The 69,196-nt window shown below is 43.7% G+C and overlaps 1 protein-coding gene and 1 non-coding gene across 2 annotated transcripts; both read right to left on the bottom strand.

The window, feature by feature from the left end:
• Window positions 1–21,191: 21,191 nt before the first annotated feature.
• On the bottom strand, window positions 21,192–59,940 carry Tmigd1 (transmembrane and immunoglobulin domain containing 1). The gene is made up of 8 exons (XM_059270672.1): window positions 59,787–59,940; window positions 57,634–57,776; window positions 33,076–33,245; window positions 31,700–31,803; window positions 28,966–29,244; window positions 26,620–26,898; window positions 22,535–22,638; window positions 21,192–21,236 (listed from the first exon to the last, which is right to left on the bottom strand). Exons 1-8 carry the CDS (start codon window positions 59,938–59,940, stop codon window positions 21,192–21,194), a joined length of 1,278 nt encoding a protein of 425 aa, XP_059126655.1.
• Window positions 56,041–56,144, bottom strand: LOC131918097 (U6 spliceosomal RNA). The gene has a single exon (XR_009380846.1). It is a non-coding gene; the product is annotated as a U6 spliceosomal RNA (small nuclear RNA).
• Window positions 59,941–69,196: the final 9,256 nt, after the last annotated feature.

The raw sequence follows: 69,196 nt of genomic DNA, 5'->3' as shown, positions 1-69,196 counted from the left end.
GCTCACTGTAACCTTACTGTTCGGTTTTCCGTGGAGCCTAGAATCTAAGTCTTAAATTGATAATCATCCATGGTTCAGAGGAATTCTGATGTTTGGTAAAAGCCACACGCAGACACTTATCTGTCGTTTGAAAATTCAGACTCTGTGTCCCTGAGAGACTTCGCTAAAGGCTGGCAACGGACATAGCAACCATCTTCAAGGGAGCCAGCCTATCAACAACCCTGTTCTGAGATTTTTCCATTTTCTGAAAAAGAGAAACAGCTAAAACTCGTGCTGAAAGAAATCATCGATCGTTTTGCAAAATCATGTCCAAAGTTCCTGCCCAATTCAAATCATAAACTTTTACTCAACATCTACAGTATAACAGGTCCTCGTCAATCTTCTGATGATATGAAGACTAAAAAGCTTAATCTTGCCTTCAAGAAACTCATGATGTGGGCCTGAGAGACTGGCTAGCAGATAAGAGTACTTGCACAGCCAGGCGGTGGTGGCGCACGCCTTTAATCCCAGCACTCGGGACTGTGGCCAGCCTGGTCTACAGAGAACGAGATCCAGGACAGGCACCAAAACTACTCAGAGAAACCTCCGTCTCGAAAAACCAGAAAAAAAAAAAAAAAAAAAAGAGTACTTGCTGCTTTTCCAGGGGACCCAAGTCAGAAAACTGTAAGTCCAGCTCTGGAGGATCCAACATTCCCTTCTGGCTACTGTGGGCACTCATCACATGTGCACATACACACACACACACACACACACACACACACACACTAAAAAATAAAATCTTTTTTTTAATGTGGTGGGAAAGACATTGAACATAATCTATAATAACCACACAGTAATGCCATGTAAGTAGCAGCTAGTAATTAGAGCCAGATGCTTGGGGCAGGGGGAGGGGGGGTGATAAGGCCAAGCTGAATAGTAGAAAAAAGAAAAAATAAAAAAAGAAAAAAACAAAAAACACTACTGCCCTTAGCAGACGTGGGGACCCTGAATTTAGTCTTCAGCACCATAGAAAGAAAAAAAGGGTCAAGTGATCATAATTTTGAAGAGTGGATGGAATTTTACAAGACAAAGAATAAGAGACAGGGCATTCAAGGTAACAGCAAAGACACAGGGCATGAGAGCACACGACAGCATCACACTCAGGCCTCTGTGCATCACTACCTGGTGGGGTTAAATGTGTTGAGATCAGAGGCAAGGTGCATGACTGGGAAAGTAGGTTTGGGCTGGGATGTGAAGGGTTTTATATGCCACACCTGAGTATCTGGACTTTATTCTATGCTTAATTAGGAGTCAAAAGTTTTAAACAAAGGAGCAATAGTCTCAGATCCGTGTAAAGAAAAATCTGGTGACTATGGGGAAGGGAGAGATTCTGGAGACAGGGAAATTAGTCAGAATGCTGTTACAGTAGAACACTAGGGAGACAACAACAGCTTTAGATTGTGGAAATGGAAGAAGCATAGATAGCCTCTAAGCTTGCAGTTGAATTAGAGGATAGAAGATGATGTCATTAACCAAGGCCTGGCTTTTAAAACTATGGGTTTTAACCCCATATGGGATCATGTAACTGGAGGTAGGATGGAGATCATGAAAAAATATTCAGCAGGGGCTAAAGTGATGGCTCAGTGGTTAAGAGTACTGACTGCTCTCCCAGAGAGCAGAACCCAGAACCCACACTGTGGCTCACAACCATCTATAACTCCAGTTCCAGGGGATCTGATGCCTTCTGGCCTTTGTGGACTCTCTGATGTGTGGTACAAAGACATACATACAAGTAAAGCACCCGTACACATAATACTTTTTAGAACTAAATCTTTCCTTTAACTGGCAATTGTAAAGGGTTTCTGAACATGTAATGACTAAAATTCATTCAAAATCCAGCATTCAATGTATTTGAGATGTATCTGGCCACACTAACCTGTGCTGCCTCATAGGACATCACTGCAGCCTGGTATTTGAATACAGGATAGGGACATTGACCTGTATGTGCTGTCACACCAGATAACATAAATGAACATTGCCTGAGACACCTCAGTGATAATTATACACTGCTGTATACTATGAATTGCAGTGTTTTGCTGTACATGCAAGATGTTCTGCTCTTATTGAAACACAATGGTTTAATTACAAAAAAAACATTTAAAATATTTCCTATCATTTTCTTCATGTAAGTGTCAAATTAGCATATCATTAGAATGTTTGGTTTTAAAGATTGCTGTTTGAGTGGCTGACTTGTTTCATATAAAAAAAATTCCCACCATTTTCTAACTGTTTTTTCTTTGTTTGTTTGTTTATTTGACACAGGGTCTCACTACATAGCCCTGGCTCCCTGGAACTCACAGAGATCTTCCTGCCTCTGCCTGGGAATAGAGGCATATGCTATCATTCTTGGCTCTTCCAGCAATTTCTAAAAAGGCCCTAACTGTACTTCTCCCATTGAAAGTTGTTTTTACATGTATTTGTTATATGGTTGTGTGTGTGCGTGCACATGTACACATCCTTCCAAGTGCCCTGATCTGCTAAGCCACCTCATTAGCCCACTTCTGCCATTTTTCACTCCCTATTTATGCAAAGCATCATTCTCAGCATTGAAGATGACAAAACCAAACTATTGATCAACTCTAAGAAATGCTGAGGATGGTTCATGCCCTGCAATATCGAGTATTCAGTCAATATTTAATTCTTTGTAAAAAATAAACAAGCACCTCCATCTTCTCAGTATGAAAATTCACCTTGGTCTTATACGCATATCAAAGAATTGTATTAAAATAAGTATGATTTATTAGTAATACATTTTTGGTACATATACACATACCCCTAGGGTCACATAAAAAGTACTTAAGTAACAAGTAGTTGTGAGTGGAAAAAGTTTAAGAAACCCTGAACCAAGAAGGAATACAGAAAAACCAGTGTATTTGGGGGTATGAAGGTATGAGAGTATAGAAGTATGGGGGTATGGGTGTCTGAATTCTATTTGAACCATGACAACTTTGAGGTTCCTACAGGAAAGCAAACACGAGAACTGCAGGAGACATGAAAGTCTAGAAATTAGGTAAGACACACTGACTAGAGCTGTGACCACGGAAGTTTGCAGAAGAGTCCAGAACCAGAAAGATGAAGACCAAGGCTAGCACCCTAGACCTCAGCATATTACTGCACAAGGTGTTCAGGTCCTAAGGGCAACAGGCTAAGTGTGCTCAGAGGGTTGTAATCCATTCTAGGCGCTGTGTGCTGCACACCTACCCTGGCCCAGGGCTGTGCTAATCAGGTTATGGTAAGTCTTACAAGCATGCTGCGGGCAAGGGGAGCATCGGTGAAAACCGAGGAGCTGGGAGGAAAGGAGCCGCCAAGGAAGTTAGAGATGGCCTGGGGAGCTCTGTGTTCAAAGTTCAAATTGGCCAGATGGGATGGCCACTCTTGGTTGTCAACTTGACTAATATACCAAGCCCACGAGACTGCTGGTGCTGAGAACTCCAGTCTTGAGAGGGCAGCGGCAGCGGCAGTAGAGGGTGGGTGAAAGCCTCACTATAGTAAGTTGAGATGGAATTATGTCCACTGGGGTTATGGGGAAGACGCCGTACAGATGAGAGATGGGACTGTGTTTCAGAAAAACGTGCATTTGCTAACGTAAGCACTCAGGTCAAGAGAAGATGGAATCACCCAGGAAGTGGAAGGGACTCGTTTTACAGCTACTGCCACCCCTTTCAGGCCAGTAGTTATATTTCCCCACCCTATGCCTGCAGATTCCTATCACCATCTCCTCCCAGACCTCCTGCTCTGCCCTGTTGTCAGGGTGACACCCTTTGTACCAGCTTTCCATCCAGCAGCTCACACCCATACACTCAACCCTCGTGTGGGCAAGGAGGGGAGGTATATAGTAAACTGGTTTCCATTGGGTCCTCCCCCAAGGGACCCGCCCAGGAAGACAATTCCCCTCAAATAAAATTTGTATATTTTTTTTTCCTCCTTTAACTCCAGCCAGAAGAAATGCGATGGGACCCAGTGACATCTCACGGTGGGACAAAGCTGCACCCTAGGGAACAGCACAATGTGCCAGTGCGGTTAGACTTTCTGCCGAGTGCTCCTATGGCAGAGCAGACAGGGCCAGTCTCCGGCAAATTTTCCATCCGGGCCCCTCCTTTGCTGTCCACTAGTCTTTGACAGGTGCTGGTCAGCTGCTTGTATTTTGATGGCACAAGTCAGACTTCTATGGTGGCTAGAGGCCTGGGCCAGAATCTAACACCAACACTTTGCAAGCTCGTGAAAATCATTTACAATTAAGTATTTCCCAAACAACTCTGATATTTGCTCTTGTCAAAAATCTCCTGACTTAATAAGCTTCAGGGTTTACACAGCTGAGGCCTACTGGAATAATTCCAGCTTCTATATGCTCTGTTTCCCCCTCCTGGTGACTTAATATTTATTTATTTTTAAGACGGGGCCTGGTTATACAATCCAAATTGGCCTCCATCTTCAGATTTCCTCCATCTGCCTCTTACATGGTAGACTGCAGGCTTGTGCCACCACACCTAGTATGATTTTAATGTTTTGAATCAATATTTAAAATTGAAAAGTTCTCTATAAAACTCTGGGTAGCTGACTTGTCTTAAAAAGACTGGCCGGGCGGTCATGGCGCACGCCTTTAATCCCAGCACTCGGGAGGCAGAGGCAGGCGGATCTCTGTGAGTTCGAGGCCAGCCTGGGCTACCAAGCGAGTTCCAGGAAAGGCGCAAAGCTTCACAGAGAAACCCTGTCTTGAAAAACCAAAAAAAAAAATAAAAAAGACTGTCATTTCAAGGCTGGGGAAAGGCCCAGTTGTTAAAGTGCTCGCTGCATAAGAGGAGGGACTTGAATTTAGTGTCCTAACACCTATATAAAAAGCCAGGCATGCCAGGCAGTGGTTGTGAATGCCTTTAATCCCAGCACTTGGGAGGCAGAGCCAGGTGGATCTCTGTGAGTTTGAGGCCAGCCTGGTCTACAGAGCGAGATCCAGGACAGGCACCAAAACTGCATAGAGAAACCCTATCTCGAAAAACCAAAACACAAAACAAAACAAAACAAAAAATAATAATAAAAAGATGGAGATAGAGGAAGGCATGCAACATTGACCTCTGACCTCTGGGTGCATGTGCCCAGCATGTACATGTGTAAAAATACAAAGGCATCTCTTCCATACAAAATTGTCATTTTTCTCAAGGGGGTCCACATGTGTGTGTGTATAACTTGTTTCACATTTATCTTGATGGCCTATGGATGTAGGAGTTTTCTAATGTCTGGTGTAGAGTTACCTAAGTGGAGTTTGAAGACATTACTTCTCTTTCCATTCTTTCCCTTACCTTCATCCTTGGAATGAGGAAAGCCACCAGGAACTGATCTGCCAAGGCTTGGAGATGCCAGACCTAGAACTTTCTGAGACAAAGGAACATATATCCCTTTTCTACACTTTCTATTTTTGTTTTTGTATTTTGAGACTGGGTATCATTAGGTATCCCCTGCTGGCCTGGCACTCTCTATGTAGACCAGACTGTCCTCAAACTCACAGAGACCTGCCTGTGCCACTCTGCCTGGCCCTTCACTACATTTTCAACATATGAACACAGGCAGACTGCTTTCTCAGAAGTTCTATGTTCCCGGCTGCTCCTAAATCCCTTGCAAGTTTAACCCAACACTTGACCTTTCTCTCTTGGCCCAAATACTTGGCCTTTTGGCCTACTCAACATTAGTTGTAAATTGTGTCTAGGTGTTTGCTTTGCTTTGTTTCGTGAAATATCACCCAAGGATCTTGAATGAGGCTGTCTCTGCAAATTTTTTCCTGCCTCTGGATAAGACACTCCTTCCAATCGCCATTGTCCCAGGTGCTTGCAATCCACTGAATAGACAGAGAAAGGGGCCCGGATGGATTCGGGTGTGATTCAGGAACAATGAGAGAGTCTGGTCAAATTAGAGTGCACTCCTCAGGCTCCACAGGGATACATTAATACACGGGGAGCTCTCAAGCTCTCAGGACACCCACTTCCTTTGTATAAAATCACATAGTATTTACCTAACACCTATGCAACCTCCCAGGTAGTTTAAATTATCTTTAGATTGCTGATAATCCCTCACATAAATACTATGTAAAAGGTTGTTACATCATATTGCTTAGGGAATAGTAAGAAAAGTTGGCACATGTTCAGCAGAGATGCACTTTTAAAGATTGTGTGTGTGCACTGGTACATGTGCTTCAGTGCAGTGTCTAAGGGTGCCAGAGGCGTCAGCTCCCCTGGAGCTGGAGTTACAGGCAGTTATGAGCTGCCTGACATGGGTACTGAGAACCGAACGCAAGTCCTCTGCAAGAGTAACACACACTTTTAACTGCTGAGCAACCTCTCCAGCTTCCAGGGGCATTCTTTTCTGAATATGTTCAATCAGCAATCAGTTAAATTGTATACAGATACAGAATCTGTAAATATGGGGCCCATGGATATGGAGGACCAGCTACATTTGATTAAGTACATTTGAAATAGTTCATTATAACCACTAATACTACTTCGTGACATGCACAAAATCCCAAGCAAGATGAAGTCTTCACAATATCTAACATTTGTCAATAAATGCATACTTTGGAGACTGGAGAGATGCTTTAGTTATGAATGCTTGTTGCTCTTCCAGAGGAACCAAGATCAGTTCCCAGCACCCACATCAATGGCTTATCTTCTATAACTCCAGCTTCAGGGGAGATGATGCTTTATCTGGCCTCCATCAGCACGCATACACACACACACACACACACACACACACACACACACACACACACACACAAAATAAAAGTAAATCTTAAAAGAAATGCATACTTTTGAAATTGGTGGTAGTGAAGTGAACTAGAAACTATTTGTGCTATTGCCACATGGAGGAGCATTTTAGCTGGGAAAATAGTATCTGCTCTTCAATGAACTTATACTTATTGCCAAGAGGAAATAGTCTTGAATTGAGACAATTTTGTGTAACTGCTGTGTGTGTGTGTGTGTGTGTGTGTGTGTGTGTGTGTGTGTCTGCCAAGTGACCACACATGGAGACCAGGTAGCAAATTTCAAGTCTGCAGGAGCAGGATAGGAGTTGGGGGTACTGACAGGCTGAGGATGGAGAAGGTGACTGGGGTTAGAAGTCACCAATGCTCTGCACACACAGACTGCCTCAGCTTACCATCAAGGCTCACAGAGGAGTGTTATCTATACCTCTTAGGTGAGTGGGTGGTTTTTTGTTTGTTTGTTTGTTTGGATTGTTTTTTGGGAGTTTTGTTTTTGTTTGTTTGTTTTTCAAGACAAGGTTTCTCTGTGTAGCCCTGGCTGTCCCAGATCTCCATCTGTAGACCAGGCTGGCCTCAAACACAGATTTGCCTGCCTCTGCCTCCCAAGTGCTGGGATCAAAGGCATGTGCCATCACCACCTGGCAGATGGGTGGTTTTCAAAGGTCAACTAAAAGCAGATGAAAAGGGTTGAATCGACTCTCTCTAGTTCTCCTCTGACTTCCACAAGCATATGTGTGCACATATGTACCCATATAATAAAATACAAAATAATTAAATGTAATTTTTAAAAAATTAAAAATAAGCACAAAGAAAAAAGGCACAAAAGACCTAAATAGGCAACACACAAGGAAACAGATGCCAAGAATGATAGCACTACAAATTAAAACTGAAATAAGATACCATTGTATACCTCTATAATAAAACAATTCAAAGAAAAATGCTAAAAAAAAAAAAAACAAATAAAAAAACCACCATTGACAATTCTTATATGCTGCTCATGGGAGCATAACTTAACATTGCCAGCTTAAAAACATTTGTCAATGCAGTCCCTGCTGCTGACTGACAGAAACACATCCTGAGAACTGTGTTGTTGACTTCATTGTTGTGCAAACACACAGTGAGCTTACACAAGCCTGGATGGCCTAAGTCAATCTTTTGATATGACCTCTTGATACGATCAAGATGAGGTAAACAGTAAACAGAGGATGTATGAGGTTAAAGCTAGTATAGTATGGCATGCTGTTCGGCAGTAAAACAGTTTACGTAAGTGGAAGGGTCATCCTCTAAATGAACAATGAGAATATCATATCATGGACACATAAACAGCCATTTATCATCAAACATCATGTACTGTCTGTGCTCTGCTATCACATGGCTGGCCATCCAGCAGGTCTGCTTACAGCAGCACCTCATAAACTTGTAATCTATTGTGCTGTGCACTGGGACACAAGATCATTGGCCATAGGAACTTTTCAGCTCCACTATAATCTTGTAGAGACACCTTCTTGTACACTATCTGTTATTGACAGAAACATCCTTATGTAGTACATGGCTATATTTTGTAATATCCAAGATGCACATACTCTCTAACTCAGCAAGTCCATTCTAGAGCCACTGTGGCTACCAGGAGCTTGTTGGCTTTTAAAAGTAAAATTTCAAATGTAGATTAGGAATGTATCTCGGTGGTAATCGTGAGTGCCTCGTAAGTGTGGGGCTCTGGGTTCAGCCCCTAGCACAAGAACTAAAACAAAAATTCAGTTTTTCAGCCAGCGGTGGCGGTGGTGGCGCACGCCTTTAATCCCAGCACTCGGGAGGCAGAGGCAGGTGAATCTCTTTGAGTTCGAGGCCAGCCTGGGCTACAGAGCGAGATCCAGGAAAGGTGCAAAGCTACACAGAGAAACCCTGTCTCAAAAAAAAAAAATTAAGTTTTTCAATGGAGGAGTCACATTCTGTGTGTTCAATATCCATATCTGCTTGGAGGCAAGGCCACAGTGTCAAGTTGCTGTAGAGTAGAAGGCGTTCATCATCACAGGAAGTTCTGCTGGACAGCACTTCCCAGGAGAAATTGCTCATTAGGTGTCATGGTCAAGACTGTGTATTTTAGCATTGCTAGTAATTGCACAGAATCCTCCCTGCAAAACCCACTAGCTCATTCATAGACACTTGCATAAAATACTACACAGAAATAAAAATCTACATGGATGAGTTTCCAAAACAATATTACTGCATATAACAAATCATGATGTGAACACCATGCTGCCCTTTTTAAGAGTTCAAAAAAAAAAGGCAAACTAAAGAATGTATTGGTTAGAAAGACATACAAAATGACAAAATAATGAGGGTATATGTAGTTTAGTGGTAGAGTACTTGCCTTTGGTTTGATCCCTATCAGCAGAGAGACAGACAGACAGACAGACAGACAGAGACAGAGAGATCCCCAGCATATCAAACAAGCCAAACAAATAGATAAAAAGATAAATAAATAGACAAAGCAATGTTAATATCAAGTCCAGTATAGTTAACAGAAAGGAGACAATCTGAACTTCAAAGATATTTGTAATTCTTCATTTCTTTCTTTTTTAAATGTTTATTATTTATTTACTTATTTATCATTTGTTTGTTTTTCAAGACAGGGTTTCTCTGTATAGTCATGACTATCATGAAACTCACTCTGTAGACCAGGCTGGCCTTGAACTCAGAGATCTATCTTTCTCTGTCTCCTGAGTGTTGAGATTAAAGGTGTGCACCAATACCACCACCCAGCTTAATTCTTTCTTTCTTTCCTTCTTTCTTTTTTCTTTTGTGTTTTTCGAGACAGGATTTCTCTGTGTAGTTTTGGTGCCTGTCCTGGATCTCACTCTGTAGACCAGGCTGGCCTTAAGAGATCTGCCTGGCTCTGCCTCCTGAGTGCTGGGATTAAATGTATGCACCACTGCCACCCAGCAATTCTCTATTTCTTAAGTTGACTCACAGGTACTCACTTTATTCATTATAACTAATTCTGTATATTATCTGAATTTTGTATAAATGGAGTCTCTCTACTTAAAAAGGTCACTATGACTGCAGTATAAATAATAAGACTAAAGAGAGGAAGGAATATAAGCTGCGTGTGTGGTGTGCATGTGTTGAACTCACCACTTAAGTGGTGGGAACAAGAATATTCTGAGTCAAAGCCAGCCTGGGAAACACAGAGAGACCTGGAGAGGAGGAGATGGAAGGAGAAGAGGAAGGGAAGGATAGAAGAGGAGTGGAGAGAAGGGGAAGAGGGAATGGGAGGAGAAAGTGGAGGGAGACATCTTAGGAGACAATAATTTTACCCAGACAAGATCAAGAAGGCAGTAATATCTGGGCATGGTGGTGTAGGCATTTACTTCCAGCACTCAGGAGGCAGAAGCTGGAGGATCTCTGAGTTCGAGGGAAGCCTAGTTTACATAGTGTGTCCCAGGCCAGCCAGAGCTACATAGCGAGACCCTGCACACACTATGTGGATGGATATGGGATACGCACTGGCTGTGAGCGGTGCAGTGGAAGACGTTTGCCTGATGTGATGTGGAGCGTGAAGGAGGAACTTTGAAGTCAGACTGGGAAACTTGGGGAGAGCTTTTCTGGAGAGATGCAGGACTACCAGGCCTTGTCCAATTAGGAATTTGTCAAGTGACAATGCCTGAGGGAAAGGAATTCTAGTTGAAGTATTCTAGTTTGCTTTCTACTGTTGTGATAAAACACCCACCAAAAGCAACTCGGAAGGAAAGGGTTTATGCTGACCTGTCGCAGTCACAGCCCATCATGGATAGAAGTCAGTGAAGGAGCCGGGCGGTGGTGGCGCACGCCTTTAATCCCAGCACTCGGGAGGCAGAGCCAGGCGGATCTCTGTGAGTTCAAGGCCAGCCTGGGCTACCAAGTGAGTCCCAGGAAAGGCGCAAAGCTACACAGAGAAACCCTGTCTCGGAAAAAAAAAAAAAAGAAGTCAGTGAAGGAACGGGAACAGGAGCAGAGGCAGGAACCATGGAGGAAGCTGTGCATTCATTTGGTCTCCACGGCTTACTCAGCTTTCTTTCTTGATTTCTTTATGAGTAGGTGTGTTTCACCTGTTTAGATGTACATGCAGTACCTGTGGAGGCCAGAAGGAAGCATCAGGTCTCCTGGAACTGGAGTTACAGGCTATCGTGAGCGGCTGGGAATTGAACCCTAGTCCTCTGAAGGAGCGGCCAGCAGCCTGAACAGCTGAGCCATCTCTCCAGCCTCTCAGCTTACTTTCTTACACAACCCAGGACCACCTGCCCAACTCTATCGTGAGCTGGGCCCTCCAACATCAATCCTCAATCAAGAAAATACCCCACAGGCATGCCAATGGGCCAATCTATTGGAAGTGATTGCTCAGCTGAGGTTCCCTGTTCTCAGATATCTCTAGTTGGTGTCACGTTGACAAGACTTAGCCAGCAACGACTTAAGCAGATTATCTTAAGGCAGCAGGTCTCAGTTTAAACAGAAACTGGAGGCTGAGCATTGCTGGAAGTAGAGAGGGGCCAACTGTGCCCACTGAGGAACTGAAACACAAAACTGAAAGATTCACGGGAACTGCCTTCATTTTTCTTATCTTCCTCCAGGAAGAAAGGAAGTTCCTTGTGAGAAACAGGATAAGGGACTGAGGACATAGCCCATCAGTGATGCACTTGCCAACATGAGGACCTGAGTTTAACCTCAGTGCCCAAATAAAAAGCTACTAGGTGTGGCGGCCCACACTTGTAATCCCAGCGCTGAGGAGGTGGAGACAGGCGGGTCCCTGGGGCTTGCTGGCCAACCAGGATATCCTACTCTGCCTGTCCTAGTCCCAGTGAGAGGTCCTGTCTCCAAAAAAAAAAAAAAAAAAAAAAAAAAAACCAAGGTAGATGGTTCCTGAGGGACGCCATGTAGGAGAGGAGTCTCCTGCTTCCACACACATGAACACAGGTGCCCACACCCACATCCGAAAAAGAAAAACAAACAAACAAAAAAAAACCAACAAAAAGCAGGATATAGAATGTCCTCAGTATTGTGGAAATCAGGTAGAAGAGGGCCCTGATTGAGCTCTGAAAATTCTTCATGTGTGAGCCCCTGAGGTAGGGTGAGGTTAGGGGTGGAGTTGGGGTCGGGGAGCACCTAATTTCTCTAATTAAATAAGTTACTCCCTACTCTTACAAAATGCTCTACAAAACGTTCACCTACAGTCACCGAGACAGAAATATTACTGAAGTACAGAAAAGTTGGACAGAAGATAAAAACAAGAGAAGAGCGAATAACAGGAGATCCGAAGCCGGAGAGATTTGACCTGAGGGAGAACCATAATTAGGTTTCCCCTGGAGACCACAGGTCTTTGTTCCCTTTAGGAATGCTGTTGGACTGGCTTTGCTCGGCCGGCCGCGTACACCAAGGTTTTCACTTTTCCCTTGTGTGTGAAGTGGATTCTAGCTAAAGTGAAGGCATGGTGCAGAGCAATAGTCGTGAGGTTCCTGTCTTCTTCCTTTTCTTGGGACAAAAAGTGAAAATGTTACTAAACAAAGCACGCAGGAGGGGGTGACTCGGGCCCACCCTTTCCAGCGCAAGCCCACGTGCTGTTTGCCCGTGCAATTTCTAGTCTTCGTTCTCGCTTTGTTTTTCTTGCCCTTAATTTTCTTTATTCTTTGTCCCAGGAAAGAAGGATTCATCGGACAGAAGTGAAACTGAGTGTGTTCATAGCCCAGATGAAAACCAAAAAAGATTTGGCAGCATCTCACCGCGAAAGAGAAGGAAAAAAGAAGTTTCTCTTTTTAGGACTAAAAAAAAAAAAAAATGTATTTCCTAAAACCCCTTAACTAAAAAAACCTGGAGATGTAGCTCAGTGGTGAGTGATTACCCAGCAAGCCCAAGTCCCTGAGTTGGAGGCCGCCTGGTGAGGGGCCAGGTTTCTTCAGGAGAGCAGCACCTGGAGGTACATGTGGTCCATGTCTGTAATCCCATCATCACTCAGGAACTGAAGCAGGAGGATTACAAAGTTTGAGGTCTGGACTACAGAGAAAAGGTCTGTCTCACAAAACAGTATCAGAAGAAAAGAAACAGAGATAAAAAAGAGGCCAATATTTGAAATCCACTCCATTTGGCTCTATCGTTTAGAGGTGTGAGGTTACTTAATTGCTGAGTCCATTTCCTCTTCTAAAAAGGGATGTTCCTATTTAACACAAGACATGAGCAAAATGATTCCGGCACCACTTATGTCACAGACTTTGCTCAGTAGTCTTTGGTCATGTATTCCCCATTAACAACCCTATGCCTGAAGTGGGTTCTGTCACTATTCCCTCGTCTTAGGGTTTCTATTGGCGCAAAGAGACACCATGACCATGGCAACTCTGATAAAGGAAAACATTTAACCGAGGTGAAGGCTTACAGTTTCAGAAGTTTGGTCCATTGTCATCGTGGCAGAGAGCATGGTGGCGAGCAGGCAGACATGGAGGAGCTGAAATTCCTGCATCTTGACTCAGATATGAGTCAGACCACTTCCTGTTGCCTGCAAGTCAAGATGTAGGGCACTCTGAATAGCTGAGATGTACTGATGCTTCTACCCCAAACTTTGACAGGCAGATGGAACATCATTATCATGAAGCTTCGGCATGCATTTGTAGCTGTTAAGTTTTCCCATTCTGTCTGATGTGGATGGAAAACAAGGATGGCCAGTCAATGTTCAAACAAGGAACACACAGCAGAAGCATCAGTAAAAAGACTGGTGACTGTGAAATCAAAAAGCATCATCCCCACCTTTAGAGTGATCAAAAGAAACTATAAATTTAGCAGAAGGACAAAGTTGGCAGTCAATCCATAGATATTTCCTTAAAAACAAACGCAACTCACATCTCCAACTGGAACAAAGTCCATCAGCCTGGTGATTTCCATGTGAGCCAAGTTTTGTTATCAAGCTGTTTTATGAAGTCTCATAACTATAAAATCATTTCTGGAATCCAAGGTTATGGTGCCTCAGCAGCAACAAAGTTTATTTTCTCTTTGATGAAATTGTTTAATGATGCCCTCGAGCGGCCCATCAGATCCACAAGCAACAGCTGGACAGAAAATGCCCTGTTTGGGACTGAGAATTTGCTTTGGAAGGAACATGCAGTTTGCAAAAATGGCATTAAAGGTGGCAACACCTGAGAGTCGTTATTGTTAAATATATACTTTTTAAATCGTGTATTATGGGAGCTCATGGGGCTGTACAGAGAATGCTCCTGAATGGTCCTTCCGTTTTGAATCGATAAGAGATGAATGATTCCGTGTGGTGGAGCCAGGATGAGCGTCCAGTTTTCAAAGCAACTGCTCATATACTGTACATCGTGGATGTCTGTCTGGCAGCTACAGCATTCCCATGAGTGATGTTGGCTGTGCATAACAGCGTAGCATGAAACCGCAGGAACCTGGCTACTTGCTTCAGTACCCAGCCTGACCAAAGCTCTGAGAGGACCTGCACCCGCCCCAAGGACAAGATTCCAAAGCCAAGGCGTGTAAATCAGCTTTCCATCGCTGTGACAGAATAGGTGAGACCTCAACTTAATAAAAGCTTCATTTCGGCTCACAGTTCGGAGGTTTCCGTCTACGGCTATGGCATCCTGTTGCTTTAGGCTGGTGGCTGATAGGAACTTGCAGTGGAGCCCTTGTTCCCTTCCACACTTGCTAAAAAGCAGGAGTCCCACAATCCCCTTTGAGGACACACCCCTACTGACCTAAGACCGCCCACTAGATGCCACATCTTAAAGGTCCCACCACCTCCCAGGAGCCCCAAAGGCTGGATCAAACCCAGGCACTAGGCAAACACTCCAATGACTGCCTGCATTCCCTATACAGCAAATCCTGAACACAACATTCTTCCTCAGTTCATGATCTACTCACTTTAAGAACCATGAAGGAACCCAGGACCTGCCAGGGGGCGTATTCCCCTTCTTGCTCACATCAGGGCTCCTGTTCTTGAGTGAATAAGCAGAGTCTGGTCACTGGCCCTTTAAATTATTCCATCTCCTGCTCCCCGTTTTTTTCTCATTCTGCTCTCCCTGTCTGTCCACATCTGTTTTCTATTTGATGTTAATGTGTCAATCCTGGGTATTTCCTCTCTATATGTATGTTCTGTGATATAGGAAGTACTTTATAGATGTTTATTCTTGGTGTAGGAGGCAGACATGAACTGAGGTTTCTGTTGTCTATATGAAATAAGTCTCTAGACTGCCCTTGGCTGGCTTGTGGACAAAGGGAACGTTGTAGGTTGAGATCTAAAATTCTTTTAATCTTACCATGGACCCTTTAACAACCTAAGGGCGCCAAATAGAAACAGCTGGTGCTTATGTATCATAGTCAAAATTTCCACCTCCCGTCTCTGTTCTTCCTGTCAACTTGCCAAAGAGCTGAGTGTCCTGTAAAACCAAGAATCATTGTGGTACTTACAGCCAAAGGCTTAATAGAAAGGAGTGGCTCGCCTTCCTAGCTGTGTTGCTTTGGACAGATCACTTAACCTTTCTGAACTTTAGTATCTCCAATCATAAATAATGCCAGCATTACCTACCAGAGTGGCTATGTGAGTCAAAAACAGAACCAAAGCCCGAAAAACCAGGTGTAAAATGCTTTATAAATTACAAGGTAACAAGAAAATATAAGAGAATGCCCTTCCTAATTTATTTAGACAGGGGCTAACATTTGCTGAGAGCATCGGAAGAAATAAAGGGCAGTAGTATAGTAAGCCATGAGTTTCCACAGCAACACTTTAGGAATCTGTTGGTACTGGCTCAGATCTCCACACCGCCCGCCCCCTGCCCCTGACTCCACCCCCACCCCGAGCTGTATACATACATGTAGAAAATGCTCTGAGAACTACATGCTTTACAGCACTATGGAAGTACAACAACCCATGATACAAGTCCTTTGCTATGTGCCCACATGTACATGCTTGATGTTGCCAAGATAAATTCTCCCCAAAAGATTCCCTAAGTGCTGAGACATCTGTGGTTAATGGGGAGTGTGTGTTCTCTGCAGTCCCTGGCATGAAGTTAAGTAGAATTTGGATTTTTGATTTTCATAAAATGAGACAAGTGGCTTGATTCTATTTTGGCTCACATCATTGCTCCCCTGTCTCCTCAAAGATGTGTTCCCAACAGATATAAACCTATTCAAAGAGATAAGCATGGTTTTCTGGCAGGTCAGTCAACATTTGCTATGACTCAGAGTCCATAGGGGGTAGGAGGGGTAGAATTATTAAGGAAACTGTCCTTGGGTCGGCAAGACGGCCCAGAGGTTAAGGACGCTTGCCACCAAGCCTAATGACCTGAGTTTGATCCCTGGGACCTGCATGGTAAAAAAGAAGAGTTGATTCATGCAAAATGTCCTCTGAAGCAAGCAAGCTACCTCCCAACACAATAAATAAGTAACTATAATTTTAAAAATTAAAAAGAAACTTGCCTTGACATTAAACATTATTTTATTAAACTTTTTTTTTCATTTTATAAACTGTTTTGATTTGCTTCATTGCTGGAGATTGAACCCAGGTCCTCACACATACTAGGAAGTGCTCTGCCATGGAGCTACACTAACTCTCTTGAGTTCTTATTATGATGAAAATATCTGTATTAGTCAGAAGTAACAACAAACACCTTTCCAATCTGGGGGCTTAACACAGAGGTCTAACTCTCATTTACACGTGAACAGGAAGCTCTGGTCCACAGGGTTATTAAGAACCTGACATCTGTCCACAGCTGCCACATCTGGGAATGGAAAAACCTAAAAAGCCCGTTCTGCTTTTCTTTGCCCAGAAGTGACACTATTCATTGACTAGAAGTCATATAGATGTACTGACGTCAAACAGACAGGAAACATGATGAGTACAGAGACACTCAGAAAGTATGTCTTGGCCACAATCCTCAGCCCCGCAAAGAGGCAAGAGGCTCTGGATGACTCGCATGCCTTTATCCTCATCCTTGCACCGTGGAGCAAGCCGCCCTGGTTTAGACTCCCAGCTCAGCCCCATGCTACTTGTGTGACTGAGCAAGTCATTCTATCCTCCATTTCTACACCTGTCAAGTGGAGATTCCAACGTCCACCTCTGCACAGGTTCAAGAGACACTTTATAATTGTCACCGGGAGGGCACAAAATAGCTAACACAGCAATTCTCCCCCAACAGTTCTGCTATGGCAGACTGTCTCAAAGACTATGGTGACATTTTCCAAAGGCATCATGACCAAGATTATCGTAAATTACCTTTGCTTATAAATTCTCTGCAAGTCATTCAAAATAGGATGAATACCGACACCATTCTTGGTATAATGGGAGGTGTGGTTTCCTTCTATTGTGTAACTTTCTTTTCCTTCTGTGATACCGTCCCCGACTCCAGCGCCCGAGCGTTAGATCAGCCTGGGTGTGAATCCCAGTTTAGTCACCCTCTTTAGTTAGCAAGTGTTCTGGGCCCAAGTGTCCTCATCTTTTTTTGTGCTGAGATTGATTCAAGGCTTCTTAACATTGGGACAGTCATGACTGTTTCACAGGGTTTGCTACAAGATTAAAAAACAATTGAAAAAAAAAAAAACAAAAAAACAAAAAAACAATTGGGATCAAGTCCCCAGCACAGTATAGTGTAACTATCTATCCTTGGATACATTCTAATGAGCATTCCTGAGTTTGGTGTGAGAGCTTTGCCACAGAAACCCCACTGAGTTGGTGAAAGTTCAAGTGAACACCAAGTTAGGACCTATGTGTCCGGAAATGGCTTTCGTTAGCACGAGAGGACTCATCTACTCCTAGACATCAAAGAGCAAAGCAAACAAACAACAAAAATATTCAATTAGGAGACTTAGGCATATGAGTACACATGTCTGACTTCTTCTAAAGACTCAATTCTGTTGCCAGTGGTCAAAATGAGTTTCTAGCTCATACAGATGAGCTCTCTGAGGATGCCAAGAATCCTTATCACTCCATAACGGGAGTGAGTGAAGGCTTAAAGCTGGCAAGGAGGGGAAGCCATCTTAAATATTCAGCCAAACACTAATGATTATATTGGGTGTTTTTGCTGCTCCTTTTATTTTTAATTTTTTTTATTCTTTGAGAATTTCATACAGTACATTTTTGTATATTGTTTCCCACCCCCACCCCCCAACACTATTCTTTTTGGGTTTTGGTAGTTGTTATTTGACATGGGATCTCATCTAGCCCAGGCTACCCTCAAACTTACTATGTAGCTGAAGTTGACCTTGAACTCCTAATAGTCCTGCCTTCACCTCTCAAGGGCTGGAATACAGGCATTTGCTACCCTGGCTTATATTGTTAACCCCTAAAAGACTGCAGAGTTTAAATAAAGTACCATTTTCTTTGCTTTTCAGTGGAATGATATTGACTGGGTAATTGGATTATCCTAATGCAAATTCAGCCTAACAAGTAAATATTATTGATAAGTGTTTCTAAAATTAGGAGGACAGATTACTACAACAAGTAGACTCTGCTTGATAGATTAATTCTGTTTATTTATTTATTTATTTATTTTTTTGGTTTTTCGAGACAGGGTTTCTCTGTGTAGCTTTGCGCCTTTCCTGGAACTCACTTGGTAGTCCTTAATTCTGGCAAAAACATGATGAAGTAAAGGATAAAGGTTAGTGGTAGAGCACTTGTCCTGGGTTTGATCCTTAGCACTAGGAAGGAAGAAAAGGAGAAAAAAAAAGAGGGGCTAGAGAGATGGCTGGTCAGTTAAGGGCACAAACTGTTCTTGCAGAGGACCTAAGTTCAGTTCTCAAGACCCATGGTCCGGTGGCTCACAACCAGCTTCAGGGGAATCTGATGCCCTCTTCTGGCCTCCATGGGCATTACACTCACATGGACACACACACACACACACATACACACCATTAAAATAAAAATAAAATCCTTAAAAAAAAGAATGAAGTTCAAAAAGAAGAAAAATAACAATAAAAGGAGTCCTCATTAATGGAAAGACTGAGAAAGGACCAACTGTCTCTGTCCTTTCTGCTGGAACTTGATCTCAAGTCAAAACTAGAAGTCTAAGTGTCAAGATTTCAGTTATCTCAGAGTAGGTAGAGAAAACCCTGGGGAAGAGGCAACAAATGGGATCTGTTTCTGAGGCCTGTAATTTCATATCCTTAGCAGGCTCACTTTGATTTTAATTGGAGACCTAGTATTAAAAGCAAAATGAAATGCAATGTCCATTTATGATATTGCTGTGTGTGTGTAGTTCACGGTCTGTGCCAATGTACAAGGCCACTGTATTGTATATGGGTGAAGAAACTCTCTCCTGATGACCTGCAATTCTCAAGGATTGTTATATGTACTAGAACATATTGTGATTCATAATTTTGCTAGGTGGGGCAAAGGTATTACCTTTTCAGTCCTTGTCAGCGCTTTACCTAAAGTATGTGGGCATCAGAATTGCCAAGCTAATGTAAATGCATTAAAGCTCTCCTAATCCAGCCCCCTCATTTTCCAAACGCCCAGGGAAGGGAAAAGGACTGCCCAAGACAGCACAGCCAAGACCAGAGCCAGGATTCCCACTTCTACCTCCGTTTCTATATGTACATTTTTACTTCCTTTGCCTTTCAAAACAAACTGCCAAAGCTGTCATTGCCTGGGATCTGTTTTGTCTTTATACGTTCTAGGCTTCCACCTAATCATCCAAGCATTCCGACTTATCCACAGTCCTCCTACTTTACCCTTGTAGCATCTTACCAGGGCTTCCGGATTCTACTTAGAGAAATCCTGCATGAAGCCAGGTCATCTTTCCACCCACCTATCTCCTCTCTCCCCGTCCCCTTTCTAGCATATTTATTATACTAAACACATTCTGAAGAGGGGAGAGAGGCTGAGTCTCCTGTCTAGGATGTAAAGAGAACTAGATTTAACTCCAAGTACTTAAAAACACAAAGAAAAAAAACAGAAAAGAAATTTCGTTCAAGTTAGAAGGGGATTGCTGTGAACATACTGAAGATGGTCCTGGCTAGTGCTGTCTCTTGCCCAGCTCACTCCAGTTGTATGGGAGAGGAGCATTAATTCTTATGAGGAAAAAAAAAATCAGGAAAGCAAAGAGTGGATGCAAAGGGAGTCAATGATGAATGATAAGTGAGCTGCAATTTAAAGTTGATCTATAGGGCTTGAGTACAGGCTGAGTCATAATGCATACAGAAAGGTCTATGCAAATGATGATGGGAAAAGAGGTGAAGGATACTTGCAAGAGGCACCATCCAGCCACCCTGCCCTTTGTACATTCCATGCCACCCATCAGTTTTACGACAGTGTCAGCTGTGTTGAGATAAGGAAAACAAGGACATATGCTAAAAATTCCATGATACTAAATTTATTCCATTTGAAAGAATGTCTTACAGTCTGAGATTAGATCCTTCCTTCTTTAGTCCTAAGACATTAACGAGACTGCAAGCAGGAGATAATTTACATCTTTATGTGCTCCCTGGCAACTTAGGAACATCATCATTTGATGATGTTTTCTACTTTGATTTTTTTTTTTTTTTGGTACTGCATTGATTTGGAAAACCCCAATGTCAGTTAGTCTCCTATCTAGAAAAATATGTCAGATAGTGAGTAGTTACTAATCTATCAGGAATAAATCACAATTAATTAACATGTACTTCAAGGAACTTAACAGAATCTTTTCATTACAAAACCTTGTGCATAAAATAGTTCCATAAGTAGATGGAATTAGTCATAACAACTACTGTTTAGTAATTAACAATTAAATACTTCTTCATAATCTCTGACAATTTGTTCGGAGTGAATTGAAAAGTAGCAATAAATACAGATGACATTACACAAATTGAGGTGGTCCTGATGCAAAAGCTCTTCATGTGTTAGGTGGCGGCTCAGCTTTCTCATCTGAAATGAATCAAGCAATTCATTTGAACCATGATTGTAGTAATAAGGAAAAAAAATTCAAAACAAAGTCCGTCCTCTCAGGCAGAATGCTTTTGTTTCTTCCCCACTGCCCACTTGCCATGTGTGAACAAAAGGAGCAGTCCCCAGAGGTCACAGCATGGCGGATGAGGCCAAGTGCCCTGGCCTTGCTGTGAGGATAGGGCAGCTGTGGCTCCTTCCGGGACAAGCTCCCTTGGTTGCTTGTGTGGCAAGGCAGTTGTGCAAGCCTTGGCCAAACCTGCTTAGAGAGTAGGCAGAAAGCCCCAAGGTGTTCCTGCTTCAGGCAACCTTCCCAATGCTTCCTCTAAAGTGGAGGCAGGTGTCGTGTCCCCCCCCCCCCCCCCCCCCCCCCCCCCCCCCCCCCCGTCTAGTCTCCTCTGGACCCCCTTCACCTTCCAGCACCTGCAGTCTCTGGAGAAGGATGCCTGGGATGGGCTGATGATGTAAGCCCCTGCTGCCCCTACCATCCCCCACTCCCACCCCCTACCCCTGCCGGAGTACTTACAGAGCTGTGTCTGTATTCCGGTCTTTCTTCTTCATGCAGAGCTAAAAGGCAAGCACAAGCTCAGGGGTTTGCCTCCTTTTTGAAGGTCAGGAGTGAACATTTTGAATGCATCAGCATGGCAACGGGTGCTGCGGAACTACAAGGCAGCCATCCCTGTGTGGGCACAGGTCTCTTTGACCACATGGATAGATTTTATTGAGCATTGAGAAGCTATAGATCTTAATCAGAACATTTCTAAGGTTCACAGTTAGGTCTTCATTTTATATATATATATTAAAAAAACTGTGTGTGTGTGTGTGTGTGTGTGTGTGTGTGTGTGTGTGTGTGTGTACACATACATGGTGGGGGAGTATCATGCCATAGTGCATATGTGGAGGACAGAAGACAACTTACAGATGTTCATTCTTTTCCTCATATGAGCTCCGGGAATTGAACTCAGGTCATCGAGCTTGGCCGCAAGTATCCTTACCCACTAAACCATCTTCTCTATCTAGTTTGTTCTCTCTCTCTCTCTCTCTCTCTCTCTCTCTCTCTCTCTCTCTCCTCTCCTTCTCCCTCCCTCCCTCCCTCTCTCCCTCCCTTCCTTTCTTTCTTTGGAAAAAATGTTTTGGACTGGAATCGAGGGTGGGGCAAATCTCTTCTTGGGAAACACTGTTGCCCTGAATCAGATCAAGTTACTGTTGCACAGAGAATGGCACCTGCTGACTGACGAGTTCAGCCTAGGGCACTCTGTCTCTCTTTAGAGGTTTTCTGCCACATGTGCCCGCTTTGGCCCTGAGAGATCTGGCAGAGTCAAATGCATGGCATTAACCTAAGCACGCACATATTCTGAATCGCAGTAAACAATGATGTCAACACTTGGACGAGTCAAACTGCAGCCCACAGCAGTAGAGCATGTGGCTGTATTCAAGAGCAGAGCATGCAGCCTGTTCCTCCCTGTGTTTGTTTATTGTACCAAGGGCACCATAGCAACAATACAAGGGGAAGTTATTGATTGGGGCTTTTGCTTTTGAAACAAGATTTGACTATGCAGCCCTGGTTGGACTTACATCCCAGATCTTCCCGCCTCTCCCTCCCCAGCACTGGGAAGACAGGTGTGCATTGCCACCCACACCTGTCAGGAGAAATTTGAAAGGAGGAAAAACCGACTTCAAAGCCCCCGCCTGTGACACCAGAGGTATTTCCACTCAGGCTTTGTCCATGGGCACTTCTCTTCTTGTAAAGCTATACACAGGATAGATGCTAGAGCCTTGCATGTGCAGGACACGGTCTACCACTGAGCCGTAGCCCCAGCCTCTCAGACGACTTTTTACCCCAGTAACTTAGACTACTTAGGTACCTTCATTATTCTTTTTCTCCTAGCAAGCAGTCCAAAACCCAGTGTCAGGACGACCACCACACAAGCGGCAATGATGGCTTCTATCGGTAAATCTGGAACCTTGTCTGTTGGGAAAGCAAATGCAGAGAGGAACAGTCAACTTCTAACTTACGTGTTTGTAATATGAACCAGGCATGGCCCCCTATACTTTGCATACACCACCCTTTTAATTAAATCCCCCTAATACCCCAACAGATGAGGAACGAGGGTCTTTCACAGGCTATGTTGCTTATCCAAAATGACAGAATTCACAGATGGCAGAGGCAGATTTTGAACCCATTCCTTTGTGAAAGAAGTTTCTGAAATATGAGTACCTCACCCCAAATGACGGCTCAGGCCATTTTGTGCTTTCTTTATTTTTCTGTTTTTATTTTTGCCACAGAAAGCAGAAGCAAATTTGAAGTGAATGCCTTCTCAAAAGCACAAAGGTTTTTAGGACTCTCAGAAGGATAAAGAGAGGGAAGGAGGCTGGGAGAGTGAGAAGACAGAGGTGGCAAGGGCTGCCTAGACTAAGAAAGGGATGAGGGCATGGATGGGTCCAAGGAGCAATGCACACAGCGGTCCCGAGCTGTGTTAGTGCCCCAGGCAGACATGGAGACGTACGGAGAGGGGCTGCTAGGTGTCTGTAAGGAAGTAGAATTTCAGTCATCAGCCCTCCCAACCTCGGCAAAGATTCCCATGGCTCTCTAAACGACAAGGACAGTGAGGGAGCGGCAGCAGCCGGGACAGCTTTGGAAGTGAAGGCCACTCGTACATAAACTTCGCTTATTTGTATTACATTTATCTATTTGTGTGTGTGTGTAGGTGTGTGAGGGCAACTTGTGGGAGTCACTTCTCTCCCTCTGCCATGTGGGAAGCAGGGATAGAACTCAGGATGTCAGGCTTGGCAGCGAATATCCACTGGCCCAACCAATTATCTTTTAAACATTTCCTTCCAATTATTTCTTTCGGTTCCTGCTCAGGATAATTGGGGGGGGGGTGAGAAAATGGATAAAATAGCCCTCATTTTGTGTGTATGGGAATACTAGGGATAGAACCCAGGGCCTAACACATGCCAAGCAGAAATTCTGTCACTGAGCTACACCCCCAGGGCAGAGTATCCTCCACTTCTGCCCCTTCTTAGCTCTTCTCCTCCAAATTATTCTCATGACAGTGTGGGTAGTGCCACCCCTCCTGAGAGGTTGGCCTGATGAGCCTTCTAGAAAACCCTACCTCTATACTAATCAACTCTGGGATATACTGGGTTTATCACCTTACTGGAGACCTCTACTTGCTCATCAGGGAAGGCTATCAGAATGAAGGGTCCAGGAGTATAGAAACATAACATTATAAACTTAAGGAATAAAAACTGACAGCCATCAGCTTGGCTAGCAAAAAAAAAAAAAAAAAAAAGGATTAACCTGTAACTGGGCGCTTCCGTGTTTTACGGTGGGCAGCTCTGTCAACAACCCAAATGTTTGTTTTCTTTTACTAGAGATTGCCCTTTGCAGCCCTGGGGTTAGCTATTCTTTGATCATCCCCTACTACTCATTACTGAAACCAAAGTTAACTTTCAACAGTTGTTTCTACGTGATTCCCAGCATGCACCCCATGCCTGCTACTATAAAAGGGGGCCAGCACCCGTCTCCATTGCCACAGCCCCAGAATTCCAACATTGGCTGGGGTCTCGGCTAGCCGATAAGCTTTCGTACCCCTCGGTGTTTTATAATTTTTTATTCTTTATTTTCCTGGAATAAAATTTGCTCCTGGTTTAACAGACTTCGGCGGTCTGTCCCCCATTATCGTGAGACCCCGGACCCAACAAGAACAGAGAGGAAGGGCCGATGGGATGAGTAGGAAAAATCAGAAAGCAGTCCCAGATAGGAATATCTTTCACCACACTGGAAGTCATGCAGCCACATGTAACCGTTTTCCTTCTACAAGCCAAGCCGAAAGCAACGACTGACCTACTGGCTCACTTTGCATTCCAAGTTCCTGGTTGAAGTGACTTTGACACACGTGTGACACACGGCCTGCACTCCTCCCTTGTCCTGCTTTGATGTCCCTCTCCCTCAGACCGTTCTGGTCAAACAGTTTCTAACATGTGTGCTCACTCTTACGCTGGCAAAGGGCTTCAGGCCATTTCCAGCATCTCCCAGCCCTTTAGAAACAACCCCCACTGTGAAGCGGGAAAGCCTCAAGCCCCACTGAGCACCAGCAGCAGACCACGTGTGCTATAAAAGGCACACTGACAGCCTGGGAAGTAACAAAGCAAAAAAGAATAAGAAAACAAGCTGGGTTGGCAGAACTCCACCCAAAACAAGTTTCTGCCCACCTAAAAGGCAATGTGCTGATTGTCACACAAGCTGTGTGATTTAAAAAACAACAAAATAAACAAACAAACAAAAAACCCAAAACGTGGTTATGGAGCAATTATGCTTTCTTCCTAACCAAGAAAGATGCTATAATCACTCAGTCTCCAAGTGTGGTCTTATATCTAATTAGGATAGTAATTAGGCTCACTCCACCATGTTTTTGTAAAGGTTCTGGGGAAGGTTAAAAAAAAAAAGTCACAAGCTCCAAGGTGGTGTCTCTTCCATTGCTTCTGCCCTTTGGACACAGGTTCTTTTGCAGGTTTTGTTGTTTTAATCAAATAGCCCCGAGGCATACTGTCGTTGCTCTGCCGGACAAATTATTGAAAAACCCAGGAACCACAGTGATGGGGCAGTCAACTAACAGCCACTCTAGCTCCCACCGCCACTGGGCTTGTATCCCAGGCTCCCCGGTGTGGGGAGGAAGAAGCTATACTCTGGTGACATCAGTCCAGATAGGAGGAAGGAGCTTGGTTTGTTTCCCGGGAACTGGCAAGAATGGCGATGAGTTGGTCCGGTGAGTAATGTTCTAACAGGATGCAGGAGCCTCGGCTTGTTGGCCGCTCCCTGAGTACCTGTAAAGACCAACCGTGTACAGAGGAATGGTGTGCACTGTGGCATCGGGCATTTCAATCTCCTCTTTGGGAAAGAAGCCCAAGGAGACTATGCCTATGGTGCACATACAGACACTCAGGTAAACACTTACACATAAAACAAAGTGAAGAAATCTTTTAAAAGGAGACAAAAATCTAAGGAGACTACTTTCCAAACCTCACTGGTTCTCCATGAGCACAGGGTGATAAGCTTGAGTGAATGGAGCAGAATGCCCTCTGATTAACTGTGTTTCCCCACTCCCTCTGCTGATCAGGCAACAGGCTAGAAGTCAAGAATTAGGAATGATTTCAGAGATTTTTTTTTTTAAATCTAACCCATGTTTTTCTTTTGTGTATTTCTGAATTCTCTTCTGTTACAGGCTGTGAACTCAAAAAGCTAGTTCCTGCACACATCAACATTGGAGGGAAGTTGTAGTAACACCAGAATTGCTTTCTACCTTGGTCCCAGATCTCTGCTCAAAAGCCAGTGATCTATATGGAGTGGGCATAATTCTTCTAAAATAGAATTTTTTTTTGAGACAAGGTTTCACTATGTAAACCTGCCTGTCCTAGAACTCACTTTGTAGACCAGGCTGACCCTGAACTTACAGAGATCTGCCTGCCTCTGCCTCACAAGTGCTGGGATTAAAAGCGTGGGCTACCACACCAGGTTTAGAATTTTTTTTCTTTTTTAAAGCAAATACTCTACCACTGAGCTATCCCAGCCATTTGCAGTGCCCAGGATCAAACTCAAGACCTCCTGCACACAAGGAAAGCACCCTACCCACAGAGCTATAGTCATAGTCTCCAGCTCTTTTCCCTGTTTTATTCAGAGTATGATCTCACGAAGTTACCCAGGCAAGACTTGAACTCACAATCTTCCTCCCCTAGCCTTCTGAATAGCTGAGATTATAGGCTTGTGGCACCCAGCTCTGACTCAGACTAGAATTCCTAAAGAAATTCTCCTGGCTGGGGATAATTTTCCAAGGAAAATCTTAGCTGCAAAGCATAACGGTCACCACCATCGGTTGTCACTGATAATATTTCTGGAGCCGTCTTCTGAGTGATGCATCATGCTGAGCAATTACTTAAGAGGAATTACCTGTAACAACCAGGTGGAAGTCCATGGTCTCGGTTTTCAGGGATGAGCTAGCAACACAGCTGTAGATTCCGTTGTCAGATTTCTTGACTTTGGTGATGGACAACTGAAAGGATTCCCTTGTCTCTTGGATTTGGTGACGGCCTTTCTCTAAAATCAGGACGCTGTTGTTTATATGCCATGCCATTTGCGCTGGGGGGTTGGATTTCACGTTGCAAACCAACCTTACATCCTTGTCTTCCCCTATGGTTTGGAAGGCATCTCCATTTAGAAGAGGAGGGTCTGTAAGATTCAAGCATTGAAGGTTAGTTAGAAACAAGCAGTAGTTAGTTCTCTGTCAGCAAATGGAGATCTCCCTTCCATCTTTCTCAGAGTATATTCACCCCTTAGACAAAAAATGTACGGGCAAGCTATTGTGCGCTAGGTATAGAGCTAGTAACCGGGACATGAAAGTAAATGACAAGCATTCAGTTTCTAACTTCATAGAACTTCAAAGGTTGGAAAGATGACCATGAAGGGCTAGAGAGATGCTCAGCACTTAAGAGCACTAGCTGCTCTTCTAGAGGGCCCAGGTTCAATTCCCGTTGCTTCCATAGCAGCTCACAACTGTCTCTAACTCCAATTCCAGGGATCTGGTGGCTTCTTCTAGCTTCTGTGGGCACTGGGCACACACAGTAGACAGACAAGCATGCAGGTAAAATACTCATGCACATATAATAATAAAATAAAATGATTTCAATGTAGAGGTTTTTTCCTAAAAAAGATACACCTAAAGCTGTATATGATGAGGAACATAATATATACATAATAATAGCTGAGCATGGTATCGCATGCCTTTAATCCCAGCACTTGGGAGGCAGAGGCAGGCGGATCTCTGTAAGTTCAAGGCCAGCCTGGTCTACATAGAAAATTTCAGGCTGGCCAGGGCAACGTAGTGCAACCCTGTTTCAAAACCAGTCCTTGCTCTCTGAGCATATGTAGTAATCTGATTGATACAAGGGTTGGCTAACACAGTACAATACTGAAGACAGACATGGTAGCCAGCACTAATTCCATGGACGTCCTCTAGTGTGAATTTGTGACAGCTACTCAACTCTTCAAGTTTCAGTTTCCTCATTAAAAAAAAAAAACTTGGATGATATTACCTTCCTGTTCTGTGAAGATTAATTGAGACAATCCCTGCAAAGAGGTTGATATCATGCTGACTACTATTACGAATGTGGGGGTGGTTTGGAAAGCTGTTCACACCCTCAAGTTTTGCATTTTGTCTGACCACATTTGTCCAGGCCACAAATTTTCATTGGCTCCAGTGGCCCTCTAAAAAGAACGTCCTGCTTCAGGAAAGCCTTCTAAGTATGGTAAATCTTGCCTCTACGGAAGCTTAATAAATCCTCATGCCTCTTCTCTTTCATCCTCCACAGCAAGAATTGTAGCTGTGGAGAGCCGGACACATTCGTCTTCATCAGACGATTCCAACCCTCACCCACATCCAGGAGGAGAAATGACCAAGCCAGTTTCCCCTTCTTGTCTACGCCCCTTGTGGTTGTTGGTAGATGTTCCAGAAATTAACCAATGGTTAGAGTGGGCAGTAAGGAAGGAGGTAAACCTGGAGAAGGAGGGAAAAGGAGCTTGTATCATCTGCACACTGAATAATTAGACCCTGAGTGGGTTGTGTTATTAATAACTTTCTCAGAAGAATGACATTTTGTTGCTCTTTGGAATGAGCTTGAATTCTGTATCCATATCCAACAAGGGTGTTATGTGGTATTCAGACACACAGGAAGCTGCTGGAATAGAGAACAGAACTGCCAAACATAACGGTCCCACTTTTGGACACGTCCTATTAACCATTCCCTTTAATCATTTAACATTAATGAATGTTTAAGCACCAGGCCCTGCTGCTGATACAAATTAATGAATAAAAGGTGCAAATACCCAAATAGAAACATAGTTAAAAGGCATGGGCAGACATTTCACAGAGAAAAAACATGAAGAGTCAGTAAATAGAGGAAAGGGTGAATATCCTCATTTTTAGTTCAAAAAATGATCAAGCGAGGTACAGTGGCTGATTTTGAAAGACTGAGATAGAGCAACCACTTGAGCTCGTAAGTCTGAAGCTAGCCTGGGCAACATTGTGAGATGAGAGACATGCATGTGGGAGGGTGGAGAATTTCACTGTGACTGGCAGATACTTGGTGCTCCTGGGGAGATGCGGGAATAGGCATTCTGACGTTTCATATGGGAACATGAATTGGACAGTGTGGCCGAATCAAGATTGGGACCTCAACTGTCACTTAACACAATACAGACATCCAAGGTTGACTGGCAGTTTCTTTTCCCGCCACTCACAAGTAACATTGAGCACCACGGAGACGGACACCTGCTGATCGCTCTGCAGCTTGCAGGTAAAGCGGACTCCATCGTCGTTTTCGCTGATGGAAGAGACACAGACAGAGCTGCTGTTGATTTTGTTTCCAGTCTTCAAATCTACTCTTCCATCTTCTCGGTACCAGAGGAGTTCTTCATCTCTGGTGTGGTTTTGAACAGCACATTCTAGAGATGCTTGGCCACCAGATGTGGTGTCCAGGACATAGTTCTCAGTTTTACCATTCACAGTTAAAACAGAACCTGAGGATATATAAAAAAAACAAACAAACAAACAACTGTTAAGATAGGAAAATGTCTAACCTAGATGTCCACCAACAGAGGATTGGTTAAATGAATTATGTTACATCAATGCAATAAAATATACTCTCGACAATTAAAAACAATCATATAGATCTACTTGATTTTTTTTTTTTTTTTTTGGTTTTTCGAGACAGGGTTTCTCTGTGTAGCTTTGTGCCTTTCCTGGAACTCACTTGGTAGCCCAGGCTGGCCTCGAACTCACAGAGATCCGCCTGGCTCTGCCTCCCGAGTGCTGGGATTACAGGCGTGCGCCACCACCGCCCGGCATGGCCACCATATTTTGCTGCACATTGAAATCACCCAGAGATCTTTTACATCCTGGTGCTAGGCTCGTACCCTGACCATCTGATTGATTGGCAGGAGTACAACCTGGCTATTGGGGCTATTCAAAAGCTCCCTAGGTGGTTCAAATGTACAGTGAAGTTTAACAACCACCAAGCTAGAAACAGTGTGTACAAAACAATTCCAGAGTGATCTGATAGAAAAAATAATAATAAATGGGATGTTCACTAAGAAAAGTCTTAAGAAAATATCATATATTTATATAGACTAAAACTGGTAAACAGAGGTAAAAAGCAGAGAAATATCAGGTTTGATGTGGGTTTTTTTTGTTTGTTTGTTTGTTTGTTTGTTTTGAGGAGGGTGGGTAGAGTAAGAATGCAAGGACTTGAAAAAGATTAGCAAAATGGAAAAATATTTAAAACAAAAGTCCAAAGGTAGAATACAAATTCCACCTCTAATAACTATCACAAGCATCAAAATTGGCAAAGACTTACTTAAAAATACTTTTCTTGTTAGAGGACAGGAACATGGATGAATTTGTTCTTGCGTTTCTCATTTTTTTTTTTTTTTTGGTTTTTTCGAGACAGGGTTTCTCTGTGTAGCTTTATGCCTTTCCTGGAACTCACTTAGTAGTCCAGGCTGGCCTCGAACTCACAGAGATCCGCCTGGCTCTGCCTCCCGAGTGCTGGGATTACAGGCGTGCGCCACCACCGCCCGGCTGCGTTTCTCATGTTTTAATACTGGACAGTACAGTAAAATTAAAAAATGTTTAAATGACGATGATTTCTGAGGTAGACAAGATTTTGTAGGGTGCAAAATCAGGATCTGCAGCAGGTCTCTTTTGTTGTTTGTTTTTTGAGGCAGGGTCTCACTAGGTAGCCCTGGTTGTCTTGGAATTTGCTATGAAGACCAGAGCGGTCTCAAAGTCACAGAGATCCCCCTGCCTCTGCTTCCCAAATGCTGGGATTAAAAGCATTCACCACCACGCCCCGTAGGTTTTGGGTTCTGCTTTTTCGATCTGATTTTTATAAGTTTTTTTCATTGTATACTAATATATACCTGAATTTCAGTTCTTCTTTTCCTGGTTTAGAAGTTAGAGCTCTGGCTGCTGCTAGGCCATCCCCCCAAATATGTGTTAACATAGCCTCTAACTTGACTATAAGTGTGCCAGTACCTGCAACTGTACCCACTTCAGCAAAGGCCAGAGGACTCCAGGTGTCTCCCTCTGCTCTCTGCACCTTACTGCCTTGAGGCAGAGTCTCTCACTAAGGCAGAAGCCTTCCTCTGCTGGTCAGGAAGCTCTCAGTCTCCACCAGTCTCCACTCCCCAATGCTGAGCCTACAAGTGCACAGAGACCTGCCCAGCTTTTGCAATGTGTGCTGAAGATCCCGCTAAGCCAGCCACCCAGCCCCCTTGTTTTGGTTTCTGGTGTTTCACATGGAACCTGGAGGCTTTCAGCAATTAAGTATCCGCTTTACTACCAAGCCACAGCTACAGCCTTTGGCCTAATTTGTTTCTATCATGAATAAGTATTTTTAAAATCTGAGAGAGGAGAGAAGCCACTTTAAGGCAGAGATGGAGACAAAGATGTGGGCAATATTTTCCTAGAAGTGACGTGTCTAAATCGACAGAACATTATCTCTCTTGAAATTGGTACTAAAATATATTAAAATGTGAGAAAATTCTGACTACAGTTCTAGAGAGAATAGCACACTTCATCTTCTTATACAACCAGAGCCATAAAACAGTATTTTTTTTTTCACTTTTAAAAATGTTTTCTGAGCTGGGTGGTGGTGGTGCACTCCTTTAATTCCAGCACTTGGGAGGCAGAGCCAGGCGGATCTCTGTGAGTTCAAGGCCAGGCTGGTCTACAAAGCGAGATCCAGGACAGGCACCAAAACTACAGAGAGAAACCCTGTCTTGAAAAACCAAAAAAAAAAAAAAAAAAGAAAGAAAGAAAAAGAAAAAAATGTTTTCTGACTCCTATTGCCTGAACCATTGTATTGGCTAGCCATTCCAAAATGGAACTTAAGGTTGTTCCTGATGTCCATAGATTATTATTTGAACTAATTTTTTTAATCTAAAAAGAAGTCACAGAGAACATTTAACTTACTTGTCCTCCCTTGTGGCAAAGATAAAATCACCAGGAGAAGTTTGCATGCTTGCAGTGGCCAGATGATCTTCCACACCATCCTTAATGAATGCACGTTGGCTCTCCTGGAGGCAAAGAATGCAGTGGGTTCTGTACTTTGATCTACAATGAGTTTATGAACTTTCTTCCTATTAGGCCCTTAAAATAAAGTCCCAAGTGAGTCACCCCAGCTGTAACATACACTCCTAGTTTTTAATTAAACAATTCTGATTAAGTTCTTTACGCTTTTAAGACTTTTTTTTTTAATGGCAACAAGAAGAAAACTACAGTGACATAGACAAGTGATCAGATGGTCTTGAATAGGGAAAAAAAATGGACTGCCCTAGAAACAATGAGAAAACTGTCACTTTAACAGAAAGACAAATGAATTCTCTGTTCTCAGGTGGTCCCAACCGAGCGAAGTCATTCTTTTTGGAAAGTCTAACTTGTGTCACATTTGGAAAGCCGTTCTCCAATCAGAGAATTCTTTCAAAAGAAAAATCTTTGTCTTATGTGTTTGGGCATCTTGCCAGCATGTATGTCTGTGTACCACTTGTGAGCTTGGTATCCAAGGAGGCAGGGAGAAAGTGTTGGGTCCCCTGGATTGGAGTTACATATGGTTGTTAGCTGCAATGTCGGTCGGTGCTGAGAATCGAACCTAGATCCTCTGTATTAGCAGCAAGTGTTTTGACCATTAAGCCGTCTCTCCAGCCCCTCATGGAGAGTTCTTGAGATAACTACAGATTCAAAGGTGTCCACCTGTTGTAAACATGGCCTCTTGTCTTAATATTTCTTCCCCTTGGTCACATGTGGACTATCAAGAATGGATAGTTGAGGCTTCCTTTTCCAATCTTCTGCACATTGACGCTCCATCCTTCTAAGATATTTCAAGTCTGTCCGGGAAAAGCATGTATACACGATTTCCCTTAGAGCTAGGGGTAAGGAGTATGTATAGCTCAGTAGTAGAATATTTGCCTCAAGTGTGCAAAGTCCCAGGTTTGATGCCCAAAACTAGAACTACAGCAGATGGACAGACAGAAAAGAAAAGAGTACTACTCCACATATGGCAGAAATATATCTGAAATGACTTCTAGACACTGTTAAACACTTCATATATATTTGTTCAATCACAACTAAGCCCTACAACTACTTACTTGTTTTGTTTTAAAACAGAGTCTTCCTTCCTTTCTTCTTCTTTCCCTCCCTTCCTCCCTCCCTGCCTTTTTAAAGATGGGGCTTCTCTTTGTAGCCCTGGCTGTCCTGGAACTCCCTATGTAGACTAGGCTGTCCTTGAATTCACAGAAACCCACCTGCCTCACCGGACTTCACTTTTTATAAAAGACAAGCTTGTCGCTTACCTGCTGAGCTCTGAGCAGCTGACCTCCTCAGCTAACTCTTCCTCTGCCCAGGAGCCCTGAATTATTTCCCTGTTATGATCCTTTATAATGCTTGAATTTGAACACTTTATGACAGTGGGGTCAAGTAACTGAGATAAACTGGGTGCAAAGTCTGTTTCCCTTTCTGGATTCTTAGAGAAGACAGGAATTGGAAATGACATCTTCACAAGACCTAAGCCTTTCTGTGTACTAGGTTACTGGGTGGGGCCAGATATTACTAACAGGGGCGTATTGTTCCAGGGAAGCCTGAACTTGTGCAAAAACCTATAGCACATCTCACCCGACACTGTCACCTCGACTGAGATGACTGAGCCTGACGATCTGATAGCTCGAGGACTGTGACCAGACAAGTCTCAGGAGAGGTTTGACTTTCACAATCACCGGAACACTTGAAGATTTCACATAACTTCATTCTGGAAAATTTTTTTTATCATCAGTAACCTGAGCCCAGTGCTGAAGCTGTACCAAGCGACAAGAGACAGTTTTAGCTCCTCGAGGCTCTCTCTGGATTGAGGAACCACTGCCCGATAACTTCAAGAATGAGCTAAACTGATTTTATTGATGAAAATACTTAAGTTAGACTCAAGAAATGGCTCAGTGGTTAAGGTACCAGCATGAGGACCTGAGTATAGATCTCCAGAGCCCACATGTTGTTGTTGTGTTGTGGGTTCATGGAAACAAGACACAGCGCACCTTTAGGATGTCTCTAGCCTTTCCAGCTGCAAGGAGACTGAGCATCTCTCAGGACTGAGACACTTTCCCTTAGCCAAGGGCATTTTTATTGTTCTCCAAATTAATTAAGCAAGTTGATTTCCATACCTTCAAAACAACCTGACTGGGCCTCCAAAGGGACAATGCCAAAGGCAAATACTCAATTAAGGAATATCACAGTTCGCCAGGGATTTTTCCCAAACAAGTTTTGCACAGGCTTTGCATCCTTGGGAAACTCTCAGACAAGATTCACATAGAGGGCAACAAGAGTAACTGAGAAACAAAGGTGGATTAAGGCTCGGTGCTGGCTCTCTGGAGCCAGGCCAGATATAACTCAGTGAGGATTCTCCCATCACCCACATAAAAGCCTGATACAGTAGCTGTAATCCCAGCACTCCTACAGTGAGATGGGAGGTGGAGATTGGGGGAAGAGACCAAAGGATCCCCAAAAGGCCATTGGCCAGTTAACTCCATATACAAGAGACCCTGTCTCAAACAAGGAGCAAGATGAGAACCGACACCCAGAGTTGTCCTCTGATTTCCACATGTGCATGGATGCTCATGCATGTGCGTGCACACAGCCCTCACCCCCCACACTTTATGGTAGTGTTACTAATGGACATTTTATCTGCCAAGTACTACTGTTTCCACTCATTAAAAAAAATAGAAGAATGTTTATGATTATCCATACCCCTCCCTTTTTCTGTTGCTGGGAATCAAACCCAGTCTTATATATATTAGGCAAGCACTCTACCACTGAGGTACACCCTCAACTCTCTCCATTTTTGTTTTGTGTTTATTTACTTATTTATTTTTAGGCAAGATCTCATATAGCCTAAGCTGGCTTTGAACTCACTATGTAGCCATGGCTACTATTACTCCTGATCCTCCTGCCTCTCCACTCCCAAATGTTATGATTACAGGTGTATACTACCACACTTGGCTCTTTGCATGTATTTTAACACATTGGGTAACCATACTAGAGATCTATTTCTTACTGACTGTGTGACTTTGAAAAGTTATCTAACCCCTAGGAGCCTTCAGTTCTTGATGAACACAATAGAATTAGTAATAGTATCCTCCCTACAGAGTCACTGTGAGGATTAAGTGAAATGGAGCATGTAAAGCTGCCTTACAGTAGGCTCTTCATAAGCTGTAATTATTATTGTTATGAAGATAGGCTGGTTGCGGCCCAGCCTTGCTCTAGCATTGTTCAAGTAAGGATCATCATCAAGAAGAGCTCCTGTTGGCTGGGTGCAACCCTCCCACCCCGAGCAGGCTTGTGGTATGCTTCTCAGCGGATACAAGAGCAGCGCGTTCTACTATTATCATTGAAAGATGAATTTAGCAGGGCTGGAGAAATGGTTAAGAGTGCTTGTTGTTCTCGCAGAGGACCTGAGTTTGGTTTCAAGCACCAATGTCTGGCTCACAACTGTCTATAGTTCTAGCTCCAAGGGATCTGATGCCCTCTTCTGGCTTCCACGGGTATCTGCACACACCCACTTACAGGCACAAATAACATTAAAAAAAAAAACATTTTTAAACGATTTATTCATTCTTATTTTATGTGCATTGGTGTTTTGCCATGAGTGTCAGATCCCCTGAACTGGAGTTACAGACAGCTGCCATGTGGGTGCTGGGAATTGAACCTGGGTCCTCTGGAAGAGCAGCTAGTGCTCTTAATCTCTGAGCCATCTCTCCAGCCTGACACAAATAACTTTTAAGAATGAATTTTGCAAAGGCCTGATGCCTTGGGTTTGGATCCCTCAAAGCAGGTCTTAGGATAAAGCTTTGAGTACAAACAGTTCCTCTAACAACCGTCTCAGGAGGCGTCACCAGTGAGACGGGAAAAGGAGAGAACTCCCAAAGGATGTGCTGGTGAGCCAGTGACCACTGTGGAGCCTTCAATGAGTTCTGTGCAATACAGCCCAGAGTCGGTTCACGCAGGGCAAGGAGCAATTAGCTGTCAGTGTCTTTCCATCTTTCGTCGAGAGCCAACGCCTCTCCGGCACTTCCAGCCTGCCTGGTGAGCCAACTTCAAGACACACAGGAAGTTACTCACTCTCTGGGAACTGTTTGTGGGCAACTTCTATGTAGGCCATGAGGATATGGGCAGGGCACTCGCAATTTCTGTACCTAGATATTAGATAATATTAGGAAACAATAGTTGATTATTCATAGGTGCGATAACAATGTTGCAGTTATGTGGAAGAATGCCCTAATTCTCAAGAGATGCCTGCAAACTATGTAGGGGTTAAGTGTCATGAGAATGACAACTAACTTTCAAATGAGTCAGCAAAAGCAGGACTGGGGATCTGGCTCAGTGAAAGAGTGGGTGCTTGCCATGTGCAAGGCTTTGGGTGAGATCTTCAGCAACACAAACAGCCAATCAACAGAATAAACACTGTAAATGTTAACTGATGTTTACTGAATCCAGCTAGGGGTTATATAGATCTTCCTTTTAACTGCTATCCTTTCAACTTCTGTGTATGTTTGACAGTTTTAATACTAAAATGTTGAAGCAGTGTATTAAACAAGTATTTATTGAGTATCTATTGTGTACTAAGTATTTGGAATGCCAGTTCCATCCAAGCCTATTATGATGGCTCTGTCCTGAACGGTGTCTTCTCAAGTCCCTCTACTGCCCTCTATGGAAAATTGTTGAAGTAAATCTACAAAGCTCTGATGTCTTCTAGTACTTCCCAATCTTCACAACATTAAGTGGGTACCCTAGAGGATGCTCTAATGAGCAGGACGACTCTCCCAACTCCAAGCTGGAAATGGCTCTAGTCATTCTAAAGAAACTCATAAGGAAGCTTGTGAACCCTGTAGAGTTTCAGGTGATGAGGAGGGATTTCCAACAAGAAAATGGTGGTACGGTAGTACCCTATTCAGAAAGTCAGGGAAGTGATGTGATTGCCCAAAGTCATAGAAATCCCTGGAACAGTCCCCCTCCTGGAACGGAGGGAAAGGAAAATCATCTTTCTGCTAACAATTAAGTCTAGAAGTTAACCTAAGCCTAAGGAATATGGCTGGTTGGACTATTAGTAAGTTCAGGACTTGGGTAGGGGCAAGTAACAGAATACCTCTTTTGCATACATGGGATCCTGGATTCTGTCACAAGCACAGAAAAAATATAGTTTATTACTCCACAGCTTTCACTTTAAAAGTTCTAAGAATAGTGACTCATATGTGCTCCACATTCCCCAGACCCAGGCCTTTCTGGAAAGATTCCAGAGAAGGAGTAAAGGACCAGGAAGTTGTGGCTTTCTGATTAAAGTGAGCATGAGAATTATGGGGTTGGGGTGGGCAGAAGTGTGCCTTATCAGTAGTAAAGTATGCACTTAGCACATGTGAGGCCCTCAGATTATCTTCAGTAATACACACACACACACATACACACACACTCACTCACACACACACACATCCCCTACATACACACATACTCTCTCACACACATATATATACCCCCCATACATAGTCTCCACATACACACACATATACCCCCATACACACACACACACACACACATATATATATATATACCCCCTACACATATATATACAACCCCCCCCACACATATATATCCCTCACATACACACACATACACCATCCCGTACACACATTACACCCACACTCATACATACCCATCACAAATGCTCACTCAGGAACATCTCTAGGCACCTTTCCTTCACCAGCTCTGAAGAGACTCAGAGTCTTACTTGAACAAGCCTCCCCAGCAGCTCTGACAGAGTGGCTTATGAGTCTCCTTGAGAGCCATGGACTATAGAACTAGGTCTAGATCAGGGTGGTAAAGTAAAAACCCTTACCCAGGGCTGGAGAGATGGCTCAGTGGCTAAGAGCACTGGCTGTTCTTCCAGAGGACCCGGGTTCAATTCCCAGCACCCATATGGCAGCTCACAATTGTCTGTAACTCCAGTTCCAGGGGATCTGACACCTTCACACCAATGCACATAAAATAAATTTAAATTATAAAAAAAAAAAACCCTTACCAAAGGGCAGAATCTAGCGCAGCATCCACTTCATAGCAAGGGCAAGAGCTGAAGGAAGGAAGGAAGGGACGGCAGGATGTTCATTCCAGCACAAGTTAGAGGTGCGTGTTAGGTTCCCAGCCCAGGAAGGGACTGCACTGTAGGTCCACAGCAACAGGGTCACAGGTCAGGTGGGTTGCCTAGACAAGTCACTAGGAACGCCACTGAGGGTTACATAATGACAGAAAAGCAAGGAATCTGGCCGTCATACCCTAGTGATCACAGAGCAGCTTTTGGATCAACACAGGGACCCAGGCTGTTGTCTTTTCTACCCAGAATCCAACAGTGCCCACTAAACTGCCTTCAGTTATTCACAGGCATGAGGTACATCTATCATCCCAGCTACTTGAGGCTGAGGCAGAAGAACCACAAGTTTGAGGCCAGCCTAGATTACATGGTGAGTTCAAGGCCAGCTTGGGCAGTTTAGCAAAGCCTGTCTGAAAATGAAAATGAAGGGCTGGGGATGTAAGTCAGTGGCAGAGTGCCTGCCTAGCATAGGCCCTGCTTCAATCCCCTGGGGGGAAAAAAAAAAGGCATAGGGCCTCCAGAATTTCTAGTTTAAGCAACTTCCCATTCCCTGTTATTAGGACTCCTCATCATAAAAAACTATAGCCCTTCAATCAAGACCTGAATTGCCACAGAACTGTAGCTCAGTGGTGTTAGAGGATGCTTAGCCTATGGGAGGCCCTTGGTTCAGGCTCTAGGACGAATAACCACCACCACCACCAAAAGCATAAAACAGAGAGACTCGAGGCTAGAGGAGGGCTCATCTGTCAAGAGCATTTTTTGCTTTCTCAGAAGACCCAGACTCAGTGCCCGGCACCCACGTGGTGGCTTCTAATTGTCTGTAACTCCAGTTCTAATGGATCCAGTGCCCTCTTTTGGCCTCAGTGGGCACCAGGCATGTACATGGTACACATACATACCTGCAGGCAAAACACTCATACTCATAAAATAAAAATAAATAAATCTTTAAGAAAAAAAAGACTCAAAAACCATGTCTAGGGTTTCCAGATTTAGCAAGTGAAAATATAGAACACACCCCCATTGAATTTAAATTTTAGGTTAAATGATACTTTTAAAATGCTGGTATGTCCAGTATAATGATTAATGAGGTAATTCATGACAGAGTCAACACTTGGTATACACTAATACTTAAACAAAAAAAAAAAGTCATGGTTTCTCTGAAATACAAACGTAGTTAGGCACCTTATCCTGTATCTGGCAAATTTACATCAGTTTAACCTTCACTTGTTTTTAAAAACAATTGTTTTTATTTTATATTTTATATGTAGGGGTATTTTGTCTGCATGTACGCCTATGCAGCACATGCGTACAGTGCCCAGGGAAGCCAGAAGAGGGTGTTGGATCCCCTGGCACTGGAGCTACACACAGTTACAAGCCACCATATGGGTTCTGTGTACGGAACGCTAATCCTCTGGGAGAGCAGCCAGTGCTCTTAACCGATGAGCCATTTTTCCGGGACTTCTTCACGTGTGCTTTTTTTTTTTTTTTTTTTTTTAAAGGTTTATTTATCCATTATGTATACAGTGTTCTGCCTGCATGTGTCCTTGCAGGCCAGAAGAGGGCACCAGATCTAATTGCAAGTGGTTGTGAGCCACCATGTGGTTGCTGGGAATTGAACTCAGGACCTCTGGAAGAGCAGTCAGTGCTCTTAACCACTGAGCCATCTCTCCAGCCCCCCACGTGTGCTTTTGAGACCCAGTCTCATGTGATACTCTCTCTTTAAAAAAATATTCGAGTCGGGCGGTGGTGGCGCACGCCTTTAATCCCAGCACTCGGGAGGCAGAGCCAGGCGGATCTCTGTGAGTTCGAGGCCAGCCTGGTCTACAGAGTGAGATCCAGGAAAGGCGCAAAGCTACACAGAGAAACCCTGTCTCGAAAAACAAAAAAAAAAAAAAAAAAAAAAAAAAAAACAAAAAACGCGAAATGCTTTTCAAATCTGTATGTCATCCTTGCACAGGCACCATGCTATCACTCAGGGTTTTTTGTACACACACTGCCAAAGCGAGCACCATTATAAACTTCTGATCCTTCTGCCTCCAGCTCCTAAGTGCTGGGGTTACAGGTGTGGGCTACCACGCCTGGTTTGTGCAGGGCTGGGGATCAAACCCCGGGTTAGGCAATTGCTTGGTCAGCTGAGCTCTGCCTTGTCTTTTAAGAGGTAAAGAGAGAGTGTAGGTAAGGAAAGGGACTTGTCTAAGGGGACACACCTCTTCAGTGACCAACTGGGGATCAGAATCCATTGAAAACTGCCCTCTGCACATGCTTTTCCAGATGTATTTAGTTTTTCTTTAATTAAAAAAAATACATTTATTTTTCTAGGGGGAGGGCATCTATGTGCCACCCCTCATGTGCGAAGGTGAGGTGTTCTCTCGTTGTCCCATGTGTGTCCTGGGGATTGAACTCGCGTCTTCTGGCTCGGTAGCAAGCACCTTTACATGCCGAGCCATCTTGATGTGACCTCTTAAACTTCTACAAACGGGCTTAGAACATTGGGGAAACTGCCAAATCTGTGTGGATGTGTGTGTGTGTGTGTGTACGTGTGTACATTTTCCTAGGGAGATGGTCTCTCATCCTGGGCTCTTACCCTCCACAGCCTACTTCTACTAAAAACCAAAACCAGTCCCCCCCCCCCCATCTATCCCTTCCTTCCTTCCTCAGCCTCTATAAATTTTGGATCTGAAGGAAGGACCGAGAACTGATTTTTACTGAGTACCAATCACGTGCTGACCCTTTCCTTACACCTGACACCTGCTCTTTCAGTCAACCTTTGCCTCCATTTAGAAGGCGCCCATGATAGTTACCATTTCCCACGGAAGGATGTTAGGCTTAATGGACCTTGGGTTAAAGATGGTAAAACTAAGACAGGGCGGCAGCTGTGCCTCAGTGACAGAGAGCTCGCCCAGTGCGCATAAAGTCCTGGGTTTTACTGGCAATATAAAAACAAAAATAAGACCAACAAACAAAAATACTAGTAACTCAGAAACCCAAGTGCAAATGTTCCCAGGATACATATGCCCTGTCCTCAAAGTAGATAGCACAGGAGTGACTGCGAAAATGATTTTAATCTTTTCTCTCTCTGTGTATGATATATATGTGTGTGAGTGCATATGTACGCACATGTGTGAAGGCCAGGTTTTAACATCAAACGTCTTCCTCTATCACTCTTCACCTGTATGTATGTATTTATTTATTTATTTTTAAAGATAAGGTCTCCCTATGTAGCCATGGCTGGCCTAGAACTCACTGTGTAATCCAGGCTGACCTCAAACTCATAGAAACCCACCTGCTTTGCACCCCCTCCCCCATACTGGGATCAAATGTGTGTCACTATGCCAAGCTTCACCCTCTTTTTTGAGACGGATTTTCTCACTAAATCTGGAGCTCACAATCTTGACTAGACTAGCTAGTCAAGGAGCCCCCAGATACGCCCCTCTCCCCACCCTACCCATCCCTTGGATGACAGGTGCACTCTTCACATCTGGTTTTGACCTGGGTACTGGGGATCTACACTTAGGTCCTCACACTTGTATATCTGTGGGGCGTTTACCCACCAACCCCACAGCTCCCCAGAGTTTTCTTGAGTGTGAGCAGCAGGAAATATTAGAAGGATTTAGATTGTGGAGATAAACAGATAGAAAATAAAGTATAGCCTCAAGAGGGCCTGGAACCTATTCCAACGAGCCCTGTCTCTGCCCCAGGGTACTTATAGAGATGCCAAGGGGTGGAGCAAAAGACCTCCTCCCCCAGCACAGCCAAGTGCAGACCATCTCAGACACCTGCACTCAGGCCCGTGGTCCAATCATCCTCTATGCGGACATGCTGGGTAAAGCCAAGAGGAACCTGAAAAAGGGCTCCCATATATATCAAGCACTGTATCCACTCCCGCATCTCCCTGGCCCCTTTATCTTATCTTTGACACAGGGTCTTACTATGTAGCTCAGGCTGGCCTCCCAGAATCTTACTATGTAGCTCAGGCTGGCCTCAAACTCTAAACCTGCTTTGGCCACCACATTCTTCCTTCACTTGAGGGGGGGGGATGGGGGGGCACTGTTTAGAGCCAAAGTGGGTGACCTTTGCGACTGACCACTAGAGGTCACTTCTCACCCACAATGGTTCTTCACAGGTCTCTGTTACTGGCAGGACTGGTCTATTTTGACCAAGCCGGGGAGAATAAAGTGAGTCCCTTAGAAGGAGGGGACAATGGATTCTATTGTCAGTCTTGATTGAAGTGGAAAGAGAGTTCTGAGACTTCCTTATCCAAAGCGGGAGAGGAAGAGGAGGTGGTGGCGGCACCCCCAGATGAGATGATCCGCTACCTGCGTCACCTGCAAACATTTGCTTTTTTTCTCGAACTGCCTAGTAAGATCCAATGGAGCTCCAGCTCCAGGCACCATAATGTGCACAGGCCCTTTCTAAAGGCCCGGATGGTGGGTCAATGAATGGTGGTAATTTGGTACTCTTTTCCTTAAAGGGGCCTCTCCATATAAGCAGCGAGCCCCGCGGGACCTGGCTTTAGCCCCGCTGGCTCCAGTACAGAGGATTTAATGAGAGAGGAAAAGGAGGCCAGGAGTTCAGAGCACCCGCCCCAAGACTAACCAGGGAGGGCTTGGGAGTAGGAGGGTTCATTCAAGGGCCAAAGACCCACGGCAGCCACTTAACTTCCAAGGGGTGATGGCTGGCAGTCAGAGGTGAGGGAGTCCTTCCTCCTGCCGGCCTAAAAGTTCCTGTGGCTGGCAGCAGTTTGCCTGCAGCATCCTGTTAGCTGCTTTCTGAATAAACAATGCTCTTGCCAACCATTGTGTCGATTTTGGAAGAAAAAACCCAACACCAAAAGGACAGTCCCAGAATTCCTGTGGTGTGGACTTTGCAAAGGCGTAAATGACAAGGAAACCACCTACTCGCAGTTCCGGAATACCTGTTTTATCAGTTCCTGATTAGAATCCGTTCACCTTACCCCACACCTGAGGTTACAAACAGCCCCAAATCCCACCCTCCCGGGAGTGGATTTGAAATCTGAGTTCACGAGCTTGGCTACCCTGCCAGTAATCTCCTTTTGCAAAACTTGTCATTTCAGAATCTGGTATACTGTGTAGTGGGCAAACGGACCTGGACCTGGTTCTGTGAGGAGTTCTCGGGGAAGAGGCAGTGGGGGCGGGGAAGGGCGTCGGTGTGGAGAGGCCAGAGGGGAAGGGCTAACATTCCTATGTAACAGCTGGACTGCTCCGCAGCTGGGACTCTGCATTGCCTTTGGTGTTTCCCTGGGCCAAGGATCATCCCGGCTTAGGAGATGACGTAATAGGAGGGGGTGCGAGGGTAAAGAGGATCAGAGAAGGAGAGGGTCCAGGGGCCAGCCCAGAGTCCTCCAAACGTTCTGGAAACCCCACCCTTCCTGACAGGGTGCTCTCTGCTTCTGCTTCAATAGCCACCTGTCTTCAGCTCTCTGCATCTTTACTTCCTTTGTCCCTGGGCCCTCAATGCTTTGTTTGCCTCTGGAGAGACCTAGGATGTCTGGGAAGCCAGCCACGGCTCTTGGTACAGGTCCATAACAAGATAGACAGTTCTGTTTGGAAGATGTGATGGGTTCTGGGATAAAAGTCCAAGCAATATCCACAAGGCTAGGGGCAGATGACTTGAGGAACCTAGGGCCTCTCTGGGTTTTAATGAACCACAGTGCTGGAACCTGGCTGGACCTAGCAGCCAACAGGCACCGCTGAGAACTGAAGGCTTCCCTCCCAGCTCCACACCCAGTGACTTTAATGGGGTAACTTGAAATTGGTCAAGGTGAAAGAATTTGTAATTGAAATTGGTAACCACTGCAAAGCCAGGCTCTCCTCTCCGGAGCTGTCAGACATTTACCAGAGCATCGCTGTGCCACCCCAGCACACGTGTATACCACCCGAACTGCCCAAAGCCTCTGTATTTGTCTGTGCATGGACTCACAGAGGAGCACCTGCTCACCTTCCGGGCAATCTTCCTTGTTCTGTTACGTAGGTATTTTAAGTGTTTTCCTATTAACTACATCCTGATTCCAGACAGTTATGTCTTTTCTTTCTTTTATAATACATAATTGCCTTTCACCTCATTTGGAGGCCCTTCTTGCCTTAGGGATTAAATGGTTTCTTGTGAAATCTTCTGTGGCAATAATCCAGCCAGGACAGCAAATTACCGTGTCTTTCCATGAGTGAGCAGTACAGACGCCATCAACAAGGGCACAGTACCATCCAGATGGAAGCTATGTCATGATTTGGTGTCTGTCTGGGCGCCTTTGCGATGGTAGAGAGATGAGAGATGAGATGGTAGATGAAGCACCACCTGGCTTCATCCCTGATGGTAGACACGTTGTCTACCAAGCTCCACCTGTGCCCTGACCAGTGTTCTTCCAAGAAGCTTGAAGTCCTTACAGAAGTCCCACAATGAACAACATCCTGTCCCTCTAGGACACTGGGGAAATTTTACATGAGCAGCTTTGTGTCAGATAGAAAGAAACAGGCAAAGAGAAGTCACCTGATCTTCTCAGGGCAGCCCAGATGATGGCTATCTCAGGGCATACTATGGGAAGATGTACAGGAGGGAGTGGTCACCCACATGCCCACTTGCTACCAAGTACTCTTATAATAAATGGTTTGAGGTGCTAGAGGTACTTGGTGGTAGAGTACTTGACTAGCATATGCAAGTCCTTAAGTTCAGTCATCAGTCACACACACACACACACACACACACACACACACACACACACACACACACGGCAGGTGGGGAGACACTAGGTATGATGGTATACCTCTGGGGGGCGCTGAGTGTGATGGCACACCTTTGTAAACCCCACACTTGGGAGGCTTAGGCAAGAGGACCTTATGTTCAAGCCAACCTGAGTAACAAAGTGAGACCCCCGTCTCAAAAAACTAGAAAAAACAAAAAAAACCCCATTATCAGCTCATAAAAGTTAATAACTGAAATTTTTAAAACTTTAAATCAAGGTGCACAGCAGGACTCATAAGGAAAAACAACCCCAGGCCGTGCTTCTGTCCCGTGGCTCCCCCTCTTCCAAACCTGTTCCCCAAGGCATCTCTTTTTAAGACTCCTAACTATTTGCTCTGGTAGTCACTGTCTTCAAGGTTTCTTACTGTAATAATGAGTACAGTGACTTGTTTTGTTTTCTTGGTGTACTCATGTCTAGAACAGTGTTTGGCACATGGTAAATATCTGTTGAAACCACATTGTCCCTCCCCTCTGGGCTGGGGTTTGAACCCAGTGCCCCTAAGCTACATTTCCAACCCTAATAACTTTTTAACTCGCTTGTATACTAACAACATTTCCTTTTTATATCCCCAACTGCTTCAAGGTTTTGCCAAGGTTTATTAGTTCTCTGTGATGTCCTTTATATCTTTGTTTCTTCTTCCAGAACTACAGATAATATCTCTGGACTCTCACGTAAAAATCTTGGCTTCTGAGCCAATCCGCCTGACTTGAGAGCCATACCTTTCCAATCTACACTGAATATCTCACACTGATCAATTCTGGGCCAGAGCTCCTCTGCATAATTAGGGGAAACATATTTTACATCGATAGGCAGTGGGAAATGGATTTTGGACTAGAGGCATTTTGAGGCTAGTGCATCCCAAGGAAGAACAGATGGAAGATAATAGAGGGAGACCTTCCTAGATTATTAGATTAAGGTTAAGTGTTAGGATTGGAGAGATAGCTCAGTGGTAGAGTGTTTCCCTAGCATTCATGAGGGCCTGGGTTCAGTTCTCAGCACTGCATTAAGTATAGTTCAGAGGCATTTGGAAATAAGTATATGTCCACATCCCAAGGCCTGGGAATGTAGTTCAGCAGCAGAGCGCATGCCAGGCATGCACAGTCCCCTTTTCTTTAAGGGTCAGGGAGATGGATCAGAGAGTGAGGGTACCTGTCACCAAGCCTGATGACCTGAGTTTGGTCCCTGAAACCCACATGGTAGAAGTTAAGGACAAACTCCTCTAACCTCTACCTTCCCACATAACACATGTGCAGCACACACACACACACACACACACACACACACACACACACGCACGCACTCACACACAGAGTTTTTAAACGTAATTTGAAAAAGCTCAGATTTTTGCTAACAGTCTCCTGTTACCTAAAGTGGACTCCTGACCTTTCTACAGCACAGAACTTGCTTTATACAGTAAGAATTCTTTGGGCCTAAGAAACTGATAGGCACCTTGGGCACACCTCTGCTATTGTTGGGTCCTGCAGATGCCATCTATGTGTCCTTGGCATGCCATGAAAAGGAGGGTGGGAGGTGAACATCGCCCTGGCATAAGCCTGAGTGTGGGTTAACACTGACAGCGGTGGATCAGAGGGGAGAAGAAATCAGGCAGGCCCTTTGTTTTCCAAGAGCCCCTGGTTAGCACTGTATGCACAAAGCAAACACTGTCCACCCTGATGCCTCAGTACAGACTTCTCGTCGGTAGCCTTTCTCCACCTACTCCCAGAAGTAGAAAAGCATCTCTTGTCTGTACTTCCTCATTCCCAGGCCCTCCCACTCTTTGTTCTTAAAGGTACACCCTGGCGCTGTGGGTCTCAGGCCTTTGGACTCAGGCAGCACTCGGAAAGATAGCAGAGGAGCAACAGCTTCCCATGGGGCTCCAAGCACCAGCCCTTCTTCTACCCAGCCTCATCCCTGTGGCTCAGGAGGGGCGTCCAGCTCTCTGCCAGTTTCCCCACACAGCCAGCCATCTGCACAGCTGGAGTTCTTACCCACTGCCAGCAGGACCCTGTCAAGGTTTGCTGTGCCTTTTGCTCACCATAGAGAGACAACACACCCACTAGAAGAACACTGTAGGAAGTAGAAGGACTGCTCAGGCTACGGCCTAGCTAGATTTAATTAGAATAAATGTAGCATTTGGACTTAAACAAAGAAAACCATCCCATTAATTGACATTATGTTCCACCGGGAATAACAGAATAATCTAAAAGTGACTTTAGAAATGAAACTTCATTTTCTATTGCATACTTGGCAAGCCCAGAGATAGCCCAAGACTGATATGGCAGCCTGGTCTCTGCCATGGGAAGAAAGGACAGTAGGGTAAGGTCTGACCCATCCAAGAGCCAGACCAGGTGTTCTCGTTTCCCTTTGTTTCTGTGATAAAACACCACTTAGAGAAGGAAAGAACTCATTTGGCTTACTCTTGGATCACAATCCATCAAGGGACAGCAGGACAAGAACTTGAAGCAGAAACCATAGAGGGGTACGGCTTACTGGCTGGCTCTCTGGGTGACTCATAGGCTCATGCTTAACTAGCGTTCTAGGGATGGTGCTGCCCACAGTGGACTAGGCCCTCCTGCATCAATCAATAATCAAGACAAGCCCTGTAGACATGCCCACAGGTCTATCTGACCTAGTTGAGCTTTCTTTCAGGACTCTAGGCTGTGTCAAGCTGACCAAGTGAACCCAGACATCAGCTGTGTAACTTTACTTTGGATTTTACACCTTCACTATCAAATATATATTTTTATGTACTTACCCAGTAAGTTTTGATATAACCTATTTTGCAATACAGGTTTGGATATTCCTAAGAAATTCTTTGGTTTATTCTCATCATCTCATAAAGTTTGTTGTGCCCATCAGTCCTGAAAGTAACAGGCTTGAGTCATGCCAGATGGGAAGACAGAGTTTGAAACAAACCGCTTGAGAGTGGAGAAATACAAATAGGCATTAAGAGTGTCAGTGATGGGGCTGGAGAAATGGCTCATTGGTTAAGAGCAACCACTGCTCCTTTAGAGGACTTAGGTTTCTTTCCCAGCACCCTCATGGCAGCTCAAAACCATCTGCAACTCCAGTTCCAGAGGATCCAGCGCCCTCTTCTGGTCTCCACAGGCACTGCACACACATGGTGCACAGACATACATGTAGGTAAAACACTCATACATACGAAAATTTTAAAAAGAACACCAATGATTGCTGTGTGTGGTGATGTACACTATTAGTCCCAGCACTCAGGAGGCAAAAGCAAGTGGATCTCTGTGAGTTCAAGACCAGCCTGCTCAACATAGTTAGTTAGTCCTAGGACATCCAGGGCTACAAAGTGAGACTCTGTCTCAAGCAAAAACAAAAACAAACAAAAAGAGTCAATGATTAAAATCATAGCCTTTTAAATTTTATTTATTATTTTGAGGTCCTGGGGATTAAACCTAGGGATTCACATCCTAGGCAAATGCTCTACCACTCAGCTATACCCCACCCCACCCCCACACACATATTTTTTACTTTTCATTTATTTATTGGCTTTTGAAACAGAGTCTTAGGTAGCCCAGGCTGGCTTCAGCATCATTATGTAATCAAAGATGGACTTGAACTTCTAATCCTCCAGCCTCCAACTCCTTAGTGTTATGTTACAGGCCTAGACCACTGCATCCAGTCCCAGCTTTTATTTTGGCACAGGCTGAACTCACTCTGTAGCCCAGGAGGACCTTTACTTGTGATCCTCTTGCATCAGCCACCCAGAGAGGATGTGATGACAGGCCAGGCTCACTCACTTCCTATATTTAAAAAGAATTTGTGGTAAATGCCCTGATAGCCACCAGGCCTCTTTTTAGAAAGTCTTGTGGCATCCCCAGGCACACATGTGGTCCACAGACATACATGCAGGCAAAACACTCATACACATACATTTAAAGAACAATAATAAAAAATAGTGAGGATTCCATAGGTATTATACTCAACATATATGTTTCTCACGAAACAGTTATTGTAGATGAAAAATACCTTCTCCCAGAGTACAAGTCTGCGATGATAGAATGAAAAAAAAAATGCCCTCACATACTTTCCCACACGTGGGTTGCACACATTTGCTAGAGACTGATCTCTGCTCAGTGTTAGCCCTTTCCTTCCCCTGTGGTAAGCAATGTCTCTAGGATGTACACATACTAGTAATTACTTTTCTGTGATATCATACAACATATATGTAGACTTCCTCTGTCTCCTGGTATACCAACTCCTAAAGCCTTGGGATCTTCAAAGTGATGAGCCTCATACACGCTAATATGATTATGGTGGTTGGCAGCCTCTGGATTCCTGCAGGATGATGGCTGGTCTGGACCAAGGCATGATTAGAGGATTGGGATTTATGAGCCATACTTCTCAATCTCCCAGCAGGGGACTAGGAGAGTGGCTGAAAGTTAAGTTGATCATCAGTGGGCAGTGTTTGACTCTATCAGCCTGGTATAATGATGCCTCCATAAAACCCCCAGCAGTCTGTTTGGAGAACTTCCGGGTAGCTGACCAACACAGGGATGCTGAGAGGTGGAGAGGGTATGGAGGCTCTGCATCCCTTCCTCTGTGCTTTACTTAACCCCCATCTTCATGTGATGCTATTTATCAGGAGCCTCTGATTTTCATTTTTGTTTTGTTTCATGGTGCTGGGGACTGAATCCAGACCTTTGTCATGCTAGGCAATCACTCTACCACTGAGTGCTGCCAGAAACCTTCCTAACATCTGTCACTGTTCTTATTATTTCTATGAACGCATGTCTGTGTGTGTGTCCGAACAGTTAGAGAGGACACTTTGCTGGAGATGGTCCTCTCCTACTCTGTGGGTCCTTGAGATTGAACTGGGCCACCTCAATGGCCCCTTCATTTTAATTTTATGTATTTATTTGCTTTACTAAGTATTTATGTTTATTAGTTTTAAATTATGTGTATATGTGTGCATCTGTGTATGAGTATGTGCATGTGAGTACAGGTGTAGTTCAGACTGGCATGGAACTCATTATGTAGCTCAAGCCAACCTCCAACTCATGGCAATGCTCCTGCCTTCCAAGTGCTGGGATTACGAACACAAGCCAACAAGTCACGGTCTCTGATAGGTACTTTTGTGGTGAACCAGTAATCCTAAATGTTTCCCTGAGTTCTATGAGCTACTCCAGAAGACTAACCAAAGTGGAGAATGAGGCTGTAAAGTCTGAAGTCAAAATAAATAAAACAGCCTGTGGCTGGAGACCAGAGCTGACATGGGGGAGGGTAGAAGAATGGGGAGCTGAGCCTGTGTGGTCTAACCAGGGTCAGCACACAACAGAATCAGAGAATGTCTGTTACAGGAAGGATCACTTGTTTGGTGTCTGTGAGAGAAAACCCAAATATTTGATCATACACGTCTTTCTTCTGTTGGCTGTTGAGTAAGAGTAGAGGAACTGGGTTTGTTTTTTCCTGAATGTTCTCTGATGCCTTCACTCTGTGTGCTGTCAAACTTATGCAACAGCTCAGACCGTCATAAAAGACTTCTGTTCGCTTTCTCATCGCACATGAGTCCTGTCAGCTTTGTGAACAGGCCTGTGCCATCTTAACAATGGACTGATTTACAGCCTTGTTTTGACTCAATAAATACAGACATCAGGGATGTTCCAGTGGTTTTGAGGTTTACTAAGTCCATTAGACATAAAAACTCATCAATTTGGAAAGCAAGATCTTGTTCTAGGAGGGAAAAAATACTTCCGCACGGGGCAAGTCTCTGTGATTTGTTTGAAAATGATGGTAAAACAAGAACAGACAACCCAATAGAAACAGCCATGGGTGGTATCTGGGGGACAGACAGCTCAGTAGAAAAACAAGTGCTCAGCTGTGTGAGACCTGGCCTCTGTCTTCAGCACAAAGATGAATAAATAAGAAGCAAAGGAGAGCCCAGCAGTGGTGGCGCACGCCTTTAATCACTCAGGAGGCAGAGGCAGGCGGACCTGAGTTCGAGGCCAGCCTGGTCTACAAAGTGAGTTCCAGCTAGGGCTGTTGCACAGAGAAACCCTGTCTCGAAAACACGCCCCCCCACACACACAAAAAAAAAAAGCAAAGGAAAAGAGAAAGATGGGTAGTGTTTTGCTCATACATAAACTAAAAATTAACAATATATTCAGAAATAGGGGTGAATAAATTGTGAACCCAGTGTATCTGTCAGGATTCTCCAGGGATACATAGAACCAAAAGTCTCACTCTATGTACCTGTCTATCTTTATCTGTCCATGATGAGACTTCTGGGATTGATTCCTAGCACCACGAAGGCCAAGGAGTCCCACCATCTGCCACCTGCAAGCTGAAACCCGGAAAAACGGGTGCTGTAACCATTCTGAGTCCAGAGGCCTGAAACAGGAGAGCCTGGTTTAAGCAAGGAGAAGGTAGATGGTACAGCCCAAACAGAGATGATGTGTGCTTTCACTGCCCTTTTGTTCCCTCTGTGGGTTGGAGGATGGTCACCTGGATGACGGTAGGGACTGGCAATGGCCGGTCTCTTTACTTGATCTACTGATCTTACCAGAAGAGCATCTCCTAGATACCCTCAAACAATGCTTTTCCAGCTCCGTGGGCATTGGCTCGCACAATAACAGTGATACAACACACAGTGAAACGCAACAGTGCAGTCATACAATCCTTCTATTATTTGGAATGTTTTTTTATTGTCTACTTTTGTAGAATAATCATATTTCCAGATACTTATACAGCATCACATTTCATTTTAACTAGCATTCTGTTTACTATTTGGCCCTAGAATGCTATTCTGGTGTGTGATTTTTGCATTATTAGTTATGATTTTATAAAAACTTGATATACAATTCATATAAAACTTGCCCTTTAAAATTACAGTTTTGTGGGGGTAGAGAGATGCCTCAGCGGTTAACAGCACTTGCTCTTGCAGAGGACTTGGGTTTGGTTCCCAGCACCCATGTTGAAGCTCACAACCATCCAGTTCCAGGGAATCTGATGCCCTCTTCTGACCTCTGTGGGTACCAGACACATACAGGGTGCACATGTGTGCTTGCAGGGAAACAACACATTTTTAGAAATTACAATTCTGTGCTGTTTAGTGTAGTCACAGAATTGTACAACTGTCACTGTTATCTAATTTCAGAACATTTTCACTGCCCCAAAAGAAATCCTCAGCAATCTCTCCCTATCCCCTGTTTTCCAGCCCCGGAAGCTGCTAGGTGACTTTCTGGCTCTGCAGTTGCTTGTCCTGCACATTTTAGATGAGCATAACCACACAAAATGGTGGTTTTTGTTTTCAGTGTTGTTTGTTTTGGTTTTTCGAGACACGGTTTCTCTGTATAGCTTTGGCGCCTGTCCTGGATCTCGCTCTGTAGACCAGGCTGGCCTCAAACTCACAGAGATCCACCTGGCTCTGACTCCAGAGTGCTGGGATTAAAGGCGTGTGCCACCACCGCCTGACTTTGTGTTCAGTTTTTAACTGACCTCTTTCTTTTATCATAAGTGTTGTTTTTAGATTTATTATTAATTATGGTGTATATGAATCTCTGTGTGTGTGCATGTGAGTGTGGGTATCCACAGAGGTCAGAAAAAGCCATCAGATTCCCTGGAGCTGGAGTGACAGGCAGTTGTGAGTCACCCAACATAGGAGCTGGGAACCCAACTCAGGTCTTCTGCAAGAAAAGCAAGTTCTCAGGACTGGAGAGATGGTTCAGCAGTTAGTTAAGAGCACTTGCTGCTTTTCCAAAGGACCTGGGTTCAATTCCCAGCACCCAAATGGTGGCTAACAATATCTGTAACTCCAGTTCCAGGGTATCTGATGCCCTCATCTAGGACCCCAGCCACCAGGCATGCACATGGTGCAGACATACACTCAGGCAAAACACCCATGCACCAGAATGAAAAATATTAATAATAAAAGAAAAGCAAGTTCTCTTAACTGCTGAGGCATCTTTACAGGCCAGCACGGTATCTATAAGACACCAGGGACTTCATTCTTTGTTATATTAAAATGTCATTCTATAGGTTTATTCACTCATCAATTCACAAACTTTGAGGTTGTTTCCAGCTATTGTGAACCATGCTGCCCAAACAGAAGTTTCAAGTGCACACGCTTTCATTTCCTTGGGGTACATATCTGTGAGTGTAATTACTAGTCAGATGGTAACTCTGGTTCACATTTTTAAGAACTAAACCTCAGTTTTCTAAAGTGGAACTATTTTTATCGAATCATCAGTCATGGAGAGTTGCAGTTTTTTCACCAACTTAACAGTCGAAAAGTGACATCTCAATATAAGTGTCTGTGTGGTGGTGGTGTGCGGACCCAGGGAGTTGTAATGGTTTTACTGAGTTATAGTTCACTAATGTACAGTTCACCCTGTAACAGTCACAGTTCAGTTTTTGTTTGGTTGTTTTTTTTTTTTTTCTACATTCACAAGTCATAGCAGCAATCACGACAATCAGCCTTTCAGCATTAACACTGCTAGTCTCAAGGTGGTTTTCATTTGCTTCTCTTTAGTGGGTAATAATACTGAACATCTTTTCATGGGCTTATTGGACATTTGTATATTATTTTTCTTTAGAGGAAAATATTTGTTAAAATCCTGTGCCTTCTTTTTAACTGGGCATTTAAATTGAGTCATAAGGATCTTTATGTATTCAAATTATAAGTCCCTTATCATATATGATGTACAAATATTTCCCATTAGTTTGTAGGTTGCTTTTTAATTTCTTTCTAGTGTTCTTTATGGAATAAACATTTTTAATTTTAAAGAAGTCTAAGCTGAGTAGAGGAGGGTGGTGTATGCCTGTAGTCTTTGTTAGGGAAACTGAGACACTTGAAGGCTAGGACATTAAAGCTGTCCATCAGAAGACTTAGGGTCTCCTTTGTAGCTCTGGCTGTTCTGGAATTAACTTTTAGGCCAGGCTGACCTCAAACTCACAGAGATCCGTCTGCCTCTGCCTCCTGAGTGCTGGGATTAATGACGTGCACCACCACATCCAGCTGACTTTTTAAAAGGGGAGTGGTGCTGGAGAGATAGCTCAGCGATTAAGAACACATACAGCTTCCAGAGGACCCACGTTCTCCTCCAGTACCTTGTCAGGTGGTTTATAACCACCTATAACTCCAGTTCCCAGGGCTCTGTTCTCTGCAAATACCTGCACTCATGCACCACCCCCACACATATGTACATATAATTTAAAATATAAAATAAAAACAGAGGGCTGGCAAGACATCTCAGTGGGTTAAGGTAATTGTGAGCCTGACAAGCCAAGTTGAATTGCTAGGATCCACACGGTGGGAGAAAAATTGTTTCTGACCTTCACACATGGGTGGTAGCATGTGAGTCCATCCTTAGACACACACATAAATGTTTTAAAAGGTTAGCTGCTGTTTTGCTTTCGTGGATTTGTATGCGTGTGGTGTGTGCTGTCACAGCACTCTGGTTGTGAGCGCAAGGCCATTCCCAGATTTTTATGTGGATTCTGGGATTCCAAACTGAGGTCCTAATGCTCGCACAGCAAGCAGTCTTATCACTGAGGTCTATCCCTCCCAACCCCTATTCTGTGTTTTAGTTTTCATTTTGAGAAAAGGTTCCATGTAGTCCAGGCTGACTTGCTATGTAGCTGAAGATGACCTTGAACTCCTGATCCCTCTACTTCCACTTCTCTAGGCCTTGATTACAGACATGTGAGAATATGCCTGGCTCTTTTTTGTTACTTGTGTTTTCTGATGACATACTAAGACATTATTCCCTTGTTCACTATCACAAAGATTTATTCCTATGTTTTCTTCTGAGAGTTTTATGGTTTTAGAACCATGATCCATTTAGCTGTATACAGCATGAGATGGTTCACATTCATTGTTTTGCAAGTTACCCATCCAATTGACCCAGCACCATTTGTTTAAAAGACAATTATTTCCCCCTGGTAGCTTTAACACCCTTGTTGGAAATCAGTTGACAAGAACTGGGAAGGCTTTCTGGACACCTGGTTCCATTCCATTAATATCTACCCATAGGCGATTGCTATTCTCTCCTCCAGAATTTAATGTATCCCATGCTGACCTCAAACTCACCATGTAGCCGAGGGTGACCTTAAACTTCTGATTCTCTGGCCTCCACCTCCTGAGTGATGGAATTAGATATGTGCACCACCATGGCCAGTTTATGGAGTACCGGGGAATTGAACTCTTAGTTGTCTACCGCTTTTTGATAGGGTTGACAGGTTTTTACATTTTCCAGAGAATTTTGGCTATTCTGAGTCTTGCATCTCTCTATAAATGTTAGAAGCAACTCACTAATTTCTGAAAGAAAAAAAAAGAGTAAGAAGATGAAAATGGAGCCGCCGCTGCCGCTGGCATCTTGATAGACACGCACTGGATATGTAGAAGTTTGGAGTTGTGCCATCTTGTCTTTTTTTAAATAATTTATTTTTATTTTATGTACATTGGTGTTTTGCCTGCATGTATGTCTGTGTGAGGGTGTCAGGTCCCCTGGAAGTGGAGTTGCAAACAGTTGTGAGCAGCCATGTGGTTGCTGGGGATTGAACCCAGGTCCTCTGGAAGAACAGTCAGTTCTCTTAACTGAAGAGCCATCTCTCCAGCCCCCAGAGCTGTGCCATCTTAATACTCTCTGGTCATCTGATCATGAGCACGGGAAGCCTTTCTGTTTATTTAGGTCCCAATTTCTTTCTCTTTTCTTTTCTTTTTTTTTTTTTTTAAGATTTATTTATTTATTTATTATGTATACAGTATTCTGCCTACACACCAGAAGAGGGCACCAGAACAAATTACAGATGGTTGTGAGCCACCATGTGGTTGCTGGGAATTGAATTCAGGACCTTGGGAAGAGCTGCCAGTGCTCTTAACCTCTGAGCCATCTCTCCAGCCCTAGGTCCCAATTTCTTTCAGTGAGAAAGCTTCTTCTCATAGCTTTTCAATGTAAACATCTTGTACTTCTTTTGTTAAACTTATTCCTAAACATCTTACTCTTTCTGATGCCATTATAAATGGCTTGTTTTCTTCATTTTCTCATCACACATACGTGTCAAGAGCACAGAAATACGTTGAAGCCAAGTGTGGTAGCATAGGCCCATAATCCCAGCATTTTAGAAGCTAAAGCAGGAGGATTGATAGTTCAAAGCTAGCCTGGGCTACACAACAAGAGCGTGTCTCAAAAACATTAAAAAGTACAACTCATGTTCCTCTTGTTTTGTGCAGCCTTGCTGAACTTATTCTAGATTTTTGGTGGATACCTTGGGCTTGTCTATTTAGAGATCAGGTCATGTCATCTACAAAAAAAGGTAGTTGTACCTTTTTTCTTTTTTAGATGACTTTTATTAATTTCTTTTTCCTCATTTAATTACCCTGACTGATGGGTGTGTCACCACATCCTGCTTTAAAATATGGAGCGCTTCATGAATGTGCATGTCATTCTTGCACAGAGGCCATGCTAATTTCTGTACTGTTCCAATTTCAGTATCTGTGCTGCCAAAGGGAACACTTGTTCCTTATACTAGGGAAAAGACTTCAGTCTTTCACCATCAAGTACCATAGTAATATAGTTACAATGTTGTAATAAACCACTATCTAGGGATGGATTCTTTTAAGTGTTTGTTGTTCAATTTTATGGCACGGGTGCACTGTGTTCAGTGAACATGCAAAGTTTATCCTCACTTAGCCAAGGTTATTAGTCACAAGGAACGGAAACTGACCCTAGTTTATTTGTGCACAAAAAGAATTTACAAAAAGAGATACTGTTGATGAAGATGGAGAAGCAGGCTCTGAGAATGGGTAGAGCAGGAGGGCCCTTACAGCAACTAGGCAGCAGTCTAAATAAGGTCATAAACCGGAATCAGCCAGAAAGCTCTGCGATCTCTACTGCTTGGAAGAGGGGTGACAGTGACATTGGGCTATTACACAGTGACACTGGGCTATTATAGTGCAGAAACTGAAGTTGCCTCTGGGAATGGATGTTTCTGTCATCACGACTGCCAGTGGACACCATCATTAGTCCTTCTCTTTTTCTTCTTAATTGCTGTGAATTCGAAGTTGGAAGGGCTGAGGGTGTAGCTCAGTGGGCGAATGCTTGTCTGGGTTCCAATCCAGCACCGCCAATCACAACAGCAGAACAACAGATTGCTGTTCTGGAATTACAAGCACATATGCTGGCCTCCCTGTTGGCCGAACTCAGTAAGACCTTTCATGACTGTTGCATGGGAATGAAGGTTGGAATTTAGTAATGCACTTTGGGTGCATTTGGTGCTTGTAACTAAGAATATCCTTGTCAGCTATGATGGCAGTTAAAACCTATTTTTAAAAGTGAACTGAAATTAGAAGTGTGCATCTGAATTACCGCCTCACAAGTTGGTAAGCCGATATGTTTTGAAAATAACGGGTGTTTCTCAATTATTGAAGAACAAACAGTTTTGACCTCTAAAAACTCAAAAATGTAAATTAAAAACCAGGCTGGGGATATAGATCAGTGGTAGAATGCTAGCTTAGAATATTAGCGGCCTTGGGTTTACTCCTCAGTACCGGGCAGGGGGGATGTTCACTTTCTATTTCCTTTTTATTTCATATTAATATATACTTCTATTTTGTAATTATGTACATTTAGTTATCCAGGTACATGATTTAGAAATACATAGTATTTTTTTTTTTTTTTTTGGTTTTTTGAGACAGGGTTTCTCTGTGTAGCTTTGCGCCTTTCCTGGAACTCGCTTTGGAGACCAGGCTGGCCTTGAACTCACAGAGATCCGCCTGGCTCTGCCTCCCAAGTGCTGGGATTAAAGGCGTGCGCCACCACCGCCCGGCAATATATAGTATTTTAAATGTACGCATAATACTAGAGATTTATGCTCAATCATTTTTATGGATACACTGTGCTTCCCGGAGGGTTTGGCGACCCCTGCCTCAGAACAGCTCTGAGTCCATGTATGAGAGAAGCCAGAAGTCAGAATGAAGAGAACAAGGAGATAAAGAGCAGTCACCGTCTCAGCAAAGCAGTGTTCCAGGTCCACGGTCAGAGGCGGCTGAGGTCGGGCAGCAGCTGAGAAGGAACAAGTCCTGGGGATGCGGTAGAGCACAGACAACCAGCAGCACAGAGAGCTATGGAACGGTGCAGGATCATCACCTGGAAGGAGGAGAGGAGAAAGTATCAGGGAAAAAGCAACGAATTCTTCTGTAACTCTGTTGAACCAAAGTGCCTCTCGGGACATCCAGTGAAAGGGCCTGCAGTGTAGTTGAGAAAGAGAAACTGAGTGACAGCTGGCAAAATGACTTTTTAAAGAAATTTCCAAATCCATGTTTTACAGTTCTACAGTACGATACTGTAATGATGCTGTTGTGAACTATTGCTTTACCTAGGCAAAGATGTGTTACCTCTGTTCATGCTGCAGAATATTACTCTGTGTAAAAGTGTGTTACATTTGCTTATGCTGCATTGGTTTAACCATGTAAGGATGTGTTGAATTTGTTTTGCCTTGCCTGCCTAAGGCACCTGATTGGTCTAATAAAAAGCTGAATGGCCAATAGCTAGGCAGAAGAGGGATGGGTGGGGCTGGCGGGCAGAGAGAATAAGTAGGAGGAGGAATCTAGGCAAAGGAAGAAGAAAGCTGAAAAGAGGAGAACAAGGAGAAAGAGAGGGACACACGCAGGGCCGGAAACCCGTCAGACAGACTCACATGGAGACAGCGGGAAAGTAAGATATATATATAAAGGCAAAAAGCTCTGAGGCAAAATGTAGATAAAGAGAAACAGATTAAATAAGAGCTAAAATAAGGCTGAGCATTCATAACTAGTAAGTCTCCATGTCATGATTTGGGAGCTGTTTGGTGGCCTAAAAGAAAAAGCCTGGTACAAGATGCTATCATAGGAAACAACAAATTTGACTTCTTAAAACATGGGCACTCCTCTGGGCATGGTGGCACATGCCTTTAATCCCAGCACTTGGGAGGCAGAGGCAGGCAGATCTCTGAGTTTAAAGAGATCTTACTCTGGTCTACAGAGTAAGTTCTAGGATAGCCAGGGCTACACAGAGAAACCCTGTCTCAAAACAAACAAATAAAAAAATTTATTATAATGATTGTTTATTATAATTATTGGAAAATAAATGGGCTCTTGTGCCATTGCTACTCGGTTGAGGGTCCCATGATGCTCCATCCCACTGCCTCCTATGAGGAGGTAAATAGTCAATAGGCCCAATGAAAGGTCAGCAGCATGCTATCTCTATATAGCAAAACCTCTATAGAGAGGGTAGGCAGAACAATGACGCAAAGTCCCGAGCCACTGTTCCTTGGGGAATCACTCTGAAAGTCCATTGCCAGTCGCTCCAAGCAGGTGTCAAGTGACTGCAGATGTTTAAAACTAAAAAGATAATGAAGTCAATCCTCAGTAAGGTCTAAAAAAAGCACAGAAAGATCCCATCCCTTTATATCCATTGATTCCTCCACGCATCAATGTTGGATACAGTTGCATGGAACACAAGCACTAACTTAGTCAGCTCTCCACAATCTTCCATCATGCTCTCCAAGCCACCCATTTCTGTGTCCTGGAACTCTTCCATGGGACCTTCCTGTATTTCTCCTGCTCTGATGTACTCCATGAGGCTGGCTCAATGTGCTCGGCCCCTCCGAGGGTCAAGGAAGAGGTAGGCCCCACTGTCCCCCATGGTACCTACTGGTTTCCTGTGTCCAAGGGGTCCTGGGTTGGCATTGTGATTACACTCACAGCTGTTGACTCTCCATCCACACCTGGATGCTAAGGGAGACCCTGATTGGGCAAACCATCTCCAGCTCTAGCATCACCTTCTACAGGAAGGAAATGTTTCATAAAGATCCTGCCCCCACTAAGGTGTTCAGCACTGCCGCCAATGCTCCATACTAGTCTCGGGTCCTTGCTGAATCAGTTTCTTTCTTAGGTCTCCCATAAACACAGTCTGTGGGCATCAGATAACAATTTCTGCTTACCCAGTTCCCTCTGTAGTGCCTGCCTGGCTATTGCTTTCTAGTTCCTGATATTCACGGGCATTTCAGCTGGAGATAACCTTATGTCCCCAATGGCTCACATGAGCTGACATCAGAGTTTACCTAGTATTGCCTTAGATTGTGAAGCCTTTGTCTCAAGGAAGGATGTGTGATCTTACTGCTCAGCTTCTCTGCCTCTGCAGCACCTAACTGGTCATGTGTGCCTCCATGTCCCACAGCCTTGAAAGCCAGGTTACAAGGGGCTCCTTCATTGCTTGTTTCAAAGTCTTCCTTAGCTCCAACAGCTCTGATGCCAGATATTCTGGTTACCATGGTCTGCACCAGTGTGGGAGTCTGTGGAAGACCAGCTCTGACCTACTCCCACCTTTCAAAGGGTTCTTGGGTGGAGGAGAGAGGAATGAGGAAATATTAGGTAGAAAGTTAGAAAGAGACAATAAGAAAGAGATACGGGATAGCTTCAGGAGGGCCCTAGGTCAATATTCAGCCACCCAGAGGTTTATTCAAAAGGGCTTTTTATAACATGCCGAGGAGAGAGGCAAAAGACCTCCCCGTTGCAAGATCAAAGCATACCATACAGCCAAGTGTAGACCCTTCCAAACACTGGTAAACACGCCCCTGGCCAAATCATCTCATTATTCAGCCCTGCTGGGTAAAGCAAGCTCAGATTCTCTGACCCTGAGTAATTTGGGCCCCCACATACCAGACTATCTTTAAGACCTCCATTGGTGTGCTGGACCACAGATTTCCCCCTCTCTATATTAAAGGTCAGACCTGAGGTTCATCTTCTCTCACTTGTGGGTCACTCTCCCTTCCTCATTGCTGTCTGAATTGTCCCAAGGAGTCCACGTTTTGTGGTCCCAGAAGGGACTCTATATTATTGGTCTTATCTGGGCCCCTTCCCGTATTGGCCCCCTAGCGCCATGAAAAATGGCGGGCCAGCATCTCCATTTCTCTTTATCTTTTATCCAATTACCTGCTAAGTCTGAGGCCAATACTGAAGTCAGCACTTACATCCCTTTCTCACTGTAGTTCATCCCTTACACCTGCAGTCTCCCTCTGGGTAGTCACCTCTGCCTGGGATAGACCTCTTGATGTCCAGAGCAGCAGCCAGGCTGCCTCTGCAGCTCTTGCTGATACCTCCATCTTTGATGAGCCACTCCCAGGGCCTGTCACATCTGCTCTAGACCTTTAGCTGTTCTCAAAGTTTTCTCCATACTCCCAGTGTGGACCCTATCCAGCAAGTATGCCACCCCGTATCACCCAGACTACCACCAATACCCCATACCCTTACCCCCCCGCCGCCCAGTTGCCCTTACATTAGTTACACGTCTCACTATCTCCTGTACTTTTTATGCCTCTACCACTACCCCAACAAGCCCTATAGAGACAGACCACCATGTCAACATTTCCTCAAAATTAACTCCGCCCCCTTTATCAATGTCACTTCAGTTGTTTGTCTCATTTCCCACACCAGGGACACCAATGTTCTTCCCAAGCTCTTCTTCGGTTTTGTTGGGTCCTCCTACTAGCCACATGTCAAGTGTTGCTCAACTTCCTACCCATGGGGAGACAGAAAAAAAAAAACCCTACCCCTCTGCCTGAGGTACCCCTCTGCCTCTTTGCCTTTGCCTTTCCAATGGCAAACCCAGGCACACTTTCCCAAAGTTCACTCTGGGGAACCAAGGAGTTCATTGGGCTTACTTACAAAGCAGTGGGTGAGACATTACTTACAGGACTTTGGGTGCTCCGCCCCCGGAAAGGCCACACTAGAATGTCTTTATATGGCAGGGGAAATGGTGTTCCCACAGCTGCCTGGATGGAGTCCTCTCCCATAGTCCTGCGCCACTTACATCCTCTAGCCTCTCCCCCAAGACCCCATTCTGTGCAGAGAATTAGAGCTGAATTGCATACAGCTGGTTGATGGAGGCAGCTGGATACCCAGATGAGGGCCCCACGACCCGAACTGACTTCTCCAGTGAGGGAAGGTCAATAAGCTCAGCTGAGATGATATTTTGTGGGAATATCCAGCCTCCATCCCTGTGCTGGAGGGCTGCTTCAGTGCAAAAGGTAGGAGCCTGTGCAGGGTGAGGGATGTGAAGTGGGGTGGCGGCTCAGTGTGTATCGGAGTCTGAGTCAGATGAGGAAAGTGTCCGAACATGAAGGCGGTGCTGTCAGACCCCAGGCAGGGAGGTCATCCCCATGGGCACATTTCCTGGGCTGGAGCAACACAGTGTGAGAACAGTGACAACAGAGAAAATGAAGTCCTTGGAAAGGGCATTAAAAAAAAAGTTTCTTTTTGTTTCATTTTTATGGGCTGGGGTGGGGAATTGCACTTGACTAGACTGGGAGGCCCTAGGTCCAATCTCTAGCACTCCATTTTTTTTTAAAGTTTGTGCTATTTACTTGCCATTTTTCTTAAACTATGTGACTGATTTTTAAAATACACCATGGGCTGGGGATGTATCTTAGTTGGTAGAGTGCTTTCCTGTGTAAACCAGGTATGGTGGCACACAGACCTGCATTCCTAGCACTAGAGAGCCTGAGGCAGGAGGATCAGAAGTTCAAAGTCATCCACTACTACACAGTGAGTTCAAAGCCAGCCTGGGGTACATGATGTTCTTTCTCAAATAAAAAAAAGTCTTAACTCACCAGATATTTTTTTCCTCCTTGATATTACAGATAACTACCTGGGGAAAAAAAAACATTAAAACATACCTAAACTACTGTTTGATACACATATACAGAAATGCAAGGTATATCACATTATTTACATTAATTCCTTTCAACTATGTCTTGCTTTCCTAATACATAATTTTAGGTGTACCAGTTTGGAGATGTGTTATAAGCATTTAAAAACGACTACAAGTATACGGAAAGACAGACTGCACATGTAGAACCTGAGACCTGTCAGACCACCTCAGCTTGCCATGTCCAGTCTCCTTGTTCCTTTCCACCACTCATAGGCACACAGAGCTTAGGCACTGTGCCGACTTTCAGAATTTCATGCTTGAATGTAGGAGCCAACTTTTAAATTCATTTGATTTCACACTTTTTTTTTCTTTTCCTTTTTGTGGTAGAAGGCATCAAACCCAAGGCCTGTACATGCTAGACAAGCATTCTACCACTAAGCCACATCCCCAGCCCCCGCACTAGCTTCTCATGCTACCTTGACACATCCACACGGATGTAGCCTCGAGGCTGCATCAAACTTCGGGTTGCTTCATTTCCTGTCTTCTGAGAAGCCAAAGTCGCAAGAGCTATTGCTGGAGAGGCTGGTGCCGCATTAAAGGCACACACATTAGAATCTAGATGCAGGGTAGCCAGAAGTGCACTCATCTAAATGTATGAGGCAAGGATGACCTATTTCCCAGCTCTTACTCATCCTCTGGAAGGGAGGCCTCTCTGGCCTTCAGTCTTCCAGTAGCTGTCTGTAGGACAGTTTACACTACACACTTTCCTACTATACCTGAATGAAGCAGCTTCTAGGACAGGGCAGAAAAGATACATTGCATCAAAATAAAGTGCTATGGGCTCAGAGTTTTTAATTAGTGGTGGTACTATCAACTCACTTTGTATCTGTAGTGGTTCCAAACTCTAATTCAAACTAGAGCTGATTGGAAAGATTTTTTTTTTAATTAATAACCTATGATGAAACAAACAAACAAACCCAAAACAGTGTGATAACATAGGAGACTATATCCAGGTGTACTCACATATACATATATATGATGAGAATTTATTAGAATTAATGACAGACAGCAATCTAGCCAATCCAACAGTGGCTATCTATAAGAAGAAAGTCCAAGAATCAAGTAGTTGTTCAGTCCATGAGGCTGGGTGTCTCAGCTGCTCTTCAGGATACCCTGGAATCCCAAAGAAGTAGGCTCTAATGCCAGTCAAGGAATGGACTTGATAGCGAGGGCAGGAGCAAGCAGGCAAAGAGTGAAGCTTCCTTCTTCCATTTCCTTTATATAGGCTGCCTGCAGAAGATGGACCCCAGAATAGAGGTGAGTCTTCCTGCCTCAAAAGAACTGGATTGAAGACATGTCTTCTCACCTCAAAGATCCCAATTAGAAGTGAATCTTCCCACTTCAAATGATCCAAGTAAGCAAAATCCCTCACAGGTGTGCTCAGCCATTTTTGAGTCTTAGCTAATTCCAGATGTAGCCAAGTTGACAACCAAAATAGCTGTCACACTGGGTGTCATTGTTAGGAAAGGAGCTGTATTTATCGTGAGGCTATATTGTAGTCAGAAGTTTTCCTGTGTCCTGCTCAGTCCCACAGCCACTCGGACCCAAGAAACACACAGAGGCTTACATTACTTACAAACTGTATGGCCTAACGGCTCAGGCTTCTCACTAGCCAGCTCTTACAACTTAACTCAGCCCATTTCTAGTAATCTGTGCATTGCCACATGACTTCATGGCTTACCGGTACTTTCACATCTTGCTTCTCCTGGAGGCTGTTCCAGAGTCTGCCCCACTCTCCTTTCTTCTCCCTTCTCTCTCCAGCTCCAGTGTACCACCTAACCTTATTCTGCCTCACCATTGGCCAAATAGCTTTATTTATCAACCAATCAGAGCAATACCTATTCACAGTGTACAGAAAGACATCCCACAGCACTTGCCCTTTTTTGTCTAATCAAAAATGAAGGTTTTAACTTTAACATAGTAAAATTACATATAACAAAACAGTTATCAAACAAGAATTATAGTTATAATATCTAGTCTATTTGTATTTAGCAAAATTAAAGAAAATAATCTATCATCTATCTTATTTTTGTGAGTCTAAAGTTTCATATCTAATTTATCTTTTTTCATAACTAAGGAAGACTATAATTATAACTATCTACTCTTCAACTCCATCAAAGACCTGAGAAGGAAAATAATAATACCTGAGAAAATGGAAATGCAAGTAAGCAATTTCCAAAAATTCTTGTGAGAATAGACAGAGACAGCTGGCAGCCTGGACAGTCAACTAAAATTTCTCAGCATCATTGAGGCATCCAATTTGGCTACAGGCCTAGAATATCTGACAGATCATTTTCAGAAGCAGGAATTTTGAAAGACCATCTTACCCTGCCTTGGAAGAGTTCAGTAGTCGCTTTTCCTAGTGTCCTGCTCAATGTCTGGCTGTCTCCTCTGTGAAGTAGGAACCTGAAGGACCATCTCACCCTGTTTAGGCAAAGTTCAGTGGTCACTTTCCCGTGAGTCCTGCATGTCCAGTCTATATAACATACTGTTAAGCAGTCCAGGCAAGAGCAGTTTCTTGCCCAAATGGCCAGTTTTGCCAAGAAGAAGATACACTCCATATTGAGTGTCTTTGATGCCCATCCTCCTCTTTGAAGTAAATTGGTGCTGCCAGGAGCAGACATGTCTCACTGTCCAGAAAAGTCTGTTTTTAAAACATTTTAAATGCCATATTCTGTAAGTCTTTAAAGTGTTTGAAAATTACCTACCTAATTGAAATATATCTATGTATACCTAGAAAGCTTAACTAACATGACTATAAGTTTAATTATCACAGATGACTAATTATTAATCTGTATTTATTAATTATACATTACAATTTTAAATGAGTTGCATAAACATAACCCCTTAAACAAAAGTAGAAATATACATACAGTATAGCAAAATTAATTTTAAATTTGTATCAATAAACTAAAATCCATAGCAATGTAAAATTTTTCATACTAGTTGTTGTTTTTAAAAAAGTAGATTCAATAATCTACCCCTTTATCCTATCATTTCTATATCCTACATTTCTGTATTATATCCCCCTTTCTTCTTTTAGAAAGAGATTGACTACTACCAATAACAATTTGTAACCAAACTCCTAAACAAAGACAAACATCCATAATCCATTTTTTTGGGAAGAGGAATGTGGGCATAGTCTTCTAGGCTACTTCCTGCTGATTGGGGGTGCTGTTAATCTTATGGGGATTCTGAGAAAATTCAAGATAATGGTCAAGTCCTGGGAAGATTGTCTATAACCTTTGCTGATAGATACCATCTGTCAAGGTCCAGGAGGTCTCACTTGATCAAATCTGATTCATCTTAACCTGGAACAAATCCATAGCCTCTTGCTTCCTGTGGAAACAAAAGCAGAGCCTCCTTTCCAAAGCAACATATCCTTAGACCCAAATTTTGAAGTCAAAATATCTTTAATATATATGTTTAACTCATCAGCCTTTATAATCAAATGTCTCTCTCCAGTTAAAAATCCCCAAAACAATATAATAATATGCAGTATCCAGATTCTTTGTGTAATTTCCATCCTTATGTGGCTTAACTTTTATATTCTTCTTATTTTCTCTTTAAACACTTTATTTTTTAAAACTATTTCTTTATATAACTGTCTATATTCATTTTTCTCTCTCTTCCAAGCCTATGTATATTTTAACACACACTGTAAACCATTTAAAGTTTTATTCCATCTGAATCTGCCTTATTGTGAATCTATAATCCTTTTCTGGCCAGGAGAGATTTTAAACTGTTAATCTGTGTGGATGGGACAAAAGCTGCAGCCCTAGCTGCTGACTCTGCCCCCCTCATTTTTCCAACATGGTGGAGGTACGTTAACGGCCAGCTCTGAGAGCTGTGAACACCACTGATTCTGGGAAGCAGTGGGTCTATGCCTTCATCCAGTACTGTGTATGTAGCCCAAAAACCTTTTTTTTTTTTTTTTTTTTTTTTTGTCTGTACTAGCAAAAGCTAAATCCACCATGCAGTGTGCTGCACGGCTTGGAGATATCTCTGTGTACCATGGCAGGAATCCACCATGCTGTAGGTCAAGCCCACATGCTGTGAACCCACCATACTGTAGCTCAAGTCCACACACCGTGGCATCTCTGTATCATAGCTTGCCTGAGAGACACAACTAGGAAGCTCTTTTTAGCTCCATTTTAGAATCTTTTTAAAAAAGCTTTCTCGGGTTTTGGGTGGAAATTCTTGCTACCACATTGAGTGCCAAAATGTAGTCAGAATTTTCCTTTTGTTCTGCTCAGTCCCATAGCCACTCGAACCCAAGAAACACACAGAGCTTACATTACTTACAAACTGTATGGCCTAACGGCTCAGGCTTCTCACTAGCCAGCTCTTACAACTTAACTCAGCCCATTTCTATTAATCTATGCATTGCTACATGGCTTCATGGCTTACCGGTACTTTCACATCTTGCTTCTCCTGGAGGCTGTTCCAGCGTCTACCCCAACTCTTTCTTCTCCCTTCTCTCTCCAGCTCCAATGTACCACCTAACCTTATTCTGCCTCACCATTGGCCAAACAGCTTTATTTATCAACCATTCAGAGCAACACCTATTCACAGTGTACAGAAAGACATCCCACAGCACTATGTTCTTTGTATGTTTATTAGTATAAAAAACATCCCTTGTGCAATGAAATATAAGTAGTGGACACTAGAAGGGTTACTTCTGGGGTCCTCATCCAGCAAAATGCGAAACAGGCAACCTCACCTTTGTCCTGTGCAACTGCTTCTTAGTACTTTTTCCAATGTGGTTAAAAAAAAATACACACAATTTAGAATTTACCTTTTCAACCATGTTGAACTATATGTGATGTTAAGTATGTGTACATGGTTGCGCAAGCTTCCCGACCACTTGTCTCCCAAATTCTTACCGTCTTGCCAAATTCAAAGTCTCTGCCTACCAAACGTCTCCCTACTCCTCCATGTCTCCAGCCCCTGCCACTATCATTTGACTCTCCATCTCTATGGATTTAACTATTCCAAATGTGTGCCATGTTTTTGGGTATGCCTGGATTATTTTACTTAGAGTAACACCCTCCAGGTTCATCCCTGTTGGGATGTATGTTAGAACTGCCTTCTTTTTTAGGGCTAATACCTCAGTGTCTGTATCTAACACATCTTGTTTATCCATGCATCTGTTGATAGTTGTGTTACCTCCATCTTTCCACCATCGAGAATAATCATGCTATAAACACAGATGCACGAATATCCTTTTTTAAGACTGAACAATAATTTATACACAATCAAATGTATGGATTTATTTCTTCTTGTTTCTAATTTGTTTGAAACAAAGTTTTAGATGGCCAAGGCTGGACTTGAACTCCTGATCCTCCTGCCTCCACTTTTCCAGTGCTTAGATGACAGGCCTGTGTTGCCATGCCCAACTAAAACACATGAGCAGTTTGATGAGCTTTAACACACATATTTTGATCAGTTTAACTGTCACCCAGATTGCAATACAAAATATCTAAATTATCCTAGGAGGCTCCCTTGTGCCTCTTTAAATCAATATTCTCTCCCAAACAACCACTGTTCTGACTTTTATCACCGTTGGTTAGTTATCTTGATAACTTGATACAAATGGAATTATAACAGCATGGAAGTACTTGCTTGTGTCTGGCTTCTTGGACTCTTCCATGTTTTTCGGATTCAGCTACATGGTTTTAATTTATTCCTCTTTATTGTACACCATTTTTAAAACTCAGAATCATTTTGCTGGCATCCAGGTTAAGAATAAGAATAAACTATACACTGGGCGGTGGTGGCGCATGCCTTTAATCCCAGCACTTGGGAGGCAGAGCCAGGAGGATCTCTGTGAGTTTGAGGCCAGCCTGGTCTACAGAGTGAGATCCAGGACAGGCACCAAAACTACACAGGAAAACCCTGTCTCAAACCGCCCCCCCAAAAAAGAATACACTATATGAATTCTGTGTGTGCGTGTGTGTGTGTATGTGTGTGTGTGTGTGTGTGTGTGTATTGCTGCTGATTGAACCTAAGCACATGCTCTACCACTGAGCTACATCCCCAGACATTCATGTAGATCTTTTTTAGATGTATTTATTTTATTTTCTGTGTATGAATGTTTTGCCTGTGTGTATGTATGTGTACCGTGTGTGTGCCTCATGCCAGTGGAAGTTGGAAGAGGGCCTAGTTTTTTTTAATATAATTTATTTATTTTTATTTTATGTACATTGGTGTTTTGCCTGCATGTATGTCTGTGTGAGGGTGTCAGATCCCCTGAAACAGGAGTTACAGACAGGTGTAAGCTGCCATGTGGGTGCTGGGAATTGAACCTGGGTACTCTGGAAGAGCAGTCAGTGCTCTTAACTGCTAAGCCATCTCTCCAGCCCCTAAAGCAGTTTTTTATAATATTTATTTTATTAATTTTAAATTATGTGTGTGCACATACGTGTACATGCCCTTGAAGTCAAAGGCATTGGATTCCCTGGAGTTGGAGTTACAGGCAGTTGTGAGTCCCTTGACATGGATGCTGGGAACTGCATTTGGGACTTTGCAACAACACTACATTCTCAAAGTCAAAGTTCAAAGTAGTACATGCAACAACCATGAGGTCTTCTCTCCAGCCACCTCTTTTTTTGAGAAAGAGGATCTCAGATAGTCAAGGCTAGCCCTAAACTCATTATGTAGTCAAGGATGACCTTGAACTTCTGATCCTCCTGCTTTTACACCCTAAATTCTAAGGTTACCACCATTTACCACTGTGCCTGGATTTAAGCAGTACTGGGGTTCAAATTCAGGGTTTCACGTATGCTACACAAGCACCCCATCAACTGAGCTACATC

The sequence above is a fragment of the Peromyscus eremicus genome, chromosome 8a (assembly GCF_949786415.1).
Source record: "Peromyscus eremicus chromosome 8a, PerEre_H2_v1, whole genome shotgun sequence".
Classification (NCBI taxonomy): domain Eukaryota; kingdom Metazoa; phylum Chordata; class Mammalia; order Rodentia; family Cricetidae; genus Peromyscus; species Peromyscus eremicus.
The sequence above is the reverse complement of the archived record's forward strand: the minus strand, read 5'-3'. Positions and strand labels throughout refer to the sequence as shown.

Bases quoted from the DNA above. Each gene is read 5' to 3' on its own strand.
- Tmigd1 (XM_059270672.1), bottom strand. From the start codon at position 59,940: ATGGTAACCAGAATATCTGGCATCAGAGCTGTTGGAGCTAAGGAAGAC. The intron at 29,245-31,699 runs GTAAGTTAAATG...ATATATCCTCAG, and splicing joins TTTGCCACAAGGGAGGACAA to GTTCTGTTTTAACTGTGAAT. The intron at 26,899-28,965 runs GTGAGTGGCGGG...TGAATCTTACAG, and splicing joins CGTGGTGCTCAATGTTACTT to ACCCTCCTCTTCTAAATGGA.